The following is a 72,089-nucleotide window of genomic DNA, read 5'->3' on the forward strand; positions in this document are numbered from 1 at the left end:
CAGAACGGAGTTTTGATGGTTCCGGTAGGTCTGTATGGTGATTTTGGACCCAGGTGTATGCCCAGATTTGCATTTGGATGTTTCTAGAAGGTTTCAGCACAAATTGGCAAAAATTAGAAATTTGAAGGTTTGGAAAGTTCAAAAGTTTGACCGAGAGTTGACTTTGTGGATATCGGTATCGAATTGTGGTTCCGGGAGTTTGAATATCTTCATTATGTCATTTGGGACTTGTGTGCAAAATTTGAGGTCAATCGGACGTGATTTGATAAGTTTCGGCATCAGTTGTGGAAGTTTGAAGTTTCAAGTTCATTGATTTCGAATTGAGGTGTAATTCGTCGTTTCGATGTTGTTATGTGTGTTTTGAGGCCTCGAGTAGGTCCGTGTTATGTTATGGGACTTGTTGGTATACTTGGACAGGGTCTCGAGGGGCTCGGGCATGTTTCAGATTGATTTCGGGCTATACTCCTTCATTTTGGCACTACTGTGTTCTGCTGGTTTCTGGTGTCTCAGCCCTTCATCACGTTAGCGTGGCAAGTATTGCGAACGCGTAGTGTATTTTGATGGCAGTTGCATTTCTTCATCACGTTCGTGAATATTGGTCTGCGATCGCGTAGAGTTGGGGCAAGTCTTCTTCGCGTTTACGTATGAGGGATCGCGTTCGCTTAGGGTTGAGCTGGGAGCTGGAGCTGGAGGCCTTTCTTCATCGCGTTCGCGTAGTTGGAACTGTGTTCGCGTAGTTCTGCCCCCGGTGTGTATCGTGTTCGCGAGGCTTGTGCCGCGAACGCGTAGAGTATTTTTGGGTGACTGATATTTTGTTCTTCGCGAACGCGATGGTTTTCTCGCGTTCGCGAAAGAGGACGCTTGGGTAGTGTATATAGTACTCTATTTCAAAGGTTTTAGACATTTTTGCATTTTTGGAGCTATGGAGCTCGGATTGAGGCGATTCTTGAATCAAATTTCACCATATAAATTGGGGTAAATGTTCTCTACTCGGTTTTGATTATATTTCATGAATCTATCTTCGATTCTAGCTTTTGGTTGATGATTTTCAAAAAGGAAATTGGGAATTTTGACCTAAAGTTTCATAATGTAAAATTTTGAGTTTTAAACATCGATTTGGAGTCAGATTTGAGTGAAACTAGTATGGTTGGACTCATAATTGAATGAGTTATTGGACTTTTGGCCGATTTTGGACTTTTGATTCAAGATTTGATCTTTTTTCGATCGGGATTGATTCCTTTAGCATTGTTTGATGTACTTGAGTTGTTTTTGGTTAGTTTCGAGCCGTTCGGAGGTCGTAACGTGCGGGATGGCATTTTTGGAGCATCACTTGGCTTGCTCGGTATTGGAATTAGCTTGTTCGAGGTAAGTAACACTTCTAAACTTTGTGCTAAGGGTATGAAACTACAAATTACGTGTTATATGATTGGTGTTGAGGTGACGCACATACTAGGTGACGGGCGTGTGGGTGTGCATCACGTAAGTTGTAATTCCATTATTTCTGTGGTACTGTGTAGCTACCTGATCATATCTGTAACCACGAAATCCACGTACTTGAGCTATTGAGCTGTGATTCATATTAGAAACCATATCTAGGCTACGTGCTTACTCTGTTGGGATCCATTGAGGTCGTTACTGCTGTTGAGTTATTTGCTCACGTTGCAATTCCATACTCAGTCATGTTCATTCATTTCATATCATACCTCAGTCTATGTTGCTACATATTAATACATCACATCATTATTTTAGGCTGATATTTCATGACATTGAAAGCTCGGGAGATTGGAGAGATTGATGACTGAGTGAAGCCGAGGGCCTGTTTGTGAAATATTATATTATAATACGTGAGTTGTCCGTGCAACACGTGAGTTGTTCGTGCGGATCCAGATATTGATATTATAGCACGTGAGTTGTCCGTGTAACATGTGAGTTGTCCGTGTGGATTATAGCGCTTGGGCTGTAGGAGCCCCTCCGGAGTCTGTACACACCTCCAGTGAGCGCAGGTACCTACTGAGTGCGAGTGCCGAGTGATTGGGAGGACTGGGTGACTGTGAGGACTGAGTGAATTGATACTCTGAGAGTATGCATATGGTCTTTATTACTGATTTGCATCGCATTTGACATGCACACTTGACATACAGGCATAGAGATGCATTTTTTCTCATGATGTATAGTATCATATCATTTATGACTTCTCATACATTTTGACATATGGGCATAGAGAGACATCTTACACTTGCTATCTGAAAGAAAAATGAAACATCTTATTTATTGTTGAAAGGATGTTTGGGAAAAATCACAGTTTTCAAACTTACTCATATTTTTGGCAAATTTCGGTAAAAGATTTGAGTTTCACTGAAATACTTGAAAAGCATGACTACTTTTCTAGAACTGTGAATGAGCTGAGCATTTTATTTCTGAGATACCCCTTTTATTACTTGTACTATGCTGTTATGAATTATTATGGGATATTGGTATTGGACCCGACCTTTGTTCTAGCTCGTCACTACTTTCAACCTAAGGTTAGGTTTGTTACTTATTGAGTACATGAGGTCAGTTGTACTCATACTATACTTCTGTACCTTGCGTGTAGATATTGACTGCTGACGTTGCTGTGATCGACGGGAGCCGGAATTGAAGATGTACCTACGTTCCAATTGTAGTTGCCTCTTGTTCATGGTAGCCTTAGATCTATAAAACTCTGTTTATATACTCTTCAATCAGATGATATATTTACTTCATTTCAGCTTTGTAAACTCTATTCTTAGATGCTCATGATTTGTACTACCAGTCTTTGGGAAATGTATCAGATTCAGATATTTCTTTACTTAATTGCTTTATTAATTGTTATTAAAATTGATTAGTGATTGATTGACTTACCTGACGGGTTGGGTTAGGTGTCATCACGACTAGGTGGATTTCGGGTCATGACAGGTAGAGCAAGATAAATATTTTAAATTTTATAGGTACTCTTGTCATGACAGGTTGATTGGTCCAATTACGGACAACCATGTGGGTTTCTATTGGTCCAATACTAACAAATATATTGGAACACCGGAAACGTCAAAAGAGCATGCTCAAAAATAAAAAGTTTTACGCAAATGGTTTGAAGATAACTATGTGGATGTCTTCATCCTTGTCCTTAAATTCTTGCTTTAATTTATTCAGTCATCATCTCACGTTTCAGCTCTGGCTTCAACTCTTTTTGTAAATCAGACTTCAACTCATTTTTCTTTGTTGGTTGCAACTCAGTCATTGCTTCCTGCAACTTAGTGTTCAATTCTTTCTTGAGAACACTTTTAGATTGCTGCGCAGAATAATTCTTGTAACCCTTGCTTACACTTACGACCGCCTAATGACAAAAAAATAATTATTATTCTACCTATTCTTTAACATTGTGAAACACAGACAAACAGAAAAATAATTACTTTCACAGACAAATAGAAAAAGAGTTACCATGGTAATGCTAAGTTCTGAAAAAACTGTGCTACCCGCTTCGCATGATGTATCATATGTTCATAAGCCTTCGCCTTAATTCCCAATATACTGAAAAAGTACGAAATAACATAATTAAACCTTTTGGGAAAGTTCTTGATCGGTGAAATAAAAGAAATAAAAAATCAATTATGGTCTATGGGGTACAAATCGTTTCCACAAATGATGTGGATATCTATTTAACTTTAGGCCATTGTTATTGCAATAGCATATAACTTGGGAACATGGAACTGTGGGAAAGAAATCTTATATTACACTTCTACTTCAAGAAGCTTAATGATACATATATTAAGTTGCACATAAAAGTCATGGAGCAGTAAGAGGATTTTACCCTTTTAAAGTTATATACTTTATATAAGAAAAAGCTTTCAACATAATGAGTCAACCTAGTTCTCGAATTTTTCAAGTTGTCTTGCTACTGTTAAAATTACAGCATGCAATAGGAGATTTTTCAACTTTGATCTCAGAATAAAGCTACTTGAGATTAACGTCTCTCTAAACAAATTCTTCTTTTACCTACTTAGTTTCTCGAAAAGGCGTTGGAGGATTTCAACCTAGAAAAAAAAAGTAGAAGCTGATAAGTTTGGTAACCATAGGCATTTGAATGATACTTTGATCTTATTGTGGATATGCAAAGAATTTATGTATACCGCAGTCACGACCCAAAATCTCACTACAGGCGTCGTGATAACACTTAGTGTCTAAGACTAGGTAAGTCAATTATAATAACAATTCAAGTCATTTTTGTTTTGAAACATATAATTTAAAATCAATACAAGTGTCAAAACCAATAACAGAAATATTCAAACAACCTCCCAAGACTGGTAATACTGAATCACGAACAGTGACGGACCCAGGTGGTGGCTAGCGGGTTCAACTGAACCCGCTTCGCCAAAAACTAATACTGTGTATATGTATAAATTAGAATTAAAACTGTATAAATTTTATATAAATATTTTATTTGAATCTACCTGACAATTATTATTTTACGACTAAAGTTATGTACTTCTAAAATTGAACCCGCTTGCATAAAATCCTGGGTCCGCAACTGATCACGAACTCTAACTGAATACATGGAATAATTTCGATGACCAAATATACAATATTGTTCGAATAATAATTAACAGTACAATAAAATGGGAAGACTCCAAGGGACTGCGACGACCAAGCAACTCTACCTTGAATCCTTGCGATCAACCCACTAACTCTGCTCGAGTCCAATATCTCCAGTACCTGGCTCTGCACAAAAATGTGCAGAAGTGTAGTATGAGTACACCACAGTCGGTACCCAATAAGTATCAAGACTAACCTCGATGGAGTAGTGATGAGGTACAGTCAAGACACTCACTAGTCTAATAACCTGTGCAATATAGTATACAAAAATAATAGAAAATAAATAGCAGTGATAGCAACAATAATCAACTAATGATGTAAACAGCAAGGCATCAAGAACACCATAATTATTACTCAACAAATAAGAAACACAAGTACAACCAATTAAACAAGTCCTTCAAATATAAATCTTTCACATATAATTCTTTCGAGCAAATACCCTTCGAATATATTTCTTCAAATAAATATCCTTATATCAAAATCATAAAAATACGGGTCTCAACCCCCTTTCAGATTCTCACGGCACCTCGTGCCCATATCTTTATCACAACTGCACGAACAACTCTCGTGCCAAATATATCAATACATAAAATCTGCACGATCAATTTATTTTCAATAAAGTAAGGTTACAATTATTTTTGTAAATCACGTAAGAATTCAACAAAGAAATGAGTTTATTTTAGAAATAGTTTGAGCGAAGAAAATGACATTTTCAATTAAAATAAAGCATAAGATAAGCTACTGATTTGGATGTACAACTTATTAAATTAAAACATAATATTAATTTCTTTTATTTAAAATAACTTAATCATCTAGAACAAGTACAAACTAGAAATATAAATCCTCAGAGTCTCGTACGAAAAAGTTAAAGTCAGCACAATACTATAAGAAATACAAAACACTTAATATTAAGTCAAATAATACATCACGAAAAACAAAGAAATTTACATATTATGGAAAAAAAAATAACCAAAGTCAAGTGCAGCCATAGAGAAATATCAATAAAAGGGTACTCTCGGGATACCGCCTCGTAATACCAACATAAATATCAACAACAATAATGCCCACACGCTATCACAAGTCATCACAAATCAATCCCCGACATAGCCCACCTTGTCTCGCCATGTGCGCAATAATAAAGACAATGCCCGCATTGTCTGTCACACGCGCATAATAATATTCTCACCTTGTCTCGCCACATGCGCAAACTCACATATATAGCCCGCCTTGTCACGCCACATGTGCATATATCAATAGCAACAATAGCACGATAGAAACCTCGTGCAAACACCCGAACAAACCTCCCAACAATATCACGTGTCAATATCACAACATCTCATAAGTTGAACCTCGAGTGCTCAAATATTATAACATATCACAAATTACACATCAAGTATTCAAATATTACAACATATCACATAAATCAACAATACATTATTTTCCACAATAAGGAGTTTATGGCTCGACCATAATATACATAAAATCTTAACAAATATATCCGAAAGTGAACAACTCAACAGAATAATATTTCACAATTAACACCTTGCCTCAATATGATTTACGGCCTTTATAACTCAATACAAATTTCAACAACATGAACTGGAAAGTAATTCATCAAGGAACAACGCCTTCTTAAATTCAAATTTTGGCAAATAGATTAATGCCTCCTTTTAAACTTATTTAATAATTATTTGCAGATAAGGAATCCATAATGAAATTATTTTTAAAAAAAATGTCAACCCAACTAACCACGGTATTTAACATAAAAATCAAAGTGGCAATCACACCAAATTATCGGCAAACAAGGAATGAGGCATGACAAATAAAGGGTTTACTATGTTCCAACAAATTTTTCAATCTAATACATAAGGGCGTCTACAAATTTTAACCGATATAATTTCACATATAAACTAAGTACGTACTCATCACCTTGCGTACATGGTTTTCAATTACACAATTTTCACATAAGACTCAATGCCTAAGGGGTAATTTTTTTCCCTCAATGTTAGGCAAGATACTTACCTTTTTGAAGTTATGCCGATATTTCAAACTAGCCTTCATGCTTGAATTGACCTCTGGACAACTCAAATCTATCCAAATTAATTGTATAACTTTATTAAAATTCAGCGGAAACAATTCCGGATACTAAAATGTCAACTTAAAATTTTACGTTAAAAAGTCAACCAAAAGTCAGCGCGAGTCCCGCCTCTCGGAACCCGACAGAATTTTCATAAAATTCGAATACCCATTCCGCTACGAGTTCAACCGTACCAATTTTATCAAATTCCAATAACAAATCGTCTTCCAAATCTTGAATTTTCGTTTTTGAAAAGTTTTACAAAAATTCCAATTTCCTCTATTAAAACTTGAATTAAACGATAAATATAACCATGAATTTATGAAATATAATCACTTTCGGATGTAGAACAATTACCCTACTCGAAGTCATGAAGAAATTCTCAAAATCGCCCAAGAACCGAGCTCCAAAATTTCCAATCGAAATGAAGAAATGACTGATTTTCGACCCCTTATGTTGCTGCCAAGTTTTCGCTTTTGCGGACATATTTGCGCATATGCAACCTTGCTTTTACGAGCCAGAATCACCCTTATGCGATCCTCACTGCCCAGCCAAAGCTCGCACCTGCGGACAGAATGCCGCTTCTGCACAATCGTAGAAGCGATGGTCAAATGCGCACCTGCGAAGCTCGTGGCTTCTGGGTTCAATCACCGCTTATGCGGTATCGCAGGTGCGGAAAATGCATCGCACCTGCGACCTCTGCCCAGTCTTCCCAACGTCGCTTCTGCGAGCTCAACCTCGCTTCTGCGATGAAGCTTCCGCAGAAGCGAGAACACCAGCAGCAGATTTCCAACAGCTTCTTCAAGTCCAAAAATCAATCTGTTAACCATCCGGAATTCACCCGAGGCCTTCGGAACCTTAACCGAATATACTAACACGTCCCAAAATACAATACTAACTTAATCGAGGCTTCAAACCACGTCAAACAACAACGAAATTATGAATCGCTCCTCGAATCGAATTATGAGTTTTCAAATCTTCCAACTTATATAATTTGCGCCGAAACGTATCAAATCAATCCGGAATGACTTCAAATTTTGTACACATGTCATAAATGACATAATGGACATGTTCTAATTTTCGAAATCGAATTTCTGCCCTGATATCAATAAAGTTAACTCCCGGTCAACCTTTCTAAAAATCTTCCATTTTCCAACTTTCGTCAAATTGTCCTACGGACTTCCAAATCCAAATACGGACATACGCCTAAGTCCGAAATTACCATACGAAACTATTGAAATCATCAAAATTCCATTCCGGAGTCGTTTGCTCAAAAGTCAAACTCCGATGAACTCTTTTCATTTAAGCTTCAAAAATAAGAATAGTTCTTTCAACTTAGTTCCGAATCTTCCGGAAATCAAACTCGATTACCCACGCAAGTCATAATACACATTACGAAGCTGCTCGGGACCTTGAGTCGCTGAACGAGACGTCAATTCTCAAAACGACAAGTCGGGTCGTTACAACTGTTACATTTTCAGTTGAATTGATATATTTACTTTAGTCTAGATACTCTAGTTTCTGAGTCTAATGACCTAACGTTTGTAACAAAATTCATTATTTAATTATTGAAAATGGGCAAGTATAGTTTAATTATGATCTCTTTCAGATAACCTTTAAAGTAGTAGCCCGTTTGGCCATTAAATTTTTTTTTTTTTTTTTTTTAAAATCAGTGTTTGGCCATAAAATTTTTAATTTTTTACTTGAAGATGAATTTTTGCAATTTTCGAAAATCTGAAAAATTTCAAAAAGTTATTTTTCAAAATTTTCACTCAGATCACTGGCAAAAATTCAAAAATAACCCAAAATTATATTTATGTCCAAACACGACTCTAATTTTCAAATACTATTTTCACTTAAATTTTTTTTCACTTTTTTCGGGATTTTACAAATCTTATGTCCAAATGCCCACTTAGAATAATTAATCAGTGAAGAAGGGATTGCTGCCCATACCTAGACAGAAATGAATCCTTTAAATAATTATATACTCCATAGTCCATTTTTCCTTTTTATGTTCAGCTTATAATCCTTATAAGATCAAAATATATAAAGTCACCTAAAAGGGGTAAGACTGAAATATTATACATTTATTTGATAAATAGCTATTTTATTGTACAATATCACTTGAAAGTTATAATGACGATGAAATTGCTTGGTTGAAGTTGTTGTTACAAAGTATAATCCTGATATTTACCAACATGTGTGTGGGGAAAGAAATTGAAAAGGAAATTAAACAATGTCTCCAATAACCACCTTATAATTATGCTACAAAACTTCGGTAAGGTTAATAATTTATGAAATGATTAGCCGGAAAAGAAGGAAATCCTGAAACGCCTTAAGCCACTTTGTTTCATTTATCTCTTGCGATAAAATGCAACGCTTTATCCCAAGCAAATTAGAATCAGCTCTATGAATCTTCACTAGTCTTGTCGCTCAATTCAAGCTCATTGCATGTCCAACATAACAAAAAGTAAAAGTAAAAGCACTCTAACAATAAAAGACTCCTAGAAAATATTAAACCTAAATTAATCGTATTGATATGACTATTTTTGCAATTGGTCACCATCTTACAAGTTACAATAACAAAAGCATTTGCTAATGCAATTGGTACTATGAACCCAACGGCTTTACCTTTTCGACCGGCAATTTTTCCGGGTATACTTCCTTTTCTTAAAATATTAGAATTACAGGTTTTAAAAACAAAACAAAACTAGGATATTCTTTTAAAACGTTTAAACTAATATAAGACATAAATTGGAAAGGAAAAGGAAAGAGTAAAACTATTTGTTTTCAGTAACGGAGAAAAAACAATACAATTAATAATTACTCCATCCGTTTGTTAATTGACCCGATTGACCCATAGACTTGTGTTTTAATTAATGGCCCCCTGCCCCTGACTAGAGTCCTAAAATTATCCAAACCTATTTTGATTTGGCTATCTTTTTATATATATATATATATATATATATATATATATATATATATATATACACACATACATACATACATATACGTTCTAGTTGTAAAAGAGTTTGTGATTTGAGACTAAAAGCTATTGGCAATCAACAACATGCCGCTGTTTGAATTAAGTGAGTCTTTTGGGGGTTTTAATTTCAATATTATCTGATTAATATAATTTATTCTTAAAAACTTATGACTTCTTGTTATAATTGCTGCAAAATCTTGCATAATATGTGATGCTCGCCTGCTATTAGTTCTTATTTAAAAGTTTATGACTTTGTGTGATTATTGTTTATTCTTAAAGTTTATGACTTTATGTTATGGAGTGACGAAGTCAGAAAATTCAATAAGGGTGCTTAAATTTTGAACACCCTTTGCCAATGTTCTGTGCAAGGATGTTCAGAGTCTATTTTTTTTTAATCAATAACAAGTAATATTTTACTTTATACGTGCATAATTTTTCGGCGAAGGGTCAACATAGCTTCGCCCCTGATGTTATGGCGTGGCTCGATACATGTGTTGATGGAAAGTAGCAAGTGTTTGATAGAATGTGATGTTAGGCATATTTCGACATGTATTGATGTTACTTTACCCATATTTTAACCGCTTTTTGATGTTATTTGATCCTTAAAATGCCCAACATAGTTTAATTATTAGTTTTATGACTAATTGAGTTGTGTGTGATGAATTAGGGTGTTTGGAGTGCAAAAATATGAAGAAAAGATGCTCTAGGTAGAGGAAGAGGGATTGGATGCGTCGCATCCAATCTAGAGAAAAAAATCAGATTTCGTGCACCCTTAGCAGTGAAGTCGGCCCATAGCATCCGCCATAGCATCCGCACCTGGGCAAAGCTGAGAAGGAGGAACAAAGGGTGGATGCGACGCATCCACCCTAGCATGCGAAGCTGAGAAGTGGAGGACGAGGCGGATGCGACGCATCCACCCCAGCATCAATCCTTGTAGCCAAGTCGGATTATGAATAAGAGAACTTTGGCCCACGACTTTTGTACGCAATATATAAGCCAAAAACGCCTCTTTTAGGGCATCTAACATATTGGGAAGAGGAGAAAAGCCACGACAAAGCTGGGAAACTACGTAATTCATCTTGAGTTCTTATTTTTCCTTCTTTTATTGATTATTATGCACTCTTGTGAGTTATTTGATGATTGTATGAACATGAGTGGCTAAGAACACTATTGTTCTAGGGTCATGGGTATACATGAATGTTGATGTTTGAAGTTTAATTTGGCGAAGTTGATTTTATCATATTGGGTTGTTTATTTAATTCTGTTTTTAATTATTTTGCTGAGAAGCTAACGGTGAAATACTATCTACGAATCTAGAGTTGAACTCGAAAGTGGGAACTCTAGATTGCATATAGAATTAAATAGAGCAAGTTCTTAAACTCGGGCATCGGGGAACGGATTCACAATTGGGATAGACATATACCTAATTGCCTTGCTCGGTTGCAATACAGGAATTGTAAATGCGTGCTTATTAATCTTAATTCCATAGACATATAGGTATTAAGTTAGCTTGAATAGGCGAGTAAGGGTTCGACAGATTCTTATGAGTAATATCAACCCTGTCAACCAACAATCCAGATAAATCAATTAGTTATTTTAAGCTAAGAATGCAACATAATTGTTAGATAACCCGTGATCCTGGAATATTATCTCCCATTGATTGTCATTTAAAACTATTTAAGTGTTGTGTTGATTTCTAGTAAGTCATTATTTGATAGTCTTTAGGTAGTAAATTAGACAATTATCTATTTTATAAGAAATCGCTTGAATCGATAAGCTATTTGAGTTTGACTTAGTCAAAAGTTAATCATAAGTCTTCGTGGGAACGATACTTTATTCACTACTCTATTACTTGACGACCGCGTATACTTGCATGAGTGTGTTTGGTCGCAACAAATTTTTGGCACCGTTGCCGGGGACTTAGAAATTAGCTACTTGACCGAGTTAAGCTTTTATTACTTATTAGTTCAAGTTTTAATTTTCAGTTTGCCTTGTTTGTGTTAACGCAGGTTCTTCTCTTGAATGCGGAGGAGTAGAAGTGCAAACAACCTCCTTCCTTTTGATCCAGAGATTGAACGAACACTTCATAGAATGAGGAGGGAAGTCGAAGCTAGAACGAGAATAGAAAGAGAGTTGGACATCGTAGTTCAACCATAGCCAATAGAGATGGCAGGTAATGAGGAGCGTCCGGTGATAGAAGCCGCAAGACCCAATCTTGCTAATATGACTCAGGCTATCGTAAAGCCTGATATCAAGGGGCATTTTAAACTCAAACAGTACATGGTACAACTGATTCAGTCCACAGGGCAATATGTGGGTTTATCTCATGAAGACCCGCAGAGGCACATTCAGAACTTTTTGGAAATTACGGACACTTACAATTATCTGAATGTTTCCAAGGACTATGTCAGGCTGACACTATTTCCCTTTTCATTGTTGGGGGAAGCTAAGGAATGGTTGCAAAAGGAGCCCGCGAACTCAATCCACACTTGGGATGATTTAGCAAGGAAATTCCTAATCAAGTTTTTCCCCACTAAGAAGACAAAATCGCTGAGGAGCCAAATTCTTGGGTTCCAACAACGGGATGGCGAGACACTTCGTCAAGCTTGGGAAAGATACAAGAAGCTACTCAGAGACTGCCCACATCATTGTCAAACTGATGAGGTTTTGGGTCACGCTTTTGTTGATAGGCTAGACGAGGCATCAAAAATGAATCTTGATTCAGCTTGTGGGGGTAGTTTCATGGCGAGGCTGTATAGTGAAATACAACTCTTGCTAAATAACTTCACTGCTAATGACCATAATTGGCAAGGAGATGGGGACACAAGAAGAGTAATTAAACAGAAGGCAGCTGGGGTGATTGAGCTTGAGAACTTCTCGGCCATGAGAGCAGATATTGCAAAGCTGGCAAATCAGATGAACAGAATGACAATGCAACAAACACAACAGATGCAACATGTACAGCAAATGTCTATTTGCTGCGAACTATGTGGTGACAGTCATATGAGTGACATGTGCCCCACGAATCCTGAATCTATATACTATGTGGGGCAACAAAACAGAGGTCCGATGAATCAGCATGCACAATATGGGAACACTTACAATCCAAATTGGAGGAATCATCCTAACTTCTCATGGGGCGGAAATCAACAGAATCAGAATCAGTTTAGGCCTCAAGGAAATTTCAATCAGCCTCAGAAGCCACCCCAACAAACAGAAGAGAGTACGAATGACTTGCTAAAAAAGTTGTTACTTGACAATCAACAGCTCATGACCGATTTCAGAAATCTTGAGAGGCAAATGGGGCAGTTGGCAGCAAATCAAAATACTAGACCTACAGGCTCTCTTCCCAGTGATACAGAGAAGAACCCTCAAGTTAATGCAGTTACACTCAGAAACGGGAGAGAACTAGAGGAAGTGCCAAAGAAGAGAAAGGACAGACCTATACCTGAGGGGGAGCTGACCCCTAAGGCAATACACGAGTCAAAGAAAAATGATGCAAGTTCAGAGCGAATGGAGGCTGCAAGGACACCACCACCTTTCTCCCAGAGATTGCAGAAAAAGAATGACGATCACATGTTCAACAAATTTCTCTCTATGTTGAGTCAGGTTCAATTAAATATTCCATTAGTGGATGTACTTCGTGAAATTCCAAAGTATGTTAAGTACATAAAAGATATAGTGGCTCACAAGAGGAAATTGACTGAGTTCAAGATAGTTGCACTTACTGAGGAGTGCACTTCAAGGGTCCAAAACAAGCTTCCTCAAAAGCTTAAGGATCCTGGCAGCTTCACCATTCCAGTGCGAATCGGTAATATTGATGTGGGTCGTGCTCTTTGTGATTTGGGTGCGAGCATAAATCTGATGCCATTGTCCTTGTTTAAGCAATTGGGTCTGGGAGCTCCAAGACCAACCACTGTGATGTTGCAATTAGCTGATAGGTCCATAGCCTACCCTGAAGGAGTGATTGAAGATGTGCTGCTGCAAATTGGGAAATTTATCTTCCCAACTGACTTCATTATTCTAGATTTTGAGGCTGATGAACAAGTTCCAATCATATTGGGACGACCTCTCTTGGCTACTGGTGATGCAATAATTAAAGTGAGAGAAGGGAAAATGATTATGAGGGTGGACAACGAGGAAGCAGTCTTCAATGTCTACAAAGCAATCCAACTTCCCTGCCACTATGAGGAGCTCTCTATGATATCTGTTGTGGAGGTGGATGAGCAACTTCTTGACACGAGTGTATATCTAGACGACTCTCTAGAAAAAGCAATCATGTTGTTTGATATCTTGATGATAGATGATGAGGTTGAGGAGATGATGCATATCCTAGATGCATCATGTGCTTACATGCAAGGAATACACCCGTTTGAGCCCCTGAATAGGCCAAGTGGCCCCCCCTCCAAAGCCGTCAATTGAAGAAGCTCCAAAATTGGAGCTTAAACCCCAACCCCCTCACCTTCAATATGCTTATTTGGGTAGTTCTGACACTTTACCTGTTATTGTTTCTTCTCACTTGTCTAAATTGCAGGAAGAAAAGCTATTGAGGGTGCTACGTGAGCACAAGCGAGCAATTGGGTGGACAATGTCTGACATTAAAGTCATTAGTCCAGCTTTCTGCATGCATAAAATCCTCATGGAGGACGGACACAAGCCAAGTGTAGAGCAACAACACCGACTAAATCCAATCATGAAAGAGGTGGTAAGAAAAGAAGTGATTAAGTGGCTTGATGCAGGTATTGCATTTTCAATCTCTGATAGCAAATGGGTAAGCCCAGTTCAATGCGTACCGAAGAAAGGGGGGATGACTGTAGTACTTAATGAAAACAATGACTTAATTCCTACAAGAACTGTCACGGGATGGAGAATTTGCATAGATTATAGAAAATTGAACAATGCCACCCGGAAAGACCACTTTCCCCTCCCCTTTATTGACCAAATGCTTGATAGGTTAGCTGGCCAGGAATTCTACTGTTTCCTGGACGGTTATTCGGGGTATAATCAGATTGCTATAGCCCCAGAGGACCAAGAGAAAACTACATTTACGTGTCCTTATGGCACGTATGCGTTCAAGAGAATGCCCTTTGGTCTTTGTAATGCACCTGCGACTTTTCAAAGGTGTATGATGGCTATTTTTACTGACATGGTTGAAAGATTTGTAGAAGTGTTCATGGATGATTTTTCTGTGTTTGGATGTTCTTTTGATAATTGTTTAATGAACCTTGATAAAGTGCTTGCTAGGTGTGAAGAGACGAACTTGGTGCTAAACTGGGAAAAGTGCCATTTCATGGTACGTGAAGGTATAGTTTTGGGGCACAAGGTGTCCAAAAGTGGTTTGCAGGTGGACAAAGCGAAGGTGGAGGCGATTGAAAAATTTCCCCCACCGACATCCGTCAAAGGCATTCGCAGTTTCTTGGGCCATGCAGGTTTTTATCGTCGTTTCATTAAAGATTTTTCGAAAATTTCTTCTCCTTTGTGCAGGCTTCTTGAGAAAGATGTGCCCTTCAAGTTTGATGATACCTGTCTGAGAGCATTTGAGAAGCTGAAGGGAAGGTTGGTGACTGCACCAATTATCATTGGCCCAGATTGGGCACAATCATTTGAGTTGATGTGCGATGCAAGTGACATAGCAATCAGAGCTGTTTTGGGGAAAAGGAGGGATAAAATCTTTCACTCCATTTATTATGCGAGCAAAACTATAAATCCAGCTCAGATGAATTATACAGTTACTGAAAAGGAGTTGCTTGCAGTGGTGTGGGCATTTGACAAGTTCAGATCCTATCTAGTGGGAACCAAAGTCATCGTTTACACAGATCATTCAGCTATCAGATACTTGTTTGAAAAGAAAGATGCCAAGCCGAGACTGATTCGTTGGGTCCTCCTCTTGCAAGAATTTGACTTAGAGATCCGAGATCGAAAAGGGACAGAAAATCAAGTGGCTGATCACTTGTCCAGATTAGAAAGTCGGAACCATGTAGCTGAAGGAGGGTCAATCAAAGAAACATTTCCTGATGAGCAGTTATTAGCAGTCACCTCAGGTGAAGCCCCGTGGTATGCAAGATTATGTGAATTTTATTGCAAGTGGGGTGACGCCACTAGAATTGACACCTGACAATAGAAGAAGATTCTTACATGATGTGAGACTCTACATGTGGGATGAGCCATTCTTATATAGGCAGTGCGCGGATCAGTTGGTGCGAAGGTGTGTTCCTGAGGAAGAGATGAATGCTATACTGCATGATTGCCATGCTTCGCCATATGGAGGTCATCACGGCGGGGATAGAACCGCCCAAAAAGTGCTACAATCAGGCTTCTATTGGCCAAAATTGTTTAAGGATGCACATGTCTTTGTTAAAAATTGTGACAGATGCCAAAGAACCGGAACTATCACAAGGAAGCACGAGATGCCCTTGCAAAATATTCTGGCAGTAGAGCTTTTTGATGTTTGGGGGATTGATTTCATGGGACCGTTCCCATATTCTAATGGGCACAGGGTACATCTTGGTGGCGGTCGACTATGTTTCTAAGTGGGTGGAAGCCATTGCTCTTCCTACTAATGACGCAAAGGTAGTGGTAAGCTTTGTAAAGAAGCACATCTTCACACGTTTTGGGACTCCAAGAGTGTTGATAAGCGACGAAGGAACTCACTTTTGTAACAAATTGCTGAATAATGTTCTTGCAAAGTATGGAGTTAAGCATAAGGTTTCCACTGCCTATCATCCCCAAACGAGTGGTCAAGTAGAAGTTTCCAACAGAGAGGTAAAGCAGATTTTGGAGAAAACAGTAAGTGGGAATAGAAAGGACTGGGCCGGAAAGCTGGATGATGCATTATGGGCATATCGCACTGCATACAAGACCCCCATAGGTACTTCTCCGTACAGGTTGGTTTATGGGAAGGCGTGCCACTTGCCCGTTGAGCTTGAACACAAAGCCTATTGGGCGATTAAAAAGCTAAATATGGAGATGGACTTGGCCGGTGAGAAGAGATTGCTACAACTCAACGAGCTTGATGAATTTCGATTGCATGCGTATGAAAATGCCAAATTGTATAAAGAAAAGACAAAGAGGTGGCATGATAAGCATATCCAACATCGTGAGTTTGAGCCAGGTCAAGAGGTTCTCTTGTTTAATTCGAGGCTAAAGCTTTTTCCCGGAAAGCTTAAATCTCGATGGTCGGGTCCGTTTGAAGTGGTTAGTGTGAAACCTCATGGGGCGGTGGAATTACGTGATACGAGTTCCAATGCGACATTCTTGGTAAATGGCCAGAGAGTAAAACACTATTGGGGTGGTGACATTGCACGTCACAAGACCTCGATGGATTTGGTGGAGGCGTGAAGAACATGTTGCGTCGTGCCGCGACGTTAAATCAGGCACTTCTTGGGAGGCCACCCAAGTCCTGTATTTAGGAATTAGATCTTGTATGTATATATTTTTTTTTTAAAATGAAAAAAAAAATGAAAAAAAAAATGAAAAAAGGGGTCCAGATATGGGAAAACAGGGTGGATGCGTCGCATCCCCCTCAGCATAAAAATATTGACGGACCAATTGCTCAAGGCAGTGAAGTCTGCCTATCGCGTCCACATCGCGTCCAACCAATTTCAGAGAAAACAGTGGGGATGCGTCGCGTCCAAGCTCGCACGCACAGGTAAGTGTTATATTTTAACACATCCTATGCCAAAACACAATTACACACAAATTTGCCTTCTGTCGAGACCTGCCCCTCTCATCTCACTTGCGACCAAACACCTCTCCTCTCTTCTCTCGCGACAGGTATGTATCTTCTCCCTCATTCTTTCTTTTTCTTTACTCTCCTCACTCTCCTTTCTTCTCTTTCTCGCTGGTAGCAACAGACCCCCTGCCCAAATTCCCCTAGGTTAAGTTTCCCTAATTTAAATGTCACACATGTGATTCAACTATAATTTGGGGATGTCATTCCTGTTAGTTGTAATGGTTGCGAGATGATAAACTATAATTCCCTTCATCTCGTTAATTCTGGGAGGGTAGTCGAAGTACCCCACTGATAGAAGAAACTAGGCACAACTGTTGCATATCACCTGTTCGACGAATTGCCCGAGAGGTAAAGTTAGGTACCGGTAAAGTCTGAGTAACCGAGCAACACTGGTATATGCTAGTGAATGAGTGTAGGGTCGTTTGTCTTGATTGTCAGAATGTTTTTAGCCTATGAAAGATTGTCTAAGGGAATTGAACATCCGGGACATGCTAGACGTCTTGAATTGTAAAGTGTTACTCGATTTGAATTGTGTGAGCTGCTATGTGTAATTGAACATGGTTAGTGAGCGTCGCTCGGATAAACATCATGTTGTGCATAATGATATCTATATCGCGAAGTGCTTATTTGTAAACTTGAAAAGAGTTATCACATCCCTGCTGAAAGCCATGGGCTATACTTTCATACAGTCATAAATGACACGACTATGCAAATGATTGGAAGTGCTAGATGTTGCACCTCATTCATAGCTGAACTTCATTGTTCTATGCCAATGTTCTATAGCTGAACTTCATTGTTCTTCGCATTGCAGGTACTGAGGCTGGGAAATGGCAGCAACGAGCGAACAGTCCAAGCAACAAGACAAAGATAATAACAAGCAACCGCCCAAAAAGCCCACCGGAAAGGCAACAGGTGCTCCAAATCCACAGAAAAAAGGAAGCGAACTGACAAAGAAAAGGAACTGCAGACTAGGCAGTTAATTGATGAATCAGAGCAAGAAGAGGAGGAACCATTAGTCAGGAGGACAGTGAATAAGGGTATTACAACAACATCATTAAATCCGCCAAGCAAAGGGATAGAGATAAGAGAACCTGTGCCGAACCAGAGAAAAGCCTCCAAACAGAGTGATCCGAATGATAAAGGAAAGCAGAAGATTACTGCAGAATCTAAGTCCGAGTCCGATTCGGATAATGATCTTCTACATGTCGACATGAGTGATGAAGATGAGGGTGAACCAATAGATCGAGCTGCTTGGGAGAAGAACTTTGTTAATGAAAAGGCATTCCGAGCTTATAATAAGATACTGGGTTCAAAGAAGTACATTCCAGAAAAGCCGATCAATATCGGAACACTTAAGAAAAAGTACCCAGAGTTTCTAAACTCAATTTGAGAGGTGCAACAATGGGGACCTATCTTGAAGGTTCACGGCAAAGACAACCTCACTATCGTCAGAGAGCTTTACGCCAATTGGCGTCATTCCATGGGCAGCATTGTGAGAGTACGAGGGGTGGATATTAATGTCTCAGCTGAAGCTCTGAATAATTTCTTAGGGGTGCCACACACACTAACAGATAGGTTTGACTCCATATGCACAGCACCGGATTATGCACACATTCGGTCGGTCCTATGCCCTACCAGGAAGGATGCAAATTGGAAGCATGGGAGTATGGAGTATCATTCTCTGGCCAAGGAATTCATGAGTGCGTTAGCACGTGTGGCTCTAAATTTCATATGCAACCTCCTGATGCCATGCCAACACAAAACTGATGTCCCTCGTCACCGCGCACTAGTATTGTATGCTTTATTGGAGGGGATACCGCTCAACTTAGGAGCCATCATGCATGACCAAATGCAGCGCACCAGGATGAATTACAAGTGGAGGCTGTTCTTTGCAAATACCCTATCGGCTTTCTTGACAGAGATGGGAGTACTATGGGACAAGGAGAATGACGACATTGAGGCTAAAGCTCCAGGACCATACGATGTTACTCATGTTCTAGATTCGAACAAGGGAAGGTCTTCTAAGCTCACCATTCAACAGTTGTTTGAGCAGATGCAAGCTGATATGCAAGAGAACAGGGCTGAGTTGATAGCGACTCGTGTAGAGTTGAGTGCCACCAGGGATGAGTTGAGTCAGACTCGTACGGATCTAAGCCGAGTTCAGACTGAGCAGGCCACGATGATGAGGGAGGTATCATTACTCCTCCGTGCTCTGGTTCAACGTGCAGATATAGACATCTCACAGCTGCTTGCATCGTCCACTGCTGGACCATCCACTTCTGCTTCTCCTATAGTCTCCCGAGGCCCCACACACCATGCCTGCTGAGGCCGATGTCCCACCTACTACAGACTCAGCTCCAGTTGGTGATGATAGGACTGTGACAGCTCCCCATATTCGTGAGGATGCTATCGCCAGGCCGGAGGGGGTCTTAATGAATGCCATGGATGCTGATGCTCTTCCACAGACTGCGGATGAGCCTTCCACCTTGACTTGAGGGGAGTTTCTTCTCATCCTACTTTACGTTATTTGTGTGCATTGGGGGCAAAGCACAATTTTAAATGTGGGGTGGGGGTTATCCTTATGCTTGTGGATGAATGTACTTAACTGTTACAATTTTTGTTGATTTTGATACTGTTGAGGGCTGTAATATTCACTGGATTAATGGCCTGTAATAGTTAGTAAATGTCATCTATATGGAGTAACTCTCAGTTCATTGTTATGTGTAGTCGTAGAAAATAAAGGACTTTTCTCGATGACAGACTACCTGGACAGTTCTCTCGAGGGATTAAGGTCCTTAGAAAAACACATAAAGATTTTCATTTGATTTTTGAAATTAGTGTTAGTATTAGAAGATTGACAGAAAACTAAAGAAAAGCAGAAAAGTAGTTAGTAAATTTTTTTTTTTTTAGGTAATAATAATCTCCTGTGGTTTTTCTTTGTGCCTCGGTTCTTTTCCATGGGATGTATTTTGAACCAGGCAGTAATAGTTTTTTTTAAGAATAGATTAGGAATTTAGGAAATAAAAAGAGGAAGAATGATTAACCTAAGCGCCCTTGACTTGTTTCATAGTAACATACTTATGCTTTGGCATGTGTAGTATCTCCCCTATATTGTGATGTTAATCTTGATGCCTTTATATATTAGATAGCATATTTTGTGACGACTATTTCTCATTTTCTTGACTCGTGTTCACTTTGGGCTTAATGCTTAATATCTCATGGCTCCGTGAATACTTGCATTTCTTGAGAGTCGGAATGTGATCATTCTTAGTGAGTCATGTGCCATGTGTGGTGAGGTTTTTGTGTAGTCCATGTATTGTACTTGTGTCTAGAACTTGCCCGGTATGTGAGTTGAAGCGAAATTTGAGGTGATGCTCGGTTTGAAAAATGATTTTAGGCTTTCTTTGATCTTTTTGAGCTTATTGCTTATGACAAATAAAATTTATCCCTAGTTAACTATTTTGAGCCTATTGACTTTTATTTGGTACCTACATTACAAGCCTATACCTTTTTATTCTTAATTGACATTGTTTTGATCCTTTTACCTCTTAAAGCACTTTAATTGTTAGATGAGCGCTAAAAGAAGTAAGAAGGGACTAAGTATGGGGTGACTTTTGAGTGGAACCAATGAAAGAAAGAAAGGTGCACTTGTTTTGTAAAATAATACAACACTAGCGGAATTTATCAAAACAAAAAGAAAGAAAGAAAAATATAGATGAATAAATTGTTGTCTTGTTCTTGCTAGTGGGTATGAATTAAAGTAGTACTTAAAGAAAGAGGAAATATTGTTGGGGGTGATATTATTTGTGAAATTAAAGTGGTGTTAAAGAATTTACGCTTAAGTTATTTGATGATGTGTTAAAGTGCTTAGGAGGTTGAGTCACTATTCCTAAAATATATCCTACCCTTCCCTTAGCCCACATTACAACCATGAAAAAGTCCTAATTGATTTTAGATCGAGCGAGCTTACATTAGTAGAGATCTACATTAAGGGCAAGCCTATGGTACCAATTGCATGCATGTGACTTCTCTGTGAGAGTGAGCGATTTTCTTTGATATATGTGAGTCATTAAAATATATTTGATCATGAGATTCGAATGTGTGGATTGAACTCGCTCTCTTGTTCTTGTTGTGAGGGCACATGGTTTCACGAGGGATAGGTAATGTTATTAGACTTCTCTATGATGTTGGGTATTCAAGCCATGAGTGCATTGTGACATTGAGTCGATTTTTGAGGTTAGGATTGTTGTGAACATGTTATCTTTGTTTGAATATTTTTAAAAGAATGACACAAGTAAAGGGAAGCGCATATGATGCATATTCTAGAGCCTAATTGTGGCAAATGACCATGGTCATAGGTATAGTATGCTTTGAATGATAAGAGCTTAATTTTGTTTCGTTTACTATAGTGATGGTTTGTTCGAGGACGAACGAAGGTTTAAGTGTGGGGTGGTGATGTTGGGCATATTTCGATATGTGTTGATGTTACTTTACTCATGTTTTAACCGCTTTTTGATGCTATTTGATCCTTAAAATATCCAACATGGTTTAATTATTGGTTTTATGACTAATTGAGTTGTGTGTGATGAATTAGGGTGTTTGGAGTGCAAAAATATGAAGAAAAGGTGCTCTAGGTAGAGGAAGAGGGATTGCATGCGTCGCATCCAATCTAGAGAAAAAAATCAGATTTCGTGCACCCTTAGCAGTGAAGTCGGCCCATAGCATCCGCCATAGCATCCGCACCTGGGCAAAGCTGAGAAGGAGGAACAAAGGGTGGATGCGACGCATCCACCCTAGCATGCGAAGCTGAGAAGTGGAGGACGAGGTGGATACGACGCATCTACCCCAGCATCAATCCTTGTAGCCAAGTCGGATTAGGAATAGGAGAACTTTGGCCCATGACTTTTGTACGTAATATATAAGCCAAAAACGCCTCTTTTAGGGCATCTAACATATTGTAAAGAGGAGAAAAGCCACGACAAAGCTGGGGAACCACGGAAGTCATCTTGAGTTCTTATTTTTCCTTCTTTTATTGATTATTATGCACTCTTGTGAGTTATTTGATGATTGCATGAATATGAGTGGCTAAGAACCCTATTGTTCTAGGGTCATGGGTATACATGAATGTTGATGTTTGAAGTTTAATTTGACGAAATTGATTTTATCATATTGGGTTGTTTATTTAATTCTGTTTTTAATTATTTTGCTAAGTAGCTAACAGTGAAATACTATCTACGAATCTAGAGTTGAACTCGAAAGTGGGAACTCTAAATTGCATATAGAATTAAATAGAGCAAGTTCTTAAACCTGGGCATCGGGGAACGGATTCGCAATTGGGATAGACATATACCTAATTGCCTTGCTCGGTTGCAATACAAGAATTGTAAATGTGTGCTTGGTAATCTTAATTCCATAGACATATAGGTATTAAGTTAACTTGAATAGGCGAGTAAGGGTTCGACAGATTCTTATGAGTAATATCAACCCTGTCAACCAACAATCCAGATAAATCAATTAGTTATTTTAAGCTAAGAATGCAACATGATTGTTAGATAACTCGTGATCCCGGAATATTATCTCCCATTGATTGTCATTTAAAACTATTTAAATGTTGTGTTGATTTCTAGTAAGTCTTTACTTGATAGTCTTTAGGTAGTAAATTAGACAATTATCTATTTTATAAGAAATCGCTTGAATCGATAAGCTATTTGAGTTTGACTTAGTCAAAAGTTAATCATAAGTTTTCGTGGGAACGATACTTTATTCACTACTCTATTACTTGACGACCACGTATACTTGCGTGAGTGTGTTTGATCGCAACAGAATACTCGTGGTGTCCGTAAATTGGTTCGGATACCATGGTTATAAGGAAAGAAAGTTATGGTGTGGCCAGTTCATGAATCACTGGTTCAGCTAAAAGCCAACTAACTGACTAGGAATCCAACTAGCTTTACTTACCTTTTAGTGTAATTTACAGAGCAGTGACAGTGTCCTAATTAATCCCCTAATTTACAGAACATTGACATTGTCCTAATTAAACCCCAAGTCTGGTGTGAATTTGGAGGGCAGGCTACTGGGGAGAAGATGATAGACTAGTAAAGTCCTACTATGCATGAGCAATGCTGGCTTTAACAGTACGGTGGGTAAGGCATGTGCCTTAGGCCCCAATTTTGAGGGACCCCATTTTTAAAAAATAATATATACTTTATAGGTATTTAAAAAAATAATATGTAGTAGTGCTTTTGTGTTTTTTATATAAATGAAAAGAAAACCTTTTAAAGTAAATAAAGTAAAAATTTGACTTATTTAAAAATGATAGATGAATAATTTTTAATTTGAGTTGATTTAATAATTCTATTTTTTACTCCTTCTTTTCCAATTTTTCAATCTTATTCTTCATATTTCAGAACCTACATATCTTCTTTCTTTCTCTTTATTCTTGCTCACCTTCTTGAATTCTTTCTCCAATATTTTTTTCTTTCTCCAAAATTTTATTTTTCACCTTCTTTCTTAAAAAATTTATTAGTTCAAGTGTTCAATAATATTTTTAAGATTTTAATAGTTCTATACTTCTATTACTTTATAAAAAATATAGTATAGTTTTCAAGATTTACAGCAATAATTTTGAAGTAGACAAGCAACAACTAGATATTTTGGACTCAAAGTTTTCATTCTTCAAACTTTTTGAATCAGTAATCGGGTAATATCTTTGTAGTATTATTTTTATTTGGTATTTGGTATTTCATTAATTTTATTCCATACATATCATTTAAATTTTTTTTTAATTTAAATACTTAGGCCTCACATTTGACTTTTGCCTTAGGCCTCAAATGCCCTTGAGCCGCCCCTGTGCATGAGAAAGATCATTGACACATATCGTCTAACGTATATGTGATTCCGATACACCCTGAGCCGAGGGTTTATCGGAAACAGCCTCTCTATCTTTTGTAAGGTAAGGGTAAAGTCTGCGTACACACTATCGTCCAAGCAACATAGCTTTTACTCACGTTTACATCCCAATAATAAAAGCTTTCTGCCCTATGTTTAATATGTTCAAAGCCTTTTCACCTCTAAAAAATTGACCAGCAATATTTTACAATCATTCTTGCTTTTGCACTCATCTTATATTATTATAATTGCTTGTACTCTTCTTTTCATTATTATGCCGGTTTATATTTATGGTCGCCTTGCGGTGAGGACTATAGGAAGGGCCTGTAGCAAATGTCGATCAACCTGAACCAATATCAAAATCTGCACAAAAAATGCAGAGTGCAGCATCAGTAAAACCGACCCTATGTACTGGTAAGTGTCGAGCCTAACCTCGGCGAAGTAGTGACGAGGCTAAGACAAGGCACTCACATATAACCTGAACAGTAAAATCATGCTAGTGGCAACAATAGTAAATAAAGCAATAACGCAGAAATAATGGGAAGGGTACATACAGTGGGGGAATATAACATAAAGAGTGAGAATAATGATAAGACAGAATTAAACAGAAAATCCTTAAACGAATTGAGCAATTAAAACAGCAAAGGAAAACTGCACGACATCACCCTTCGTGCTTTTACTCTCAACCTCACCAAATAAATAAATAGAACGGCACGGCATCACCCTTCGTGCTTTTCACTCTTCCTCACAATATAAATAATGCACGTACGATATCACCCTTCGTGCTTTACACTCCTCCTCACCAATCACAAAATCAATAACAATGGATAGATAAGAGTATCACAAAGAAACCAATATTTTACCCATAATCAATAGCACAATGTAATCTCAACCTTGAATCAATATTCGATAGTTACCAAATCTTAGTAAAATCAGATATGAGTCACCCATCATTTCAAATAACTTGATAAGCATGTATAGTAGAATTTAAGGCTACAAAATAGACAAGAATAGAATTTCACTCGCATGCTATGACTTGACAACGACGCATAGATGCTCGTCACCTCACCTATACATCGTATTTAACAACCAAACAAGTAGCAAATGAACACATAATACCTATTCCCCCAAGCCAAAGTTAGACACGATACTTACCTCGCTCCGAAGGCCACTAAATTCTCAATCACAGCCTTTCCTTTGGGATTAACCTCCAAACCACTCATATCTATTCAAAAATGACTCAATAATATCAAACATTGCTAAACGAATCAACTTTAATGAATAATTACAGATTTTTCAAATTTTCCTCAAAAAAGTTGAAAATCGACCCCGGGCCTGCTTGGTCAAAACCCGAGGTTCGGACCAAAATTCATTTACCCATTTACCCTGAGCCCGAATAAGTAATTGGTTTTGGAATCCGACCTCAAATCGAGGTCTAAATCCCCAAATTTCCGAAATCCTTAGTTTCTACCCTAACCCCTAATTCTATCATGAACACTCTAGATTTTAGGTTGAATTCTTGTAAAATGAAGTAAAAGATTGAAAGAAACGAGTTAAGGAACACTTACCTATGTTTTGGGGAAGAAAATATCCTTGAAAAATCACCCTAGGCCTCCTATCCTTTTGAAACTAGAAGAAAAATGGCTGGAGTCCGAATTAAATGAACTCACTGCCCAGTGACCTTCGCACATGCGGTGCTTTGGTCGCACCTGCGCATCCGCACGTGCGGACAGGACATGCGCTCCTGCGGAAAAGGGCTGGGCCAACTGGGGCCGCACTTGCGAACAGGGTTCCGCTTCTGCGGTCTCGCTCCTGCGGAGAGAAGTCCGCATCTGCGGAAAAATAAAGTCCAGGCCTGGGTCGCACCTGCGGGGCTATCGCTCGCACCTGCGACCAAAGGCTCGCAGGTGCGGGCACACCAGATTTGGTGCATCAACAGTCTTGTTTAGGTTTGAACTCAACTCGCGCATCGCCCGAATGGCACCCGAGCCCGCGGGGCTCCAAACCAAGCATGCACGCAAGTCTTAAAACGCCATACGGACTTGCTCGCGCGATCAAATCGCCAAAACAACACCTAGAACTACGAATTTAGCACCAAATCAAATAAAATTCTCAAGAACACTTTAAAATTTCTATTATCTCAATCGGACATCCGAATCACGTCAAATCAACTCTGTTTCTCACCAAATTTTACAGATAAGTCTTAAATATCATAATGAACCTGTACCGGGCTCCGAAACCAAAATACGGACCCGATACTAATAATGCCAAATATTAGTCAATTCTTAAAAATAAATAATTTCCAAACTTTTAATTTTCATCAAAAATTCATAACTCAAGATAGGGACCTCCGAATTCGATTCCGGGCATAAGCCCAGGTCCCAAAATTTGATACAGACCTACCGGGACCGTCAAAGCATGGATTTGGGCCCGTTTACCAAAAATATTGACCGAAGTCAACTAAAATTAACTTTTAAGGCAAAAATTCTTATTTTCATTAGTTTTCAACATAAAAACTTTCCGAAAACTTTCCCGGGCTGCACACGCAAATCGAGAAAGGTAAAAATAAGATTTTTAAGGCTTAAGAACGTAGATTCGAGTTCTAAAATATAATATGACCTTTTGGGTCATCACATTCTCCACCTCTAAAACAACCGTTCGTCCTCGAACGGACATAGAAAAGTACCTGGGCTGGTGAAAAGGTGGAGATATCTACTCCGCATATCGGACTCGGACTCCCAAGTAGCTGCCTCAATAGGCTGACCTCTCCATTGCACTCGAACTTAAGGGTAACTCTTTGATCTCAACTGGCGAACTTGCCGGGATAGAATTGCCACTGGCTCCTCCTCGTAAGTCAAATCCTTGTCCAACTAGACAGAGCTGAAATCTAACACATGGCCTTTACTGTTTTGAGTAATATTGTACTAGATTAGCTTCTAAACATTAGATTTTCTTTCCCTAATCAATTATTATGCATTCAATCTTAATTTCTTCTTGTATTTCTTTATTTTTCATGAGTAGCTAAATTTTTAGCTAGGGTTGTGGCCCAACCCTAGTGTGGGTACTTAATGGGTGTTTGATTTAGGACTTATTTGTTATTGGATTAGTGATATTTAGCCTAGTTCTTGCTTGAATTCAAGAATTAATGGTTGCAAATATTGATTCACGCCTAATTAACTTAGTTTCTACTTGAGAAAGAGAGACTAAATCTAGAAAAACTTGACTAACAAGAAATTGGGGCGAACTCAAGAAATTGATTGCCCCAATTAAAGGGTTGAATCTAGAGATAGTAAGACCCGACTTGAGCATTTATCACTTGTTTTGTGCAATACCCATTTGGACTTGAGAAAGCCAAATTGGGCAAAATCACTCAAACTACCAAGAGGTATAGAGTGGGTAATTACGTGCGATTGCCATATTACAACCCCGACCAATCAAACTTGCCCTAGAGTTTACAACCTATTAGGTAACCACCTAGGTGAAAGTCATGACCCTAGATCTTTTATCATTTGGAAAACAACCAAAACCAAAAATATTATCTTCTAGTTTTATAATTGCAATCAATAGTTTAAAGTAGAAGTAGAAATAACAAACAAGAATGTGGAAGTGTAATCTAAGGTATATCATACAATTACACTAAGCATATACCTAATCCCAATTCTAATTCCCTGAGGATTCAACCCCGACTTGCGTTGGATTTTATTATTGCTTCGACCGCCTCATTACCTATATTTGTAGTGTGCGCTTGGGTGACATCAGTGATGACGTGCCATTTAAGAGTGTAAGGCACGAAGGGTGATGTCGTGCCATTTGAGAGTGTAAGGCACGAAGGGTGATGTCGTGCCATTTGAGAGCGCAAAGCACGAAGGGTGATGCTGTGCCATTTCAGTTATATTATCATGTGAGGAAAAGTATAAAGGACGAAGGGTGATGCCGTGCCATTCTTAATATGCATGAAGGATAATGACGTGCCATTTTATTTATATTATCATGTGAGGATGAGAGTAAAATCATGAAGGGTGATGCCGTGCCATTATTTTTATATTATCATATGTTCATGGCACGAAGGATGTTTCCGTGCAGGCGAGGACAAGACATATACATTATATTGTGATATCTTTTTGTTGTGTATACATTTATGCCTTTATCTTGAGCTGTTACTGTGTACCTATATTTTGTATGTGTCTCGTAGTCGTTGTTGCTTCCTGTGTGCCTCCCACTTTATTTCTTTTATTGTTATTGGCATTTCTCTCACCTAGTTGGTACTGTTATATGTATGCACGGTGAGAAAGAGATAAATGCACGAAGGGTGTTGCTGTGCCAATTGATTTGATCTACACACACACACACACACACACACACACACACACACACACACACACACACACACACACACACATACATATATATATCGGGTGAGAATGAAACAAGTGCACGAAGGTATTACCGTTCCATTCCATGTGATATGTTGAATATATTTCTCACACGAGGAAAGTTAAATGAGGTGTCACATGGTGACTTTTACTTGAAAGAATTATATTCGAAAGGTATTTACTTGAAAGAATTATACTCGCCTATTTACTTGAAAGAATTATACTCGTTTATTTACTTGAAAGAATTATATTTGAAAAAATTATATTCGTAAGATATTTATTAGAAGGAAGTATATTCGGGATATATTTAATTGTATGGATTACATTCTAAAGATTTTTATTTGAAAAACTTATAGATAAAAAAATATATATTTTGAAGGACTTGATTAATTAGCTGTACTTGTGTTTATTATTCGTTTGAGCAATATTAATGGTGTTCCTGTTGCCTTGCTGTTTATGTCACAAGTGGATTATTGTTTCCATCACTGCTATTTATTTTCTATTATTTTTGTATGCTATATTGCGCGGATTATTTAACTAGTTAGTGTCTTGACTGTACTTCGTCACTACTCCACCGAGGTTAGTCTTGATACTTACTGGTAGCCGACTGTGGTGTACTCATACTATACATCTGTATATTTTTGTGCAGAGCCAGGTATTGGAGATATCGGATTCGGGCAGAGATTAGAGTGTGATCGCAAGGATTCAAGGTAGGACTGCTTGGTCGTCGCAGTCCCTTGGAGTCTTTCCATTATATTGTACTATCAACTCTTATTCGAATAGTATTGTATATTCGATCCTTGAGATCATTGCATGTATTCGGTTAGAGTTCGTGACTCTGTATTACCAGTCTTGGGAGGTTGTTGTAATTATATATTTAAAAAAATGGCTCGAAATGAAATTGTAATCGGCTTACCTAGTTTTAGAAACTAAGTGTCATCACGACGCCTGTGGTGGAATTTTGGATCGTGACAAACTCGGTAAGGTACCATGTGAGATAATACTGTTGGCAAAGCTCATTATTATGAAAAACTCTCTCTTAGATATTAGTGTGAGGGAATCTAATACCTAAAACAATTGTTGGACAGAAAAAGTTAATTCCATACAAATCAAACCCACTATTGTATTTAAAGTTCACAATTCATGTACACTACTCAATCATATCATGGTATTAAAAATGTTTATTTTCACCCCCCCCCCCCCCCGAAAGAGATGTAAATCTCCAATATTAGATGTTATGTGTCTTTGTTAAATAAATGTTATTTCCTCTGTCTTAATTTATTTAACATACTTCATTTTTGAAACATTCCAATTTAGACGTCATTCTACCATTAGTATCATTTCAAACAGCATTCAGGAATTCAAATTAATTTAATTATATAAATTTCAAAATTTCATATAATATTTTCTGTATTAAACTAACTCTTCAATCACTTCTTTAATATTTTCTCTTACTACTATTAATATGATACATTACGACTTATTTGGATGATTGTTACTTATTGTATTGTATCGTATTGTTATTTTAAATACAATATTTATTTTATTTATTACTTAAATTTTATTGTACTGTATTTTGGCTAAAAATATCACTATATATATATATCAACAAATTTGGTGTGGTCGCATCGTTACCTTATTTCTCTCTCATTTTGCCCTTATTATTAAATAGTTATATCTTATCCTTTATCTTGTCTTTTTATATAATAATTTTATCTTATATCCTACTTTTTTTTTGTACTATTATAAGTTTATTCTTCATATTGTTGGTACGTGACATTATGAAACGAAACCAAACAATATAATCTATACAAATATTATATTGATCAAAATAATACAATACAATATAATACAAAAACGATACATGAAACGATATATAACAACTATCCAAACAAGTTATTAGTCAATTAATATCTTAAACCTTGTAACCAATCAAACCGTCATATATTGTGAAACACCTTACTAGAAGAATAGCAATTGCAAGTTCTTATAATGACAAGGCAAGAAGTCATTAGTTCAGCTCAATATAAAGCTGCTATATACAGGGTAAGATACAATTTGACAACTTAAAGACAAGGAAGGGTTAAATCTTGCTTAACAAACATTTTGTGGGTTAAACTACACCTGTCCTTAAAAGGATCATGTGATTTACAAAATCTCAAGGCATCCAAATACACTTTTAAAATGGCTAGCAGCTGCTCTTTCCAAGACCTTGATCTTTGTACAGAGGCAGACACTTCTGTCTAAAGGAACTAAAATATAGCAGCATTTTCCCTGAAAACAACAGATTACATTAAAATAAGCTAGAATCTCAAGATTTAAACAATAAAAAAGGTATAGAACATGGGAAGCAATTAATATGAAGTGAGTCATTGGCATTCTTTTTTACATTTTGGGGTGAAGAAGAACATACATTAATCTTCTTTAGCATGTCTTCTGATGTTACAATTATCACGATCCGAATCAAAGCCCAAGCACTTAAGAAACGCTTGTTTCGCTTGTCCAAAGTAATTGCAAGGGTGCTGCGGACGTACAAAAAGCTTGAAAATGGTTGCGTCCTTTTCTGCAGATCCATCTCTTTCCTGGGCTTCATCTGCCCTTGCGATTTCACGGCTTGTGCTAGCTTCAGTTTCCCTTTTAATATTTTGGTTTTGGTTCCGATTCTGGATTGTTAATACAAGATAATTATTACTCTGAGAAAACGATCTACTTACTGAAATGAAGATGAGACTCTTTCGAATTCAACAAAAGGACATAATCGCAATTGCTTGTTAGCATTTTCACAAAGATAAATGTCATCAGAAACACTAGGATACAAATAAACTTAGGTAACTGTCAAAAAGGGTTAATACAATATAACTGCTTAATAAAATACCAGACATTGTTTTCCATTTTTACCACTATTTTCAAATAACCTATAGTAGTAGAAAAAAAGTGCCCTTTCAATACACAGCAAAGTTGTTTTTGGCTGTGCTACAAGTCTCAGAACAATTAGGAAAAAGATCTATAGTACAAAGGGTCAACAGATTAAAATTTCATCAAAATATTAAAAAGTGGACATGCTGACAACAACCCAACAAAATATGTCCCTATACTTTTGGTAGCTATTGTTGAACAATAATTTATGTGAAGAAATGCCAGCTAATGCAAGCCAAACTCTGTTTAGGTGTGATAAGAAAATTTATCTAAATAATATCATATCCAAATTTTTTCTCTTCCTCTCAAACTCTCCCCGTTTTTTTTTTTTTCCTGAACAACCTACGTGTGGATGTGAATTAAGACCGTAACGAAGAAACATACTTTGTTTTCGTGTGACCTATAAGTTACAGGTTCGAGCAGTGAATATAGGCGACTCAATAAATATGGAGGCCTAAAGCAAAATTTCAATGAGATGCCTTTTTTTATATAAAAAGAAAAATTCATATATAATTTCATTTAAATTCTGTATTTCTAGTTTTTCATATGCAAAGTTATTAATAATTTTATCTAATCCATTTAATTTCTCTTGAGATATATACGATGTGAGACTGTATTAAGGTTTTAACCTTTATTGAGTTACTAATTAATAATCGAATCCTTTTTCAATTTATGGTCTAGAGAGTAATCCTACTTTTTTTACTATGAAAATTAGTAATTTCTCATTTAAAACACTAAATATTATTCTAAAAATAAATTAATATATAACCTGTTAGAAAGTTTTGGGGCCCCAAAAATTATGAGGCCCAAAGCAGGTGCTTTAGTAGCCTTATCCTTGGGCCGGCACTGGCCGTGAAATCAGTCATGATGCTTGCATCAGGGTAGACTACTTACATTATACCCCTTAGAGGTGCAACTCTTTCCCATACCCTACGTGAATGCGGGATGCTTCGAGCACCGGACTGCCTTTTAGCGAAGAAACACACTAAGGCAGTAGCGGCAGAGTCAAGATTTTCATTAAGTAAAGTCATTGGAGACTGACACCGCCTACCATATAATGCCTCATAGGGAGCCATCTGAATGCTCGACTGATAGCTGTTGTTGTAGGCGAACTTTGCAAGGGGCAAGAACTGATCCCACGATCCTCCAAAGTCTATAACACAAGCGCGGAGCATATCCTCCAAGATTTGAATAGTACGCTCGGACTGCCCGTCCATCTGAGGATGAAACGCTGTGCTTAACCCAACCCGCGTACCCAACTCGCGCTGAACTGCCCTCCAAAAGTACGAGGTAAACTGCGTACCTCGATCAGAAATGATAGACACGGGCACACCGTGAAGACGGACGATCTCACGAATGTAAATCTCTGCCAACCGCTCTGAGGAATAGGTAACTACCACAGGAATGAAATGCGCTGACTTAGTCAGCCTGTCCACAATGACCTATACTGCATCGAACTTCCTCTGAGTCCGTGGGAGTCCAACAACAAAATCCATAGTGATACGCTCCCACTTCCACTCAGGAATTTCTAACCTCTGAAGTAAACCACCAGGTCTCTGATGCTCACACTTTACCTGCTGGCAATTTAGGCACTGAGCTACATAGGCAACTATGTCCTTCTTCATTCGCCTCCAACAATAATGCTGCCTCAAGTCCTGATACATCTTGGCAGTGCCCGGATGAATAGAATACCGGGAACTGTGGGACTCTTCAAGGATCAACTCACGAAGTCCATCCACATTAGGCGCACAAATACGACCCTGCATCCTCAAAACTCCGTCATCTCCAACAGTAACCTGCTTGGCACCACCGTGCCAAACTGTGTCTTTAAGGACAAGTAAATGAGGATCGTCATCCTGTCGATCTCTGATGCGTTCAAACAAAGAAGACCGAGCAACTGTACAAGCTAGAACACGGCTGGGCTCAGAAATATCTAAACTCACGAACTGGTTGGCCAAGGCCTGAACATCCAATGCAAGTGGTCTCTCACCAACTGGAATATATGCAAGGCTACCCATACTGATTGACTTTCTACTCAAAGCGCTAGCCACCACGTTGGCCTTCCCGGGATGATACAATATGATGATATCATAGTCTTTCAATAGCTTCAGCTACCTCATCTGCCTCAAATTGAGTTCCTTCTGCTTGAACAAATACTGCAAGCTCCGATGATAAGTGAATACCTCATATGGCACGCCGTAAGGATAGTGCCTCCAAATCTTCAGCGCGTGAACAATGGCTTCCAAGTCTAGATCATGAACAGGGTAATTCTTCTCGTGAACCTTCAGCTTCCGTGAAGCATATGTAATAACCTTGCCACCCTGCATCAATACCGCAACAAGACTAATACGAGATGCATCACAGTATACTGTATAAGATCCTGAACCTGTGGGTAACACCAATACCAGTGCCGTAGTCAAAGCAGTCTTGAGCTTCTGGAAGCTCGCTTCACACTCGTCTGACCACCTGAACGGGGCACCCTTCTGGGTCAATCTGGTCAACGGGGCTGCTATGGATGAAAACCCCTCCACAAATCGACGGTAATAGCCCGCCAAACCCAGGAAACTATGGATCTCTGTAGCTGATGTGGGTCTAGGCCAGTTTTGGACTGCCTCAATCTTCTTAGGATCCACCTGAATACCCTCTGCTGATACAACGTGATCCAAGAAAGCAACTGAACTCAACCAAAACTCGCATTTTGAGAACTTAGCATATAACTGGTTGTCTTTCAGAGTATGAAGAACGATCTGAAAGTACTGCTCATGCTCCTCTCGACTGTGGGAGTAGATCAAGATATCATCAATAAACACAACCACAAAGGAATCTAAGTAGGGTTTGAACACCCGGTTCATCAAATCCATGAATGTTGCTGGGGTATTTGTCAGCCCAAATGACATCACTAGAAACTCATAATGCCCATACCGAGTCTGAAAAGCTGTCTTAGGAACATCGGATGCCTTAATCCTCAACTGATGGTAGCCAGATCTCAAATCAATCTTTGAAAATACCATGGCACCCTGAAGCTGATCATATAAATCATCAATCCTCGACAATGGATACTTGTTCTTGATGGTGACTTTGTTCAACTACCGATAATCTATACACATCCTCATCGATCCATCTTTCTTCTTTACAAACAACATAGGTGCACCCCAGGGCGAGACACTAGGTCTAATGAAGCCCTTTTCAAGTAAATCTTGCAACTGCTCCTTCAATTCTTTCAAATCTGATGGGGCCATGCGATATGGCGAAATGGAAATAGGCTGAGTGCCCGGAGCCAAATCAATGCAGAAATCAATATCCCTGTCGGGTGGCATCCCCTGCAGGTCTGCAGGAAATACCTCTGAAAACTCACGAACAACCGGCGTCGAATCTATGGAAGGAACCTCTGCACTAGAATCGCGGACATAAGCCAAATAAGCTAGACACCCCTTCTCGACTATATGCCGAGCCTTCACATAAGAGATAACCCTGCTGGCAGAATGGCCAAGATTCCCTCTCCACTCTAATCTAGGCAACCCCCGCAAGACTAAGGTCACCGTCTTGGCGTGAACATCTAGTATAGCATAATAAGGTGACAACCTATCCATACCCAGTATGACATCAAAATCAACCATGTCGAGAAGTAGAAGATCTACACGAGTCTAGAGACTCCCAAGGGTGACCACACATGAACGATAAACACGATCTACAACAATAGCATCTCCCACTGGTATGGACACATACATAGGAGCACTCAAACAATCACGGGGCACAACTAAATAGGAAGCAAAATAGGATGACACATAGGAGTAAGTAGATCCCGGATCAAATAGAACTGAAGCATCTCTACTGCAAACTGAAACAGTACATGTGATAACAGCGTCAGATGACTCAGCCTCAGGCCTGGCTGGGAAAGCATAACACCGGGGTTGGGCCCCACACCCTGAACTACATCCCTGGGACCGCCTCTAACTGGCTGGTCTCCACCTCTAATCGCCTCACCTCCACCTCTAACAGTCTGGCCTCTACCTCTGGCTGCCTGACCCCTGCCTCTGGCTGGCTGAGCAGGTGGTGCAGCAACTGGTGTCGGGACCATGGCACGCGAACTCTGATGCTGTGAGCTGCCCGTTGCTCGAGGGCAAAATCTAGCAATGTGCCTCGGATCACCACAAGTATAACATAAATTTGGCTATTGTGACTGCTGACCCTGAAGCTGGCCCTGTCGACCTGAATAACCACCCTGATAACTCTGGAGTGGAGGTGCACTAATAGGAGCTGGTGGTGCACTGTAGGCTAGCTAGTCTGAATAATGCATCTGAGGGCCACGACCACCTGAGGCACCGTGGGATGCCTGGAGCGCTGAATGAAACAGCCTGGGAGGATGGCCTCTACCAAAAGTACTCCTGCCTCTAGGTGAGGCACCGCTGAACTCACCGGAATGACGAGGTCTCTTGTCAGACCCCTGACCTCCTTGAGTAAGAACCAGTTCGACTCGTCTGGTGACATTAGCAGTCGCTTGAAAAGAAATCTCACTCCCCGTCTCTTTAGCCATCTGCAATCTGATAGGCTGAGCAAGTCCATCAATAAACCTCCTCACCCTCTCTCTCTTGGTGGGAAGCAGAAGAATAGCATGACGGGCCAAATCCACAAAACGGATCTCATACTGAGTAACAGTCATACTGCCCTGCAGGAGACACTCAAACTGACGGCGATGCTCCTCTCTCAATGTGATAGGCAGAAACTTCTCTATGAAGAGTTGAGAGAACTGGTCCCAAGTAAGAGCAGGCAACCTAGATGTCTGGTCAACAAGTAATCTCTCCACCATTTCTTGGTGGAACCAGTCATCTGAAATACAGCAAAATTGACCCCATTGGTCTCCACTATACCCATGTTCCGTAAAACCTCGTGACATCTGTCAAGATACTCCTGGGGATCCTCTGAAGGAGCACCACTGAAATGAACAGGAAAGAGCTTGATAAACCTGTCCAATCTCCATAAAGCCTCGGAAGACATAGCTAGCCCATCTCCGACCTGTGCTGCAATAACCAGCTGAACTAATCCGACTGGCTGAGCTGCTGAAGCCTAATACTGGGGAGCTATCTACTCTGAAGTGGGACTGGTGAGAGTCTGGGCTCCTCCCCCAGCCTGAGAGACTGTTGGTGCCATGGGAAATGCGCCAGTCTGGGTCACGCTCTCCATAAGGCCCACTAAACGGACCAAAGCGTCCTGAAGTACTAGGGTAGCAATGAACCCCTTCGGAACCTGAGCTGGTCCGGCAGGAACAGTCTGGGCTGGAACCTCCTCGTTAAGCTCTATTTGAGGCTCCATTGCTGGGGCTACTGCTCGGGCTCTAGGCTAAGCCCTGCCCCTGCCTCGGCCCCTGGCACGGCCTCGGCCTCAACCTCTGCCCCATGTAGGAGCTGCCACTGCTGGATGCTGCTCAGCTGAGGAAGCGATACGTGTTCTCGCCATCTACGAGAGAATAAGAGTAGAAGAGTTCAATCAGTATTGAGAAAGCAAAATCGCACGACAAAGAAGAATAAAAGTGAAACTTGTTCCTAAACTTCATAGCCTAGATAAGCACAGACGTCTCTGTGCCGATCCTCCAGACTCTACTAAGCTTGCTCGTGAATCGTGAGACCTAAGCTACCTAGTGCTCTGATACCAACTGTCACGATCCAAAATTTTTCACCGACGGGACCGTGATAGCGCCTAACATTTTACTTGCTAGGCAAGCCAATGTTAGAAAATTGTTAAACCAATTCCTTATTTCCATTCAGTAAATAACAATAATTAACTAAGATGAAATATAATATGTGCGGAATATCATAAAACTGTATTAATTACTACCACCCGGATCTGGAGTCATAATTAACGAGCATTTTAGAATTTACTACAAGTAATAGTCTGAAAGAAATACAACTGTCTGAATGAAAGAAAACACTAGGACATAAAAGATAAACGGGGACTTCAAGGTCTGTGAACGGCGACAGATCTACCTTGAGTCTCCGGATAGCAGACCAGTAGCAAATCTCGATCAACCTGAGCTGGTATCAAAATCTGTACAGAAAGTGCAGAGTGCAACATCAGTACAACCGACCCCATGTACTGGTAAGTGTCGAGCCTAACCTCGGCAAAGTAGTGACGAGGCTAGGACAAGACACCCACATATAACCTGAACAATATAATCATGCTAGTGGCAATAATAGTAAATAAAGCAATAACGCAGAAATAATGGGAAGGGGACATACAGTGGGGGAATACAACATAAAGAGTGAGAATAATGAAAAGACAGAATTACACAGAAAATCCTTAAACGAATTGAGCAATTAAAACAGCAAAGGAAAACTGCACGATATCACCCTTCGTGCTTTTACTCTCAACCTCACCAAATAAATAAATAGAATGGCACGACATCACCCTTCGTGCTTTTCGCTCTTCCTCACAATATAAATAATGCGTGCACGACATCACCCTTCGTGCTTTACACTCTTCCTCACAATATAAATAATGCATGTACGGTATCACCCTTCGTGCTTTACACTCCTCCTCACCAATCACAAAATCAATAATAATGGATAGATAAGAGTATCACAAAGAAATCAGTAATTTACCCATAATCAATAGCACAATGTAATCTCAATCTTGAATCAATATTTGATAGTTACCAAATCTTAATGAAACTAGATATGAGTCACCCATCATTTCAAATAACCTGATAAGCATGTATAGTAGAATTTAAGGGTACAAAATAGACAAGAATAGAATTTCACTCGCATGCTATGACTTGACAACGACGCATAGATGCTCGTCACCTCACCTATACATCGTATTTAACAACCAAACACGTAGCAAATGAACACATAATACCTATTCCCTCAAGCCAAAGTTAGACACGACACTTACCTCGATCCAAAGGCCACTAAATTCTCAATCACAGCCTTTCCTTTGGGATTCACCTCCAAATCACTCGTATCTATTCAAAAATGACCTAATAATATCAAACATTGCTAAAGGAATCAACTTTAATGAATAATTACATATTTTCCAAATTTTCCTCCAAAAAGTTGAAAATCGACCCCGGGCTCGCTTGGTCAAAACCCGAGGTTCGGACCAAAATTCATTTACCCATTCACCCCCGAGCCCGAATATGTAATTGGTTTTGGAATCTGACCTTAAATCGAGGTCTAAATCCTCAAATTTTCGAAATTCCTAGTTTCTACCCTAACTCCCAATTCTATCATGAACGCTCTAGATTTTAGGTTGAATTCTTGTAAAATGAAGTAAAAGATTGAAAGAAATGAGTTAAGGAACACTTACCTATGTTTTGGGGAAGAAAATATCCTTGAAAAATCACCCCAAGCCTCCTATCCTTTTGAAACTAGAAGAAAAATGGCTGGAGTCCGAATGAAATGAACTCACTGCCCGGCGACCTTCGCACATGCGATGCTTTGGTCGCACCTGCGCATCCGCACGTGCGGACAGGACGTGCGCTCCTGCGGAAAAGGACTGGGCCAACTGGGGCCGCACTTGCGGACAGGGTTCCGCTTCTGCGGTCCCGCTGCTGCGGAGAGAAGTCCGCATCTGCGAAAAAATAAAGTCCAGGCCTGGGTCGCACCTGCGGGGCTATCGCTCACACCTGCGACCAAAGGCTCGCAGGTACGGGCACACCATATTTGGTGCACCAGCAGCCTTGTTGAGGTTTGAACTCAACTCGCGCATCGCCCGAATGGCACCCGAGCCCTCGGGGCTCCAAACCAAGCATGCACGTAAGTCTTAAAATATCATACGGACTTGCTCGCGCGATCAAATCGCCAAAACAACACCTAGAACTACGAATTTAGCACCAAATCAAATGAAATTCTCAAGAACACTTTAAAATTTCTATTTTCTCAACCGGACGTCTGAATCACGTCAAATCAATTCTGTTTCTCACTAAATTTCACAGATAAGTCTTAAATATCATAATGAACCTGTACCGAGCTTCAGAACTAAAATACGGACCCGATACTAACAATGCCAAATATCAGTCAATTCTTAAAAACAAATAATTTTTAAACTTTTAATTTTCATCAAAAATTCATAAGTCAAGCTAGGGACCTCCGAATTCGATTACGGGTATAAGCCGAGGTCCCATAATTTGATACAGACCTACCGGGACCGTCAAAGTACGGATCCGGGCTTGTTTACCAAAAATATTGACCGAATTCAACTAAAATTAACTTTTAAGGCAAAAATTCTTATTTTCATTAGTTTTCAACATAAAAGCTTTCCGGAAACCTGCCCGAGTTTAAGAGCGCAGATTCGAGTTCTAAAATATTAGATAACCTTTTGGGTCATCACAGTTATTAAAATTAGTTTTTTTGTGTGTCTATAATCTATATATGGTGTTTGTGTATGTTTGATTTAGTTTCTTTTTATGGTACTGCTATGGGAGAATCCATTCAAATGGCACTACAAGAATTTAAGAACTAATGTCCACAATGGGCATGGGCGGCTCAACATATTTTGTGGACTAAAGCCAAATATTAATATGAACCTTTTTTTAATAATTTCTATCTTAAGTTAATTCAATTTTTTTAAAATAAAAAAAGAAGATTTAACCCAAATAGTCATCCACCTAATTTCTAAAATTAAAACTACCCGGCGGATATATATAAATATATATAAAATTATATATAGTCAATGTATAATCTATGTATATCGGCTAGAAAAAGTCCTTCAATTAGTAACTATTATTGAAAAATGAGGCCTTCAAAAATTGGGGGCCTAAAGCACTTGTCTTAGTGGCTTGTGCATTAGAGTCGGCCCTAACAATGGGTATGAATTTGATTGTATATAGAGAAAAAATGTGAAAATTTGAGGTTTTAATTTAACTTAGTCTCTAGGCATTTTTTTTTTTTTTTGAATGAGAAGGGTCTAAATGGAGCGAACGGATATTGAGGATTCAAATAGCCAGTGCATTTACCTAAGTCTTGGTAGCAGAGGACGAGGATTCAGATAACCCATGCATCTACCTAAGTCTTGGTAGCAGAGGACGAGGATTCAAATAGCCCGTGCATCTACCTAAGCTAGCGTTTGGCCATAGATTCCCAAATTTATTCTGAAAAATTTAATTTGGGTGAAGTTTGGTTTGAAAAAATATGAAACATGACTTATACCCACAAGTTCTAAAAACTATCACAAATACCCAACAATACCATTATCAATAACATTCATTATATTATCGTAAACCATAATCCTGAATATAAATAAATTTGATACAAAATTATCATTTTTAAAATGAACTACATGATACACTATCAGATGACCGAGAAGACGAAGCAACATCGTTACAAAATAATAAATGGTGAGCTCTTTTATAAAATACAAAAGTTTGGGTATTTTTAAAAAATATAATAGTGATATTTTGTCCCAAAACTAGCTATTGAGCTGGTTTTGGGATTTGGAATTTAACCAAATGTAAGCAAAATCTATGGCCAAATATGTGTTTGCCAAATAAAATCCAAGTTTATTTTGACAAAATCTATGGCCAAACGGTGCTTCTTGGTAGCAGAGAACGAGGATTCAAATAGCAAGTGCATCTACCTAGGTCTTGGTGGTAGAGAACACTGATCAATCTAAGTTTTCATATTGACCACAATCTAAGTAATAGCGAGAAACTTATCCAGGATTTAACCAACATATATAAATATTTGCACGTTTTTGTTTAATCACGATATGAATTCACTACAGTTAGGCCATCTCCAATCCTCCCCATTTCCTCGTAACGGGGGCAATTTTTACCATAATGAAGCTCCAACCCTCTCCCATTTTTGCCCCAAAAATGAGGGATGAATAGTGTTCCTTCAAATATGGGGTACACTATTCATCTCCCCCATTACTATTCATGCATATTTTATTATTATTTTATTATTTAACTCTTTTAATTTATCTCTTTATATATACCTAATTATGTTTATGTAATATCTTTATAATATTAATTTTATATCTTAACTGTGGCGTATAATTTTGATAAATTAATTTTCGTGTATTTATTATTTTTATGTAAAATTGTAAGTTAATTTTATTATAGTTATAATTGTACAAAAAATATATAATCATCTCAAAAAATGAATGGTGCAACTATAAAATATTAGATGTTGCTAAAATTGAAAGGCGCGAATATAAAATATTAGATGTTGCTAAAATTAAAAAGTGAAAATTGAAAATACATTAAAATTGGAAATACATGAAAATTGAAAATACATTAAATTAAAATACTCACGTTTTGCAATTGTTGTAGGACCCTCACGTTTTTTGGCAAAAAGAAGTGCTACATGATATAATGACTACATGTATTATACTACACAACATAATAATCGAGAATGAGCGTGATCTTAATGCACCAATTCAAGATGATTTGGAAGGTCCACCTCCAACAGTAGAAATGACAGTAGATGAAAATCCACAATTTCAAAAAATTTTAGCTCGACATAGTAGAATTAAGGACAAAGATGCTTATTTTGTACTTCGTAATGCATTGATAGATCATTTATGGGAGAATACTAGAGGTTGAAGTTGAATATTTATGTAGTATTTCGAATGAATTTTATCGTTATGTAATATGTATTTAATTAATCTTGTATCACAATGATTTTATTTTTATTTGAATTATTAGTTAATCTATAATAATTGCTTACAAATTATATTATTTAAAATTTTATGGAATTGTTTTAATGGAAATTACAAATTAATGAAAATAAAAGATGGAATTTTTTTAATGGAATTTAAAAAATAAAAATTGAAATGAAAGATAATAATATAATATAGAAGAGATTGAAGAATATAAAAAAAATATTTTCTTTTGGGGGAAACAATGGGGAAATGGTTGGAGTAAGTTGTCCCAAAAATGGAAAAATCCCCATTCATAGGGACCAAAATGGGAGTAAAGGTTGAAAATGCCCTTATGTATTCAACACTAACTGAATCAACTGTAGCACCAAGCTCAACATCTTGATCTATACACTTAATCACTTCAGTAGAGTATGTCTACGCTACCAGATTTTCTGCAGCAAAACTAGCACGCCTCCTCGCACTAATTTCATAGTTTTCTTCCTGGTTCTCTTCTGATTATGCTTCTAGTTTATGTGAATGACGGAATACTTTTTGCTGACCGCTAGCAGAGGTAAAAAACCGCCAAACATATTATTTAAGTTGTAAGAGTTGATAAAGGAACCTTCATACTGAACAAATACAGAAGGTATTTCAAATTATAGCCATTGTAGAACTACTTAAATGCATTCCTGCATAACGAAGATATTTCAAAAGATATAGAAGTTATTTCAAAAGATTTATGACATCTTGAGGTGATGTAAATTATTGTAAAAATTGTACGTGGTGCCCTATTTGGTCCCCTCATTTAACATATATCCATATTTTTAAAATTATTTAATCTATACCCTAATTTTAACAACTTCAGAAGCCTCTTCTTCTTCCTCTTGACCTATGCGCTCCTTTCTTCCTCATCTTCTTGTCTATCAAATTAACTTTTCAACTACTACTTTAATATATTCACTAATAAAATATGAAGTCAAATTAACAACTTAACCTACATTTGATTAAATATTGTCATAAAATAACAAAACAGAGTATTGTTATTGTTAGAAACCCTGTCAACAGAAGGTAAAACGTGGGCTTCTGCAAATTTTGCAATCCTTTATTTTGCAAGCTCGAGATACAAATCCAAATGCATCGAGAGCGCAACAGATACTCTCTAGTTCATCTTGTTATGTGTTTATCTCATATTGAATATACAGAAGTTCCAAATCCAGTATAAAAAACATAAAAAATTCCCCATGAGGTAAAGCCCGATGTGATGCCAAACCAGTTCTTAATTGCACTGAAAATTTAATTTGTCCTGAAGTTTGCACTACAAATTGAAGAACTTCAGACTAATTTGTCTGAAGTTTGCACTATGAAGTGAGGGGAAACTGAAGTTTGCCCTTGCACTATGAACTGAAGTCCCTCAAATTTGTACTACAAATTGAAGAACTTCAGACTCATTTATTTGAAATTTGCACTATGAAGTGAGGGGAAACTGAAGTTTGCTCTTGCACTATGAACTGAAGTTCCTGAAGTTTGCACTACAAATTGAAGAATTTCAGACTAATTTGTCTGAAGTTTGCACTATGAAGTGTTTTCCCTTGTACTATGAACTGAAATTTGCGTGATTGCCTTTGTAAGTCAGGCCAAACTTCAGGCAAAAATATCTGAAGTTTTGCTTTGATAAGGCAACACTTCAGGTAAAAAATTCTGAAGTTCAAACTTCAAATATAAATTTTTGCTACTTCAGGCCCGTATGCCTGAAGTTACCCGAAAAGTGGGTACACTTGCAATTTTTTTTGCAAAGCGAGTATAGGTTAAAATATGACTGAAAAACTAGTATAGATGCAAATTCTCCTAAATCTTCAGATCCCGCAACCATCGAGCACAACAACAACAACAGCCAACATTTGCACGAAATGTGCAGAAGTGTAGTATCAGTACAACCGACCACATGTACTGAGTAAGTAACAAACCTAACCGTAGGTTGAAAGTAGTGACGAGCTTCTACCAAGGTCGGGTCCAAAATCACTAGTCCACAATAGTCCATAATAACATAAAGCAAATAGTACCAGAAGAAACACAAAGATAAAAATACTCAACCGAATCATGATTTCAAAAATAATAGTTCTTCCTTTCAAATAAATTAGTGAAAACCCAAATCGTTTGCCGAAGTTGCCAAAAATATGAATAATTTGAGAACAGTAATTCTTCCAAAAATTATTTCAATAGTAAATAAAATATCTCATTTTCTTTCCCAGATAACCAGTGTAAAACAAATGCATCACTATGCCCATCTGTCAACATGTGTGAAAATCATGAATAATGTGATGCCGTACAGCATAAGAAAAATACATCTCTATGCATATATGTCATGTGTGCATGTCAATGCAATATATCTTAAAGATTGCACTCATGTACTCATAGTCTCAGAGTACTCAATATCATTGTGAGTACATGAGCACGGGCAACTCACGTGCTGCACGGACAATTCACGTGCTATAATATCATATCTGGATCCGCACGGACAACTCACGTGTTGCACGGACAACTCACGTGCTATAATAATATCTGGATCTGCACGGCCAACTCACGTGCTATAATAATATCTGGATCCGCACGGCCAACTCACGTACTATAATAATATCTAGATCCGCACGGCCAACTCACGTGCTGCACGGCCAACTCACGTGCAATAGTATAATATATAGATCCGCACGGCCAACTCACGTGCAATAGTATAATATATATAAAGCCAACATGGCCTGCTGCGGCGTGCAACCCGATCCCAAAAATTTCCTCCTTTACAGATTAGAGCTGTTGTTTATGCTCTCCAAAATACGAGTGGTCTTCCATGGCCCAAGGATTACAAGAAGAAGAAAGATGAAGATATTCTTGATTGGCTTCAAGCTATGTTTGGATTTCAGGTAGAGCAGTTTCCTTTTTGACTTTCACATTGTTATTTTTACTTGCTATTTCATACATCTTTTTGAGGTTAGAAAGTTTATCTCGGTTAGGATGGAAATATATGCTTTAATGAGCTCGTTTCTTTTGTCTATTGCTTCTCAGAAAGATAATGTTGCAAAGCAAAGGGAGCATCTCATTTTGCTACTTGCAAATGTACACATACGCCAGTATCCAAAGCCTGACCAGCAACCAAAGGTTTGGGACAAGATACTGCTTTCTGTTATTGATGAGTGATCAAAAAATTTCCTCAACTGCTAAAATATTCTTTTAGTTGAAATGATTGTCATACTTAGCAAGAAAAAATACCATTCTTCTATCTTTAATTGGATTCTTGGATTTGATTGCGTTGTTTGAATCTGCTCGCGTGCTGACAGTTAGCGACTACTAGATGTTTAGCAAAGTAACTCTCAGTGAGGACTTTGAGATTGTTAAAAAGATAATAGATTTTTATTATAAAAAAAAATAATAGATTTTTGAATTGCACTCTCACAAAAGCTCAAGGAGCAATTTTTTCTAGGTTGTTGTTTAATGCGATAGCAAGTTTTACTAAAGCTCAAAGAGTTATTCCACTTCTTTATATACTTATTTTGCAACATATGTTCTTTGTGACACCTGATTCTAGTTTTGCTGAAGAAATATGTATGTGCTTGAGAAAAAAAAACCGTCTTCCTTATATTGAAAAAAAATAAATACATTGAAAGTAGATGCCTGCTGTGTAGTTGTCTCCTTGCTCACAGTTTCTTAAGTCCCATAGCGCCATGTTTAGCAAATTTTGAACTTTGTGTACTATTTTCCATCTTTTGAGCTTTTGTTGATGTATCTTCTCAACAAGACCAGTAACCTCATTTGGCTTTTTAGAGCTTTTGGTTTCCTGATGTTATTTTGGCCCTCAAGAGAACAATAATTGGTTGCTGCAGTTAATGCTAGTGTAAGGATTGACAAGACATTTAACAATGCAGTTAATTCCATGCTCAAAAGAACATGTATATTAGAAAAACAGCTAATATACCTTAAACTTTCATCTAAGATCTTTTTTTATTGATTGTTATCTATCGAAGTAGACATTATAAAAGTCTGCAGCTTTGATGCTTTGTCCTTCAGAACAGGATAATGTGTATCCGTAGCTTCCTTTAGCATCTCTCGTGATGTGTTTGTCTGTAGAAAAGAGCCGAAGACTTAATTGCTTGAATATGCTGATCTTTCATTTGTATATCTGATCTTTTCTTAATTGTCAAAATTTGCAGGTTGCCGACCATACCACAGGAAGTACAGCAGCGTAAATTATTATACATGGGATTACATTTTCTCATATGGGGGGAAGCTGCAAATTTAAGATTCATGCCTGAATGCTTATGCTATATTTACCATCACGTAAGCTTTTAAATTGCTCATGTTTTACGAATTTAGTGGATAGGTTTTTAATGTTTCTTGAAGTCTGAGTCAATGTTTTGAAGAACACATTTGTTTTTGTTATTTTCTGCATTTATCACGAAGAAAAGTTCAAAAGTCAACATTGATGTAATTAATGGGAATTCTTTGTTGCTGGATTTTATGGATGATAGCATAGATGTACGCTTGTAGTTTCATGGCAATATCTTTTATCGCATTGTTCTTTGTCATGAATACTTTTTTTGGTTAACAGTTGAAAGTTTTTTCAGAAAAGAGTAATTTTCTTAAATAAAATAAGATTACCATGGTACATTCCATTTTAATTGACACCATATGTTTGCTTTTATCCGTCAGCTTCTCAGCTGCTGTGGTGAAATATTTATATTTTCTTTACTATTTGCCTTTTATAATAGTAAAGAAACGGAATCTTTTTTGTGTATAGGGTGTGCGCTACTAATATATCACTACTCTCTCCGGTACACTAAGTGATTTTTTGGCTGTTTTCACACAAATTAAAAAATTCACCTTTTGACATTAATTAGTAATAAAATTGACCATATTAACTTTTACCACCTCTTGACATAAACTATGGCTGTCTAACGGGACGGGACGGAATGACATTTAGCCGGGACGGGACAAACGGGACGAAACGGTAGGCCTATCCCATCCCGCTAACAAACGGAATGGGACGGAACGGGACAAACGGGATGAAACGGTAGGCCCATCCCGTCCCGCTAACAAACGGGATGGGACAGGATCGGATGGGACGGGTTCGTGGGCCTTAAGTGCTGTTTAAAAAAAAACATTAAGCATTAAGTTTGGCAACGACTATTGTTTTGATAATGACTAAGTTTTTAAAGTTTGCAACGACTAGTTTTTTGACTTATTTAATAAACTTAAAAATTAAACGGAAATTAGAAAACTAAGTAAAGAATTATAAAATATTAAAACAAAAGACTTGTAATTAAATATTCTAGTAATTATAAATTTATAATAGAGTTATAATTTATTTAATATAATTTCATGCAATTTAAGTAACTAAGAGTGTAAGACAATTCATAAAAATAATTCAACGCTTCGAGCCTTTTATTTTATTAATAGAACTTTCAAATCTTACATACAAATATAATTCTTTTGAAGAGCACCTAATCTACGCAACCACCTTCTAGGAAGGGTTCTGTTTGAACTAGGTCTCTTAGTAGCTAATTACAAATTATCATACTAATATTTGTAAGCTCCTATATAACTTTGTTGTAACTTATCTATAATTTCTCTCGGACATTGTTCTGGAATTGGCAATGTTGATTAATGTTCCATGAGTTCCATGCCGTCATCGCTCCCAGTGCTAAGTATCTCATTGTATTCTTCTTCTTCCCTAGTGGTTAATTTTTTAAAATCAAGATTTTTTCTTTCTGAATTAATCCAATCTCTGAATAATACGGAAATCTCTAGGCTGTCATCTGCTAATGAATGTCTATGATCTCCGATTTGAAATGTTGTCGTGCTAAAAGCACTCTCCGATGCTACTGATGATGCTTGAATAGCAAGGATATCTCGGGCCATTATTGAAAGTGTTGGAAAAGTCTTGCCACGTTCCCTCCACCATGCCAAAAGTCGTTCGTTGCCTTCTTCGTCTTTAATACTTTCCAATCCTTGATTAAGATAAGAATCAAGTTCATCATCAATAGATGAATCAAAACCTGTTATATCATCCATATCTTCCCATAGAACTTCTATTCTAGACTTAGAAGTAGAAGGAGCAGTTTCACCTCCCGTTGTTTCCATAGATTTATATTTATCAAACATTGATCTAACATAAGAATATATATTAGCTTGACAGTCTTCGAGAGATGGTTGTTCATTTTCTTGAATTGCTAAATTCTCATAAATTTTACGAACAAGTCCCTTTGCATCTCTTAATTTTAAAGATGGGTTAAGTATAGTAGAAATTAAATAAACTTGGGGAATATAAAAAAATACTTTTTAAATTTTGCAATCATTTCATTAATAGCTGGTGCATAAGTTGGATTAGTTTTATACTTACCAAATGCAACAGAAATTTCACAAATATACCATAAAATTTGTAAAATAGTAGGATAATATATATCAGAAAATTATTTTGTAGCATAATAAAATTTTTCTAAAAATTTAGTAAGCTCTTTGATATAATCCCAATCAGAATCAACAATTTGATCAGCGGGGATACCATTATGCATATTAAATACCTTTTGTATAAGCACCCGATAATCATAAGCAACTTTAAGCATATCATAAGTAGAATTCCACCTAGTATAAACATCTTTTGGAACTTTTCTATATGGAAGGTTAGCACTAGCACATTGTTGAGCAAATTCACGAATTCTACTTGCTTTATTAGCACGAAAAATATAGCTGCAAACATATTGTACTTTACTACAAGCATCAGAAAATAAATCAATACCATCTTTTACAACCAAGTTAAAAATATGGCATGCATATATAACATGAAAAATTGCTGGATTAATTGAAAAAAGTCTAGTTCTTAAGCTAGTTGCTGCAGTTGTGTTAGCAGAAGCTTTATCTAAGGTGATAGTTAAAACTTTATCAATGAGTCCATAAAAATCAACAATTTGTAGAACAGTAGTTGCAATATATGCTCCAGTGTGTTTTGATTCAACAAATTTATAACCAATAATACGTTTTTGCATGTTCCAGTGATGATCAACCCAATGACATATAACAGTTAAATAATTACAACCATTAGGACTACGACATATATCATATGTGATAGACACTTTATGTAATGACCCAACCGGTCATTTTAATTTTTAAAACCCCGTTCCCTAAAATAAAACTTTCCGTAGGTGTTTGTAATGATTTATAACTTGTGGGGATGGTTGGTTCAGGATTTGAAAGTGTTTGGGGTGAAACCGGAACATTTGGTTCCTTAAGTTGGCCTTAAAGTGCTAAATGTGACTTCGGTCAACATTTTGAGAAAACGACCCCGGAATAGAATTTTGATGATTCCAACAGCTCCGTATGGTGATTTTGGACTTAGGAGCGTGTTCGAAATTTTATTTGGAAGTCCGTAGTTAAATTAGGCATGAAATGGCTAAAAACAAGAATTTAAGTTTGGAAGTTTGACCGATGAGTTGACTTTTTGATACCGGAGTCGGAATCTAGTTTCAAAAATTTTTATAGCTCCGTTATGTCATTTATGACTTGTGTGTAAAATTTGAGGTCAATCGGAGTTGATTTGATAGGTTCCGACATTGAATGTAAAAGTTGAAAACTCTTAGTTTCATTAAGCTTGAATTGGGGTATGATTCATGGTTTTAGCATTGTTCGATGTGATTTAGAGGTTCGACTAAGTTCGTTTGATGTTTTAGGACTTGTTGATATATTTGGTTGAGGTCCAGAGGGCCTCGGGTGAGTTTCGGATGGTTAACAGATAAAAAATTTGAGTTAAAAAGCTGCTGCAATTTTTCCTCTTCTGTCGGACATTTTGGGCTGTGATCGAGCCCAGATATCGAGCCCAGGGTTGACGAGGTACAGGCTCGAGCTAGTGGATCGAAGCCATGATCGAAGGTCCAGCTCGAGGGCCATGATCGAAGGCAAGGCTCGAGGGCCAGGATCGAGACCCAAGATCGAGGGTCACAATCGAAGGCTCAAGCTCGATGCCATGATTGAGGCTATGATCGAAGGCCCAACCTCGATGCCCTGATCGAGGCCATGACCGAGGTCCAGGCTCGAGCCTGTGATCGAAGCCCTGATCGAGGCCCTGTTCGAGGACCGCTGGGCAGTTTTATATAAAGAGGGCATTCGTCCCATTTGCCATTTTTGACGAACTTGAGCTTGAACAGAGACGACTTTTGGCAGATTTTCAAGGGAAAAACATTGGGGTAAGTGATTCTAACTCGGATTTGGTCTACATATACAAGTATATCATTATTTTCACAATTTAATTAGTGTTTTGAGATTGAAATTTGGAAAAGTTTAGAAATCTCACAGAAACGAAATTTTGAGATTTCGGTATCGATTCGGAATCGGATTTGAGTGAAATTGGTATGATTGGACTCGTAATTGAATGGGTTATCGGATTTTATAACTTTCATCGGATTTTCGAGATGTGGGCCCCGCGGGCGAATTTTTAATTAATTTCGGGATCTTTTCTTAAAAATGTAGTATTTTCTTATAGAATTGATTCCTATAATATTTAGTGATTGTATCGAATTATTTTGGCTAGATTCGAGCCAGACGGAGTTGGATAATCGTGGAAAAGGCCTTATAGTGGATTAAATTGGAGCAAGACGAGGTAAGTCTCTTGTCTAATCTTGTGAGAGAAAAATTACCTCATAGGTGATTAAAATTAAATAATTGTTGCTAATTGTGGGGGGCTACGTACGCACAAGGTGACGAGAGTCCGTGCGTAGCTACTATTAATGCTAAAGTCCGGGTAGTTTAGGACTCAAATCATGCCTTACTTGTGTAAATTGTATTCTTTGATTTATTTATATTAATTGATATCTATATGAATATATTGTGAATTATTAGATAAAGATATTAAAGGATGGAAATCTCATAGGCTTGATTGTTTGTTTAAATCAATTAATTGTTAAAAGAAATTGTTCTCTTCCCGAATTTACCTTATAATAAATATACTCTCCTTCCGGAGGCACATAAAAAAATATCCTCCTTTCTTGTGGAGCGGGCCGAACGCCTCGGCAGGATAGATGCATCTATGGATCGCGCAACATGTCCATCGGCAGTATACACGACACTCTGGATCAGGCCGTACGTCCTCGACAGAAATCGTGCTTAATAATAATTACACGATACTTTAATAATTTATTTCAGCTTGTGAAGCTAATTAATAAATTAAAAAATCCTTGAAATTTAATAAATTATTATTCTTATTTGTTTAGGAATTAATTGTTACTCTTGTAAATGAGATTTAATTGATAAATTAGAATTTATTTGAATTGAAGGAATTTAATTAATATATTGAGAATTGTTACATTTGAAGAAATTTGATTATTTCCGCTGATTAAATAAATTATTGTAAATTCTGTAAATCATGCTGATTTAAATATCCTAGTTTTATTTCAATTATTATTGACCTATAGTGAGTGTCAAAGTCGGCCATCTCGTCTCTACCACTTCGAGATTAGGCTTGATACTTACTGGGTACACGTTGTTTACGTACTCATACTATACTTGCTGCACTTTTTGTGCAGGATCTGAGACAGGTACTAGTGGAGGACCTATCATCACATACCCACGTCATCCTGAGGCATAGTGGTGAGCTGTCTTTCTGAGCCGTTCTGCAGCTACCAGTATCTCTTCTGATATTTATATTCTGTCTATTTCATTTCAGACAGTATTTGGAGTTTTGTATAATCTACTAGATGTTCATGCACTTGTGACACCGGGTCTTGGCACATACATTGGTAGAAATTGGTATTTTATTATTTTCTTGGAATAAAAGTTTAACCAATGTATGTTTGACTTATTAGTTGGCTTGCCTAGCTGTAGTGTTGGGCGCCATCACGACCTATAGGTGAAATTGGGTCGTGACACTTTATAATCTAAGTGAAAAAATACACAATGAATATACTAAAGATATTCGGTTTGAAATTTAAAAACATCATTTCTAACCGTGGTCTTAGGAAAACCTTGTAAAGTAGGATTATAAGTTTATTGTATATAATGCACAAAAGCAGGGTGAGGAGGAAAAGTAAAAGGTAAGCCACAGATAGCCACAATTTTTGCTAAGTTCTCACGATCTCTATCTTTGTTGTATGGGGTAAAATAGTACCAGAAGCATGGTCAAATTGTTATTGTAAAACGTTAGAACCCCCGCCAGATCCACTAGGAGTGCCAGTATCGGTGCTAGGATCCGCTATTAGTCCGGCTTCTATTTTAGCTTGTATCCATAAAGCTTTGTGCTCCCTAACTAAGTGCCTAGTTAAACCCCCTGTCCCACCACTTTTGGTGTGCACAAAATTTTGCTTACATATTCCACATGTAGCACCTTATTGACTTTATCATGTTTAAAAAAATCTTATACAAGTGATGTTTTGGGACGTTCACCCTTAGGCTTACCCCTTACAGGAGGTACATGGGGTAAAGCTCCAGACCGAGATTCAGTCTGAGTTGGAGCTTGTGTTGCGGGACTAGTGGGTGTTTTATCTAAATCTTCTTTTTTACTAGTTTTTTTCAAGCCAAATATATTTTTAGGTGCCATAATTTAAATATAAAATTAAATTAAAAAAGTTAACACAAAAATTAAACACACAAATGAAATACGAAAATAGAACACGTAAAGTAAACACAAAAATCAAGCACTAAAATAATTCGCAAAAATTATATATTAATATTAGGAGATGGAACGAGTGCACCATGATTAAATATTGAAACTTGAAGAAATGGCCCAAAATATTGCTCCAAATACTTGACGAATTAATTTGAAACTTGAAAGTTGCTCCAAAAGTTTGCCCAAATACTTGAAATTTATCACTTGATAGTTGATAGTGAGAAAATTGAAAGAATGTAAGAGATTTGAGAGAGAATGATTGATTTTTTTGGGAAAAAATAAAGAAGGATAGGGATATTTATAGTAGAAAATATGGTTAAAGTGTAATTCAATAAACTTAGGGGTTATATTAAAAGTTTAGGGGGTAGGGGTGTTTTGGGGAGGGGGTGGAGGCCAATTATAGCCGTTTTTGGCCATTGGGAACGACTATTTTTGCAATTGAAGCCGTTGCCCAACGACTAGAATTCAAAAAAAAAAAAAAAGACGCGGGACGGGACATGACGAAATGGCCATCCATCCTATTACGTGTCCTGTTTAACATGGGCCCATCCCGTTTAGAATTAAGTGAGATGGGACGGGACGCGGGACCGAATCGGGACGGGAAGGGAAGATGCTAGGAGCGGAAGAGGAAAAGCAAAGCATTCCCAGAGGAGGAACTATAACGATTTGAATGAATACTTTTGGTTGTCAACATTTCCGTTTTCTGTTTGTTTTTCTGATTCAGTTAATCAATATTTTGCTCATTTCTGACTTTACTCAAAAAATGTAGGTCGGTGAACTGCTTCGGGTTAGGTTGGCCCATGCGCGCTGATGCTGGTTTCTTTTGCCTCCCTGTGGAAGAACTTCGAGGTGAAGAGAAACGAAATCTTTTGTGTATAGGGTGTGCGCTACAAATATATCATTACTCCCTCCGGTCTATAATAAGTGATTTTTTTGGCTTTTTCATACCGATTAAGAAATCCACCTTTTGACATTAATTAACAATGAAATTGGCCATATTAACCTTTATCACCTCTTGACATAAACACTCCTAGCACATACTCTAACACTATTTACTCCAAGGGCTATATATATATATATATATATATATATATATATATATATATATATATATATATATATGTATGTATACATAGAATTTTCCCGAGCTTTACGGGTACTGCTGACCCCTCTGTATTGTATAGGTCCGCCTGTGGAAAGAGCAGCAGCAAGGAAATAACAGAATGTCAGTCCCTTCAGCAATAAAATTAGCGTGTGAATAATACCAGACCTTCAAATGTGAAAGATGAGGAAGAAATATGATCTCACAAAGGCCTGAAAGGGTGAATCACAGAAAACTTGCAGTAGGTGTTTTGAAGCTATATGATCCTTCTTCTGTATCTTATATATGACACTGAGTTAGTTAACAATTTGGTTTGGTTTCCCTGATATCCTAGTCTCTTAAGTTAGTCATCTTTTCTTTTTTGTGCTTTTGTTGGTGGCTTTGATAGTGATTTTGCTTTCTTTCGTTTATATCATGGACATGATGGTTTAATCATTTTGTCTATGCCTTAACTAAATAGTAACTTATTTATACTATATTAAAAGTACGAAACCCCCGTCGAAATATCGTTCGTCTTTTTTGCCATTTAAAAGTATGAATTCATATTAGATAAAATTATCATTTTATATTTTTTCTAATATGTAGGAGTTTGAAATCAACTAAAACTTTATATATTAATTTCTTCATATTTAAACTATTATACAAAAGTCCTAATATTTAGGACATTAAATTAACTAAAGAATTTCCTTGTTAAATCAAAGTCCAAATATTTAGGACCAAATAAAAGAAATAATTTTGGCGTTGAAATAGCATTTCATCACAAACTATTAGATTTGGATTCAAGTCATAAAAGGAAAAAAAAAATGAAGAACGACTACTATTTCTTTTTAATTTGACGGAAAGATTTTCTAAAAGTGAAGCATGTGGAATTGGGGTTAAAATAGGCCAATATATGACAAATGTAAGGGACTTAATTTCTGGTGAAAAAGAAAGGGACTTAACTTTTATTTATTAATAATCAAGAATCCATTAATTTATATATATTTATACGGATATCAATATCGATATCTATATCTGTACTATATTAAAAGTACGAAGGCCCTTAGTGAAATGTCGTCGTCTTTTTTACCCTTTAAAACTAGAGTTTCATACTAGACAAAATAGTCATTTGATTTTTTGCCTAATATTTAGGACTCCAAAATCAACTAAAATTTTAATTGTTAAAATATTTTCGTATGTAAATTATATAAAAAGTCCTAATATTTAAAATTTTAAAATCAATCAAACTTCTATCTCTTATAAAACTTTTCCTTATTCAACCCATGTAATGTATAAAATTACTTTGTGAATAAGGACGTTTTCTATTAGTCAAAACAACAAACTCTCTTTGCCAATTCAAACCTTAATTCATGTAGATATTGAGCTCGAGAAGTTCAGGAATCTCCATCTTAATATAAGACGTATGTTATATATTTGTTTCGTGGAAAAAACATTCATATCAAGGCAGCACATATACCCTAAGCATGAAGCCCCTTAGTGAAATGTCATTCGTTTTTTTTATTCTTTAAAAATAGATTTTATATTAGACAAAATAGTCATTTACTTATTTTTATAATATTTAAAATTTCAAATTAATTAAGATTTACTTATTAATTTATTTTTCCTTATTTGAACTATATAGAATGTTCTAATAATTTGGATTTAGGAATACAAATTCAACTAAAATTTTATTTTGTATAAAATTTTCATATTTGACCAACTTTTACGGAGCATATGAACTTCAGAAGTGCTTTTGGAGTTAAATACGTGGCTATGAAAAAATTCTTATTCTTAGCCTCTGACGTATATGAATTAGTATTTTTCTCTCCAAGTATTACCAATAAATGATTACCTACAAATCATGATACATCAACATAACGTTCATTTTTCTTTTAACTTTTAAGTTTGATTAAATTTAAGTATCAATATGTAGAAGTTTCAACTAACATGGCAATATTAATTTAAAGAATAAATTCAGCTACAATAATGTTATATAAAATTGTAACTATGTTACCCCTATGATGTATCTATTTTAACAATTTATTTTATTAATAAAATCAATCCTCTTTAACCAAACAAAAAATTTAATAATTTATTTGAAGCTGTAAAATAAATATAATTTTTTTTTCATAGTTTGAAAAATTATCCTTAGCACTATAAACTCTTGAAATTTCAGAGTCCTCGCTAGAACTCTTGAACGTGTCAACAAGGGAATTTAGATTTAAACCATTGCTTCCACTTGAAAAGACTGACTTGCGCCCATAAGTACTGGACATATGAATATAAGTTTCTTTTTTTTTTTTTGACTCAAGAAAATGTCCACTTAGCTTATAACCTATTATGTGATGAACTTTTAATGAGCACATAAAAATACTTAAGTTGCAAAAATAAATTTTATACCATGTTAAAACTAGACATATAAAGATGAATTTATAAAGATGTTAGGTAAAATGCAACACATAACATATTTGTATCTTATATAGTAAGATATTTATAACTACAAATACTATATAACTAACTCAACTAAATTCATCAATCAGAAAATATTGAATTTAGCTATTGTTCAATGTATAACATTCATTTGCATCATTTAGACAAGTATTACATTTAGTTTAATGTCACTACTATTTTCCAATAATATGTTCGTCTTGTATACGTTTTATATTGGTTGACGCAATGAACACGTGCAACGCACGTACACTAAAACTAGTAAGATTAAAAATATATATAAATATCGTTTAAGACTACCGGTTCCAAAAAGAGTTTTTTACACACTTGATCCTTTTTTAACTATTATTTAAAAAAATAGCATCATTTATTATTTATTCCATAAAGAGCACTTTCTTTTTCATTATTAGCATATTACAAAAATTAAGCCCAACATTCATCTTCTTCACTCTATTTTTTTAAAATATGATGCATATTTGAATGCCACCTAAATTCAAGATGTATTGATTTATACGTCTTTTATACTTTGTATATCAAGAATCATTTTAATTCAAAATGTATTTTTATGTATATAATTTTTGTATATTTATTTGTGAAGTGCCATCTTATTTTAAGATGTGTTTTTAATGTATATTTCAAATATATTTTATATGTCAAGTGCCATTTTAATTCAGGATGTATTTTTTATATATATGTTTTTGTATATTTATATGCCATCTTAATTAAATTTAATATATTTTTGTATGTATATTTCACATGTCTTAGTGTCATCTTAATTGAAGATGTATTTTTATGTATATTTTTTTTTATATTTTATATGTGTTAATTCAATATTTTTTATATACGTTTTGTATATATTAAAGTATATTATTATCGAAGGAAGATCTTTATGTTAAGAAAGGAAGAAAGAAGGAAGAGAAAAACTTAAGAAATATAATTAAAAAGAAAACAAATGGAACAAATTTAGAAAATATATTGGCTTCGGTAGAAAATAAAATTAAGAAGATGAAGAAAAAGAAGGAAAGCTAATAGATAAAGAGAAAAAAAGGCATGATTTTTGTACAAAGAATTATTGACTTTCCATTCAAATTGCTTATGTTTAGATATTTATAATTAATATTCCTATTTTAATGGAATTGTGTGCTACAAATATAAATATTTTCCTGCCATAACTGTAATATTGGATTTCGTGCTACAAATTTATTATATTTCTTTTAAATTGTGACAATTATGTAACGTTCCCTTCCAAAAATCATTGTTAATGTAGCACGTGATGGACCAACGGAAATCATATCCATATCAAAATAAGGCTCTTTAACATTCATCATCAGAGAGGCAGAGTCATGATTTTAACTTTATGAGTTTTAAATTTTAAAAATAATTTTAATTGCTAATAACTGGATTCTAAATTCATCGAATTGTATATTTTATAACAACCAACAATATCTTTAAAATCACAATATAATAAACTCACTCTGAGCTCTCTTTAGTTACATTTTATACATGTTACCAACATATTATTATCCTTGCTTATATACATGCCTTGATTTATCAAGACGTGAAATATAAATTGAAACAAGAAATAAGATGCAAAAGTAGCTACAAAAAGAAGCAGCATATTTTATTACATATACACACATCGAGCCGTGTTAACAGCCTCTTGCAGAAATGCAGGGTAAGGCTGCGTAGGATAGACTCTTGTGGTCTGGCCCTTCCCCGGACCCGCGCATAGCGGGAGCTTAGTGCACCGAGCTATCCTTTTTTATATACACATCAAGTATAGTGAAATTTTTCGTATTACAGTATTAGCATAATCAAGTCCATCTAAGGCTCGCAATTACATATTTATATATATAACGAATTTCTTAATACAAATACAAGAAATAATTACTAGACTCGACTGAACCCGAATATGATATGATAGCTCTGCCCCTGCTACCTTTTTTATTTTTTTTGGTAATAAAGATATTTATTCATAATAGCAACTTCAAGAGTTATAAGAAACAGAGATGCTCCTAGGTAACAAGGTACCTATTCCATCTCTCTTAAAAGAAATACAAACAAAAGCGGGGGCACAAGATAAGTAAATAATCTTCCAAAAACGTCCATTTTGCATGCATTCTTTGCTAATTGGTCCCCTACTCCATTAGCTTCTCTGAACACATGCTTCAGTGGTGGATCACTCGCGCTCCTCAATAAGGACCTGCAATCATCAATCTAGTTTTGGTAGAGACAATCATTGTTAGTAAGTAGGTTAATAAGTTCTTGACAATCTGTTTCAATTACTACTGGCAGTAAGCCCCTTTCAATGGCTAATTTAACCTCATAAAGCATAGCAAGTGTTTCCATGTAGATATTCGTCGCGGGCTTCATGCTCATGCTATATACCAGGATCCACTTTTTATTACTGACCCTAAATACTCCACCTATACCCCCTTCCCTGGATTACCAGCACAAGCTCCATCTATGTTAAGTTTATAGAAACCGTCCATCGGAGGTTCCCACTTAATAAGGATGGTGTTTTCCCTAAGGTTCTAGAAATTTTGTTTGTTGCGAACATGAATTCCATTGCCCTATTTACTGGAATATTGATATTGGGAGTGGATTTATTCTTCCGAAAAATTATATCATTTCTAGTGGGCCATATATACAACAGTACAAATGGCAGTAATTCGAACCAATTGACGTAGATGTTATATGATTTTTTAGATTTCAATTGGTCTCTCGGCCAGTTGAACATGGTGTCAGTGGAGTTCTGGTCTTGAGGGTAATTATGATTAGTGTGTGCTTGTGACCAAATTGCCTTAGAGTAGATACAACCAAAGAAAACATGCACGGTGTCCTCTTCCTCTAAGCCGCAAATGGAACAATTTCCATTAGGGCAGATATTTCTCCTAGAGAGCATGTGAGTTATAGGGAGTCTGTTGATAGCAACTGACCATAAGAAGTGTTTTAACTTATTGAGCATGTTAGTTTTCCATATCCAGTCATGATTTGCCCCTTCATAATTTTCTTGTCTAGATATGAGCTCATAAGCAGCTATGGTTGAGGAAGTATTATGATTCCTAGAGCTCCAAACCAAATGTATCCTTTTTAGGGAGAGTTTGCTTGATATAGGTACTATGAATCTTGTTGATTACTTCTTCAGGTAGGTCAATGGACAAGTTCGTAAGGCCATAGGAATTATATTTTATTATAGAGTTCAAAGTTTGGTCTACTTCCTGTTGTGTGATGGGCCCTGTACGCAATTCCTGAGTGGGCCTGATTGATTAACCCAATTATCGTGCCAAAAGTTTATTGATTTCCCATCTCCTACCACCTATTTGGTGGCCTGCTTGCAGATGATAGTTCCTTTCTTGCTATTTTTTCAAGTATGGGAGCCTAAGCTTTTATTAGTATTATTAATACCCGTTGAAGTTTTTCTATCATAATTATTTTGTAATATATTAGCCCAAAGAGAATCCTTACTTTTTCTATATTTCCAAGCCAAGGATGCCCAGAAGGAACGGTTTTTCCAAGCTGTCTTATGGATCCCAAGGCCCTCATGTTGTTTTGGTCTCGTGACAACATCCCACCTAACTAAGTGATATTTTCTTTTTTGCTCAGTAGTCCCCCATAGGAAATTCTTTTAAATTGTGTCTATATTATTTAGGATAGCCTTTGGGAGGTTGTATATATACATAATATGATTTGGGATGACAATTAGGGATGATTTTATAATGGTTGCTCTACCGGCACAACTAATAAACTTAATTTTCTATCCCCTAAGTCTGTTATTCATTCGATCTATTATGAATTGAAAGCCATTCTTGGATGGTCTAGTGCTAATCATTGGGAATCCTAGGTACTTGCCGAGATTGTTGGCAACCTTTATTGAAATTTTATTACTAAAAAGGTTTCTCAGGTCAGGAGAGGTATTATCGAAAAATAAGATTTTTGATTTGTTGAAATGTATGGATTGCCTGATATTGTGTAGAATTTGTCAAGCGTATTGTTGAGGGAACTGCAACTTTTTTGGTTGACTTCCATTAGTAGTATAAGGCCGTCTGCAAAGAAGAGATGTGATATAGGTAGTCCTTTAGGACTAATTCTAATGGGGTCCCATCTCTAACAGTCAATTTCATGTTCTATGAGTCTGGATAGCATTTCCATGCAGATGATAAATAGGTAGAGAGATAGTGAGTCACCTTGTCTAATTCATCTTGATAGTTTGAAGAAATCTGTCCTGGTCCCATTGACAAAAATAGAAGTGCTTGTGGTCGAAATGCAAGCCATGATGAGGTCTATGAGATCCATAGGAAAATTCAGGGATATTAAGGAGAACCTAATAAAGGACCATTCAATCTTATCAAAGGCTTTCTCCAAATCTATTTTGATCATCATTTTTTATTTTTTCCCCTTAAGATTTTTAAGGTGAAGGAAAGCTTCTTGTACTATAATAGCATTATCAGCTGCCCTTCTCCCTTTGATGAAGCTAGTTTGGGTGGGGTGGATAATGTTAGACAGATAGGGTTTTATCCTGTTGACTATTATTGTAGTAACAACTTTGTATGCATTGTTACACAAGCTAATGGGTCTGTAATGGGATTAAGAAAATGTATGTGTTGTTCATATCTTTAGGCATATATTTAGAAATAAAAAAAATCCCTACAGAAGCTTATAAGTTGCTTACTAGTTTCCTCCCAATATCTTTGATAGAAAAATGGGTGCAGACCATCATGCCCCAAGGCTTTAAAAGGTTTGAATGAGAAGAGTGCATTCTTATTTTCTTTTCCATAGGGGATTTGAGTTAATAAGTGGTGCTCAGTGTCGTTAATGGTGGTATTAAAGGACATGTAGATATACTTCCTGTGAGATAAGACTTACTCGGTAGAGTATAAATTAGTGTAGAAATTAGTAATGATAGCCTTAATATCTTTTTGGTCATGAATACATTTCCCACACTCATCTTTTATACTAAGAATTCTATTCTTCCTCCTTCTTTGTAACGTGGTTATCTGAAAGAATTTTGTATTCGCATCTCCTTCTTGGATCCATTGAATTTTGGATTTGAGCTTCCAAAACTCTTCCTCTAATCTCATTATAATATTATACTCTTCAATAAGGTCATTTTCTAGGATGATAAGGAAGTTACTGGTGGTATATTTATGTCACGCCCCGAGCCTGGGGGCGAGACCGGCACCCGGTGCCTCATTTATCCTTGCGTACCAACTTGCGACTCAGGAACTCTGGACATATAATGTCATACTTTGGACAAGGGCCACACTGCAAGACAATTTGTGAAGAAAAATACAAAACTGAATAGAGACTAACGCTGACTAAATGTCAACATAAAGTTGGGCCGGCAATGCCGTCATAACTACTATAACTGACAAGCCAACAAAATAGACGTGCAGGGCCTACAAGCCCAATATACTGCACTAACTGACAGGATATGTCTACAAGCCTCTACTGATGGATGTACTGTGATCGAAACAGGGTCCCGACCTACCCATAACCTATCTACATACATACACAAAATATACACAAAACTTCTAGACCCGACAACTCCGAAGGACGGGAAGCTTACCGATAAAGCTGCACTCGGGCAACACCTATTGAGGAGGTCTACCCGTATGTCTGTCTGAACCTGCACGCATGAAATGTAGCACCCCCAGAAAGAGACATCAATACGAAATAGTGTACCGAGTATGTAAGGCAATATACTGAAAGCTGAAACTGAACTGATAATATAATAACTGAAAGCAACTGGGGGTCAAAGATAATCTGAAGATATGCTCACCTGCTGATAGTGACTCTATTATAGTAAGTAAAATAGTTGTCCGGCCATATAAGGCTATATATATATATATATATATATATATATATATATATATATATATATATAACTGCTCTACCGTAGTAGGCTCGCTCATAGGCGCTCGGCCACAGTAGGCTCGATATATAACTTACCATCCGATCAGAGGTTACCCAATAGGGGCCTGCCCATCGATTATAGCTCGATGGTAATAAAAATATTGTAATACTGTATATATAGACTTTATGCTCTCTTGACTGGAAAAAGAAAATACTCAATTGAATATGAAGTCCCGATAAGGAGAATATTATAACTTACAAGACTAGAAAAATATATGTAAATTTCGGTACATGAATTTTTTTTCTTTATACCTCGTTATCAAACTTGTGTAATTACGAGATCATGCAAAATAAAGGAAGAGCATAGCCTTAACATACCTGGAGTTGGAAAAAATTCCGTATGATATTCTTGAAAAGGGTAGCACCTACTCCCTTAGAATCGCAAAATCTTACGTTGCTAATATGTAAATAATTCTCGCTGGAATTGTTGAAACTTGTAGGAATCACGTTGCTTAATATAAGATTTAGAATCTGACTTAAGTGTTTGAAAATGAAAAGTTGGAAACTTATCAGTAATGGCCAACGTTCCCCACTTCTAATTGTAGTGCTATTTTGTAGGAATTTGTAAGCACTCACTTGCTAATGTGCAAAGCTCACATCTTAATTGTATTGACAATGTTGGAACGTTACTAACTTTGCCCAAGGCTACGCATTTTAATTTGTATTGCAAGTGTTGGAATTGATGTGTCTTGAAATCCATACATTAGGTTGCCACCTAATCCCAAATGACCCTTAGTCATTTGTTTGGTTAGCTCCTTGCTGCCATGTGGGGGTGGGGTGGGAAATGTTAATCTTTATCCACTTATTAGGTAATTAGGTAATGTCCGATTATCCAGTAATTAATCAATTACCCGCATAATTAAGAATTATCTCAAATTACCTAAAATTCTACTCATTTTTAATATACTTTATACATCATACTAATCACAGTCATATGGTACCTTGTATGGTACTAGTCCATAAATATCGGGTATTATAGCTCGGACCGTATTTTATCCCAAATCGACAACCTTCAACGAAACTCATTTTCTTAATTCGTGTACCCTTTATCCTTTATGGTACTTACTTATCGCTCATTATAAATAGCATAAATATGCTAACCTCAAGATAATCTCATCCCCGAGTCTATGTCAATTAACTGAAGATGAAACTTTAACGTACGAGAAACGCGAGATGTAACATCCTTCCCCCTTTCGAAACATTCGAGGACTTAGATACCTTGAAAATTTTTTGCCAGAGTCTCCTCTGTATACTAGACTAAAACCACCCTTGCACGCAGCCAGATAACAGACTATATATGCCACACTTGGCCTCACACAACTGTTTATTATAATTTCGGAAAGTCAAAAATAAGATCTTACCTGATGACATACTGGCCTGAATAGAGTGGTGCTGAGGTATCCCATCTCGAGTCATATCTCGAGTTTGAAATAGGTGGGGGTATTTAGACTTCATTTCTTCCTCCGCTTCCCACATCATCTCTTCCACATTCTTGCTTCTCCATAAAACCTTCACGGAGGCCACCTCCGTATTCCGAAGCTTGCGGATTTGTCAGTCTAGGATGGCAACCGAAATTTTCTCGTATGACAATTCCTCCGTAATCTGTACATCATCTGTGGGCACCACTCGGGTAAGATCGCCAATGCACTTCCATAGCATGGATACGTGAAAAGCCGGATGGACAAACTCCAATTCTGTGGGCAATTCTAACTCATAAGCTACTTGGCCCACTCTCCGAATGATCCTATAAGGCCCAATATACCGTGGGCTAAGTTTGCCTTTCTTGCCAAACCTCATCATACCCTTCATAGGTGACACCTTTAAGAATACCCAGTCATTAACCCCGAACTCTAAATCTCGTCGCCGCACGTCAGAATATGACTTCTGACGACTCTGAGCTGTCAGCAGTCGCTCCTGGATGAGCTTTACTTTTTCTATGGCCTGCTGAACCAGGTCTGGCCCATGTAATCCAGATTCTCCAACATCAAACCACCCTATAGGAGATCTGCACTTACGCCCATACAAAGCCTCGTATGGAGCCATCTGGATACTGGAGTGGTAACTGTTATTATATGCAAACTCGATAAGAGGTAGATGTTCATCCCAACTTCTTTTAAAATCCAACACACATACTCGTAACATATCCTCGAGCGTCTGAATTGTGCGCTCGGCTTGTCCATCAGTCTGTGGATGAAAAGTTGTGCTGAGATTCACCTGAGTTCCTAGACCTCTCTGAAATGACCTCCAAAAATGTGCCGTAAACTGGGCCCCATGGTCAGATATAATAGATACTGGTACTCTGTATAGTCGCACTATCTCCTTAATATATAATTTTGCATAATCTTCTGATGTATATGTAGATCTGACCGGTAGGAAATGAGCTGATTTCGTGAGCCTATCGACTATCACCCATATGGAATCGAACTTACGATGAGAATAAGGTAAACCCGTGATAAAGTCCATGTTTATCGCCTCCTATTTCCATGTCGGGATCTCTATAGTCTGCATTAGTCCTCCGGGCTTCTGGTGCTCTATCTTCACCTGCTGGCAACTAGGGCACTAAGCGACATACTCAGCAATGTTCTTCTTCATATCGTTCCACCAATACACATCCTTAATGTCATGATACATCTTCGTCGACCCAGGATGAATGGAGTACCGCGAATGATGTGCCTCTGACATAATCCTGTCTCATAGCCCTGCTACATCTGGAACACACAAACGACCCTTGTACCTGAGAACCCCATATCCCTTGAGCTCTAATAACATCTCCTTTTGCTGCGGAACTCGCTCTATCAACTTCACCAACTCTGGATCCTCGTACTGCCTCTCCTTTACTTCAGTTATGAGGAATGATTTTGCAGTATTTTGGAGTACAACTCCACCATTGCCAGAGTCTACTAACTGAACCCCCAAATAAGCCAATTGATGAATCTCTCTAGTTAATTGTCTTTTTTCGGCCTCTACATGTGCTAAGCTACCTATAGATCGGCGACTTAAGGCGTCTGCTACAATATTAGCTTTCCCTGGATGGTAGAGAATGTTAACATCGTAATCTTTCAATAACTCAAGCCATCGCCTCTGTCGCAAATTCAACTCTTTTTGCTTGAAGATATATTGCATGATTTTATGATCTGTGAATACATCAACATGAACACCATATAAATAATGCCGCCATATCTTAAGGCAATGGACAACGGTAGCTAATTCGAGGTCGTGGGTCGGATAATTCCGCTCATGCTTCCTTAACTGCCTTGAAGCACAAGCAATTACTTTCCCATGTTGCATCAGGACACATCCTAACCCGACATCTAAGGCATCACAATACATGGCATAACCATCTGGACCCTCTGGAAGTACTAGAACTGGCGCTGAAGTCAGCCAGTTTTTAAGCTCCTGGAAACTCCGCTCACAGGCCTCCGTCCACTGAAACTTAGTTTCTTTCTACGTCAACTTCGTTAATGGTGCTAAAAGAGAAGAAAAACCCCCTACGAACCTCCGATAGTATCCTGTTAAGCCTAGAAAGCTACGAATCTCTGTCGGAGTGGTAGATCTAGGTTAGGATTTCACAGCCTCAATCTTCTGAGTGTCTACCTTTATACCTCCATCGGATACAATGTTCCCCAAGAATGCTACAGACTTCAACCAGAACTCACATTTAGAAAACTTAGCATACAATTTATTATCACAGAGGGTTTGGAGTACTGCTCGCAGGTGGTCCACATGCTCATCCTCTGAACGTGAATAAACCAGAATATCATCAATAAAGACTATCACGAACAGATCTAAATATGGCCGAAATAGGCTGTTCATCAAGTCCATAAATATGGCAGGTGCATTCGTCAACCCGAAGGACATGACAAGGAACTTGAAGTGGCCATATCGGGTCCTGAAAGCTGTCTTGGAAATATCTCTCTTCCGAACTCTAACCTGGTGGTACCCCGACCTCAAATCTATCTTTGAAAAGCATCTAGCTCCCTGTAATTGATCAAACAAGTCGTCTATCCTTGGAAGTGGATACTTATTATTAATAGTTACCTTATTCAGTTGCCTATAATCGATACACATCCTTAGCGAGCCGTATTTCTTCCGTACAAATAGTACCGGATCACCCCAAGGTGAGGTACTGGATCTGATGAAACCTTTCTCCAGTAAATCTTTTAACTGATCCTTCAACTCCTTCAATTCGGCAGGTGCCATTCTATACGGAGGGATGGATATTGGTTGAGTTCCCAGAAGCAAATCGATACCAAAATCAATCTCTCGCTCTGGAGGAATACCTGAAAGTTCATCTGGGAATACATCTGCGTACTCTTTTACTACTGGAATAGACTGATGTATAGGTATCTCTGCATCCACATCTCTAACTCACACAATATGATAAATGCACCCTTTTGCGATCATTTTCCTCGCCTTCAGATAGGAAATAAACCTACCTCTGGGTGTCGCTGTATTACCTACCCACTCAAGGACTGGCTCACCCGAAAAATGAAATCTATCTATCTTTGTTAGACAATCAACTGTGGCATAGCAAGCTACCAATCAATCCATGCCCATGATAGCATCAAAATCCAACATCTCTAGCTCAACTAGGTCAGCTGAGGTGTGACGACACAAACTGACACCGTACAAACTCGATAAACCCTTCTAGCGATAATCGATTCTCCGACTGGTGTAGATACCGCAAAAGGATCACTTAGTATTTTAGGCACTATACCAGACTTCCCTACAACAAATGGGGTAATACATGATAAAGTAGATCATGGGTCTATCAAGGCATAAGCATCATGATAGCAAATGGTCAACATACCTATCACAACGTCTGGTGAGGATTCTTGGTCCTGTCGACCCGCTAACACATAGCTACGATTCTGGTTACCACCTGAACTAAAACTTCTACCTCTGCCTCGACCTCTACTAGCCAAAGACTGAGACTCGCGCCATGAAGGATGCACAGACATAGATTATCTTATTGCTGAATTCGCTGGTTGCGCCATACCCCCAAAATCTCGCAATCTTGCATCATATGCCCCGGACGTCCACATGTATAACAAGCATCAGAACCGGCTCGGCATTGGCCCAAGTGTCCTCTACCGCAGATGGCACACCGCGGCGGAAATGGCCATGTCTTCCCCGAACCTCGCTGTCGCTGCAATCTTGACACCTGGGAGCTTTCACCTGGTCCTGACTGAGTATAACGGTCATGCATATAACCCTATAGCTGAGGTGGCGGAGGTCTAGGTGGCCGTTCGAAGTACTGGGGCCTGTAACTACCCTGAGACTGCTCCTGAGACCTGGCAAATCTCATCCTCTTACGCTGCTCTGAGTTAGTCCTCTCCGTACCCTGCTGCCGATGCCTACCCCTTTCTATATTCTGGGCAAATGCCTGAATCTGGAGATATCCATACTATTTTGTAATGCAGCAGTGGCACATGCCTCGGTCAACTCTGGGGCCAACCCTGCTATAAACCTGTGGATTCTGTCCCACATAGTCGCAACTATGGATGGTGCATATTTGGCCAATGAATCAAAATGGAGACTATACTCTTGAACACTCATATTGCCCTGCTTGAGGGCTAAAAACTGATCAACTCGGGCCTGTCGGATCTCTCGCGGTAAGTACTGGTCAAGGAAGGCATCTGAAAAATTCTCCCATATAGCAGGAGGTGCATCACGTCCCCTGGACCTTTCCCATCCCTCGTACCAAAGGATGGCTATATCTCGGAGTCAAAAAGTTACTAGCTCAACTGCCTCTTTCTTCGTGGAATGCATAACCCGAAAGATCCTGTGAAGCTGATCTATAAAATCCTGCGGGCCCTCCCTCTGATCTGTCCCCGTGAACTCTGGGGGGACTCAAAGCAATAAACTCTCGGACCCTTGAACTCCCAGATCCCTTTGAAGGTCCTGCACTAACGGATGCCCTAGCCTGTTGCTGGATAGCTACCAACTGTGCCAACAAATGCACCGCACTCCTCAAGTCCTGATCTGATGGAAGCGGAGGGGGAACTGGGTGTGCGGTCTCCCTAGGAATTTCCTCAGGTGGCGGAGGAGCTGGTAATGGCTGAGTAGGGGTCTCTCCCTGGGCCTCCGATTGGGCCCTATCTACTAGGGGTACCCTGCTAGTCCCCTCACCTACTGCTGTTTCTCTTATCTGGCTAGCCGTAGTCTTCCTAGTTACCGTCATATGTGCATGCAAACTCCAACACGTAAGTTTAACTCAAATTTCCTATAACTTAGTTCTACAACATGATTTAGATTTGAAAGAAGAGTAACCAACTCCTAAATGCCTTGTAGTCCCCTGCTTATATAATGTGGTGCACCACACATCTATAAATAAGACCCTACTAGACACGGCTTGTAGACTCCCTGGGACAGAACTGCTCTGATACCACTTTTGTCATGCCCCGAGCCTGGGGGCGAGACCGGCACCCGGTGCCTCATCTATCCTTGCGTACCAACTTGCGACTCAGGAATTCTGGACATATAATGTCATACTTTGGCCAGGGGCCACATTGCAAGACAATTTACGAAGCAAAATGCAAAACTGAATAGAGACTAACGCTGACTAAATGTCAACATAACGCTGGGCCGGCAAGTCCGTCATAACTACTATAACTGACAAGCCAACAAAATATACGTACAGGGCCTACAAGCCCAACATACTGCACTAACTAACAGAATATGTCTACAAGCCTCTAGTGATGGATGTACTGTGAACGGAACAAGGCCCCGACCTACCTATAACCTATCTACATACATACACGAGATGTACACAAAACTTCTAGACCCGGAAACTCCGAAGGATGGGGAGCTTACCGATAAACCTGAACTCGGGAAACACCTACTGAGGAGGTCTACCCGTCTGTCTGTCTGAACCTGCATGCATGAAATGCAGCACCCCCAGGAAGGGACGTCAGTACGAAATAGTGTATCGAGTATGTAAGACAATATACTGAAAGCTTAAACTGAACTGATAATATAATAACTCAAAGCAATTGGGGGTCAAAGATAATCTAAAGATATGCTCACCTACTGATACTGACTCTATTATAGTAAGTAAAATAGTTGTCCGGCCTTATAAGGCTCGGTTATATATATAACTACTCTACCATAGTAGGCTCGCTCATAGGCGCTCGGCCATACTAGGCTCTGTATCTCGGCCAACCGGGATCACTCCTAGGCGCTCGGCCACAGTAGGCTCGATATATAACTTACCATCTGATCAAAGGTTGCCAATAGGGGCCTCCCCATCGATTATAGCTCGATGGAAATGAAAATATTGTAATAATGTATATATAGACTTTCTGCTCTCTTGACTGAAAAAAAGGAAATACTCAATTGAATATGAAGTCCCGATAAGGAGAATATTGTAACTTACAAGACTAGAAAAATATACGTAAATTCCGGGACATGATTTTTTTTTCTTTATACCTCGTTATCAAACTTGTGTAATTACGAGATCATGCAAAATGAAGGAAGAGCTTAGCCTTAACATACCTGGAGTAGGGAAAAATTCTGTATGATATTCTTGAAAAAGGTAGCACCGTACTTCCTTAGAATCACAAAATCTTACGTTGTTAATATGTAAATAATTCTCACTGGAATTGTTGAAACTTGTAGGAATCACGTTGCTTAATGTAAGATTTAGAATCTGACTTAAGTGTTTGAAAATGAAAAGTTGGAAACTTATCAGTAATGGCCAACGTTCGCCACTTCTAATTGTAGTGTTATTTTGTAGGAATTTGTAGGCACTCACTTGCTAATGTGCAAAGCTCACATCTTAATTGTATTGACAATGTTGGAACGTTACTAACTTTGCCCAAGGCTACACATTTTGATTTGTATTGAAAGTATTGGAATTGATGTGTCTTGAAATCCATACATTAGGTTGCCACCTAATCAAATGACCCTTAGTCATTTGTTTGGTTAGCTCCTTGCTGCCATGTGGGGGTGGGGTGGGAAATGTTAATATTTATCCACTTATTAGGTAATTAGGTAATGTTCTGTTATCCGGTAATTAACCAATTACCTGCATAATTAAGAATTGTCTCAAATTACTTAAAATTCTTCTCATTTTTAATATACTTTATACATCATACTAATCACGGTCATATGGTACCTTGTATGGTACTAGTCCATAAATATCGGGTATTATAGCTCGGACCGTATTTTATCCCAAATCGATAACCTTCAACGAAACTCATTTTCTTAATTCGTGTACCCTTTATCCTTCATGGTACTTACTTATCGCTCGTTATAAATAGCATAAATTTGCTAACCTCAAGATAATCTTATCCCCGAGTCTATGTCAATTAACTGAAGACGAAACTTTAACGTACGAGAAACGCGAGATGTAACAATTTATGTGAATTTTGGATACCTTGAAGTCTAGCATATAATGGAGTTCATTTTCCTAAATATATCTCCAAAGGTATTCTTATTCCATTCCTTAACCCTATCAATAAAAATCTCGATTGCTTTAAGGATGTCTAATTGGTTATCCCACGTTTCTTTGACTAAACCTTTGAAGCTAGGGTGCGACATCCATATAAACTCGATTCTAAAGATATTATTACTAGTGCTAATTATTTTCTGAAGGTCTAATTTGATAGGGCAATGGTTAGAGTGTGTCCTAATAAGGTGTTTGATACTCGCTTCCTAGAATAGATTAATCCAATCCGCGTTAGCTAAACATCTATCCAATCTTTCCATAATTAGGGTTTTGCAGTGTTTCCTTTTATTAGTCCATGTATACTTAGGACCCTTGTACCCTAAATCTAAGAGATTGCAATAGTTAAGATAATTATTAAAATGGGTTAATCTATTATTATTAACAGGGAGCCCCCCAAATTTTTCTAAAGCTCTTGTTACCTCGTTAAAGTTTCCTACTACTAGCCAAGGGCCTTTGAAGTTATTAACTACTGTTTTGAGATTATCCCATAAAATAAGCCTTTCCTCAAATAGATTGCTAGCATAAATAACTGTAAGAAGCCAAGAGTTGTTCGAGTTGTTTACCTTTACCATGGCATGTATCTCCTGGTCTGTGCCTCCTATTTGATCTATTAAGGTATCTTCATTGTTCCACATGAGTGCCAAACCACCTAAGCTTCCTTGAGATGGGATCTGGATTAAACTAGAGAAGTCAAATGTCGTGATGGCACCTAGTCTCTAAAACTAGGTAAGTCTATCATTGCAGAATAACAATAGAAATCTAAAATAAATGAAACTGCAATTCAAATAATTACAACTCCCAAAACCCGGTAGAGATAAGTCATAAACTTCTAAGGATTTATCCTCAATATCTCTATATATCAAAGTCTAAAGAAAATAAGGAAGCAACATAATAAGGATAGAAGGGGACTCCGAAGTCTGCGGACGCTGGAAGATATACCTCGAAGTCTTCTCGTACGGCTAATTCGCTGATGTCTGGTTTGAGAAGATGTACCTGGATCTGCACAAAAAAAATATACAGAAGCATAGTATAAGTACACCACAGCGGTACCCAGTAAGTGCCAAGCCTAACCTCGGTAGAGTAGTGACGAGGTCAGGTTAGGCCCTACTGGAATAATAAAAGACAGGGAGAAAAGTTTAACATTATAATAACAATAATGACAATGGGGATAAATCAAGTAAGTAGTATGTCAAATTTTAACTATAGAGAATAAGGGCAATTAACACCTGGCGGAAGGAAAACAAAAATTTACAACTTTAAGGAAAACACCAAAAATGACTAAAGGCAATGAAGCCATAAAGAAATATCAATAAGGGCACTCCTGAGGTACCGCCTCGTAGTCCGAAATCATAAATAAATTTATAATATCTCATTTTCTTATATCACCGCGGGAGC

At 37.6% G+C, this 72,089-nt stretch overlaps 2 long non-coding RNA genes across 2 annotated transcripts; one reads left to right on the top strand and one right to left on the bottom strand.

Moving 5' to 3' along the window:
• Window positions 1-30,548: 30,548 nt before the first annotated feature.
• LOC104105970 (uncharacterized) lies at window positions 30,549-31,893 on the bottom strand. Its single transcript, XR_011412312.1, has 2 exons — window positions 31,078-31,893; window positions 30,549-30,938 (listed from the first exon to the last, which is right to left on the bottom strand). It is a non-coding gene; the product is annotated as an uncharacterized lncRNA (long non-coding RNA).
• A 13,067-nt stretch (window positions 31,894-44,960) lies between these two features.
• Window positions 44,961-45,273, top strand: LOC117281983 (uncharacterized). The gene is made up of 2 exons (XR_004512618.2): window positions 44,961-45,073; window positions 45,216-45,273. It is a non-coding gene; the product is annotated as an uncharacterized lncRNA (long non-coding RNA).
• The last annotated feature ends 26,816 nt before the right edge of the window (window positions 45,274-72,089 follow it).

The sequence above is a fragment of the Nicotiana tomentosiformis genome, chromosome 11 (assembly GCF_000390325.3).
Source record: "Nicotiana tomentosiformis chromosome 11, ASM39032v3, whole genome shotgun sequence".
Lineage (NCBI taxonomy): Eukaryota > Viridiplantae > Streptophyta > Magnoliopsida > Solanales > Solanaceae > Nicotiana > Nicotiana tomentosiformis.